This window comes from Ochlerotatus camptorhynchus, unplaced genomic scaffold (assembly GCF_037179485.1).
Source record: "Ochlerotatus camptorhynchus isolate MF236.1 unplaced genomic scaffold, CSIRO-AGI_Acam_v1.1 ptg000151l, whole genome shotgun sequence".
NCBI classification, from domain to species: domain Eukaryota; kingdom Metazoa; phylum Arthropoda; class Insecta; order Diptera; family Culicidae; genus Ochlerotatus; species Ochlerotatus camptorhynchus.
This window is the reverse complement of record NW_027040641.1, coordinates 1,050,826-1,107,227: the sequence shown is the minus strand read 5'-3', so window position 1 is coordinate 1,107,227 and position 56,402 is coordinate 1,050,826. Positions and strand designations below refer to the sequence as shown.

Genomic DNA, 56,402 nt, shown 5'->3' with positions numbered 1-56,402 from the left:
TTTGGTTTTCTGTGCGTTGGTCAGGTGATCTCTAGGTGGCTTTGTGGATATCCTTGCGGGGGAAAAAGGTACTTCGAACTACCATACCCCGGGAGGCTGCAAAGTTCACGTATCGTTGGCCGTTGTCGTTCGATACGGCATGCAGGCTGTTTGGCCCAATTGCCGGTATATACATTGCCTCCCGTCCTACCTGAGCGTTCATGTCATCGATGCCGATTTTGACGTCCCGTTGCAAACAGCCGTCGTACACCTGCTCCAGCTGCGCATAGAAAGCTTCTTTCTCGTCGTCGGGTCTTCCTTCGTGTGGGCAGTGCACGTTGATGATACTGTAGTTGAAGAAACGGCCCTTAATCCTCAACTTGCACATCTTCGCGTTGATCGGCTGCCAACCAATCACGCGTTGGCGCATCTTACCCAGCACTACAAAGCCGGTTCCCAGCTCGTTGGTGGTGCCACAGCTCTGGTAGAAAGTAGCCGCTCGATGCCCGCTTTTCCCTACCTTTTGTCCCGTCCAGCAAAGCTCCTGCAGTGCTACGACTTCGAAGTTACGTGGTTGAAGTTCGTCATAGATTAGCCTATCGCAACCCGGGAAGCCGAGCGATTTGCAGTTCCATGTTCCGAGTTTCCAATCGTAGTCCTTATTTCGTCGCGTAGGTCTGTGCCGATTGTTCCGATCCGTATTTCTTTCTTCAGTATTTGCAACTTTGTTTTTTTTTCAGGGTGGCTTTTTGGGCCTGCCCCAACCCGCTATCTCGCCGGGGGACCATCGTGCACAGCTCTGTTTAGAGTCCCACGCTGGCACTAGGACGGTGATCAGCCGCTCCTAACATGGAGAACAGACGCCGTTTTGAGCCGCACCTCCATGGTGAACAGACGCTCAGGTTTGGTGAAGCGTTTCCTCTATCACCGTACTATGGTTACCGCGCCAGTGTTCGCGTCTCACCTCTTCACTTTGCTATTGCCGGACTGACAACATTGCCCAGGCTACGCCACCCAGCTATGTGCATGTTTCAGCTGGTAGTCTTTTGTTATCATTTGACTCGAGGAGGCGTGAAGAAGGAACTTGTAAGGACCAGGGCTAGGTGTTCCGCTCCTTCCAGGTTATCAACTCACCATTTTGTAGCCCAATCTGAACGACACTTCATGCAAATTAACGGGGTTTATTTTTAATTTGCGCTTCTTGTAACCATAGCATCATCAGAAATGCATGTTTCTGTTTTGTTTTGATTCTGCGATCCGTTTAATTAATTAGTTAATTAATAATTAATTTATTTATTCATTGATTTATTTATTTACTTGCTTATATATTAATTATTTATCTTTTGATATATTTATATATTTATTTATTTATTTATTAGTTTGTTTATTTATTTATGTATTTATTTATTTATTTATTCATTTATTTATTTATTCATTTATTTATTAGTTAGATATTTATTTATAACATTTGCATGGTTATTTTGGTTTTCTAATAAAAAAAAGTTGAAGGTTGTGTCCAAAGTACGACCGCATTGTTGACGTAGAACTATGAGATTTTTTTACTGTTCCATTCAACAAAAAATAAATGAAAAACTAAATGGTTTAGAAATTGAGCTGAAAATTCGAACCCCATGATATTTTTCACGGATGTTATTTGGAACTTACATTAGAGTTCACTTGAAATCATCTTTCTAATTCCCTCAGAATTCAATACTCTCGGAATTTATTTGAAGTTCTCTTAAGAACTGTCGTTACATTCTCCTCGGAACTCATGTAGAAATTAACCTGTTATCCTCCTTACAATCGCATGTAATTTCACTCCTAATAATTCTACTTTAAACTTATACAATTGACTTGACGTTGTCAAAACTCTATAAAATTACTTCCTAACACTCCATTGGAATTTGTATCTTACATACCTTATTACCTCTTCATTCTAAAATTTCCTCTAAATTCCTTTGGAATTTTCATCAAAATTATCGAATAAGTTCTTCAAGGTGATTGTATCTGGAAAATCTAGTAGTTGAGAAGATGATTATTTTCCAAAGAAAGGACGAAGTACATATATTTTTTCCCATTTCATCATCGAAATTCGCGGACTTCTCCCGGTGATTTAGAATTTCCATCTTTTTCACAGGTCACCCTGTGTCCAGTATACAATAGGTCTTATTCATCTGAATAACATTACTAGAGATAGCAATCTCCTATCTAGTCGAAACACAGAAAAAGAAAATTGCTCAGAGATTGAGTAACTTTTGCTCATCCGTAAGGATACATTTCTAAAATCGTTGGTCACTCAGCGCATGAGTAACCTACGTAAAAGTGACTCACTCTCTGAATAAGATTAGTTTTCATTGAATGTAGACTGCTTAAGCAAGCCTTTTGAATCAAATGCTACTAGCGCTGCAAGGTGAGCGAATTCTGAACTAAGACGCCAATCATGCGATAGGTATTGTCCATCCGAATAACTGCACTGAATACAGAAACTTACTTTCTGGAATTTGATGCAAATTGCACGCTGAGCTTGACTATCCAATATCCAATTTCTAGCCAAGATGACAAGCTAAATACATTGAAAACGAAAATTACTCTGAGAATGAGTCTCTTTTGCTGATTCGTATGGAGATTTTTTTAAATCGTAGATTACTCATGCGTTGAATAACCTACGCTTTGAGAAAAAAAATATGAATAAAAGTGACTTACAACTGAGTAAAAGCTATTCACTCGCTGAGATAGTTTCGTTTTGTACAACGCATCACTCCGGAAATTGCACAGTGTACAGTCCATGTTGTGCGTGGTCGAACAATAGATATTCGTTCCGGTTCCTCTGGTAGTTCCTCCACGCTTCATGGCGGGCATTCAGTTTGCCCCCGACGATGAATCGGGAGCTAGTACGGGTGATGGCGGTCAGGTCTTTCTTGAATTGGATTCCTAGTCCATTGCTTATGGTACACTGGCGTGGGCAGTAAACAGCGATGAACCGGACGTTTTCAGTTGGTGATTCCACCTCCACACTAACGACCTCGATGATAGAAGTGCGGATGTGGGGCAGAGTGCAAAACTTTATTACCTTTCTGACGATGACCCCTACACCCCCCCCCCCCCCCAACCCTCTGGAACTGGTGCGATCAAGCCGGATAATGTTGTGGTCAGGCAACCAGAAGCTGTCACCGGACTTTAGGTGGGTATCGGTTAGAAGACCCACATCGATGCTATGCTTGCGGATGAAGTCGACAAGCTCAATCTGTTTAGCTCTTACAGAGCAAGCGCTCTAGGTAGCGATGGTTAGCGGTTTAGACACCATACTGGATGATGAACTTACCGAGCACTTGGATCTGTTCGGGCTTATTGCGGCACTTACGTAGAGCACCGGTCATGTTGATGAAAATCTCCATCAATTCATCGCCTGAGAACAGATCGGGATTATTTGGTTGAGCTGTTGGTTGCCTCCAGAATCCAGGGGGATGGAGAGCTTTGTCCAACAGAAGATCCAGACGTTTCTTGGATTCGCTTGTCCATGAAGAGGCGGAAAGTCCTCCGCCCTGAAAGCCGGAGCCTTATCCTTCCTTCGTCCTGATTGATTGTTGGTGAACGCCTGTTTTCGGATGCGCTTGAAATCCTCGCGTTTAGGGCACTGCTTGTCAGATCCTTGGTGAGCACCACCACATTTGGCGCATTTGGACGCCACAGCTTCATCCGCAGCACATTCGGAGGTGGCATGGTCTTGAGCGCAATTTCCGCAGCGTGGCTTAATGTTGCAGTTGCGGGTATCGTGTCCGAAGTTCAGACACCGCTGGCACTGAGTCATATCGCGATGGCCGCCATGGTATGGCTCCCAGCGGACGATGATGGAATTGATGGACTGGATGGCTTTCAGTGCGTTGAGCGTCACCGCTCCCTTCTGGAAGTGTACCAGGAAAAGGCTATCCGGATACGCCTTCACATTCTCGTCTCTTTTTGTCATTCGATACACGGCACTTGGGACCAGCTTGTACCGGTCCCTGATTTCTGATTCGATAAACTTCAGGTCGAAGTTTGATAGGCCCCAGATGACGACTTTGAACGGTTTCTCATCGAGAATGTCGTGGATAAAGAATTCCACCTTGGAAGTCCTCAGGTGGGCGACGACATCTACATCGCTGTTGTTAGTCGCAGTGACATCGGACTGGCCTCGATTCTTCTTCCTCTTCTTACTGCGTTTTTCCAACACAGCTGGCTGGATATTCCCATCCATGGGGAGAACAGCAAACCTGTTCGAGGTAGGCAAACCGGGGCTTCTTTCCCCGGGGTTCTGGACCTTCGCCGGGCTTCGCGACCGATGCTTCCCCATTTCGGGGCACACACACACGCACGACAAACCGCGAAAGAGAGCGCGAACACTATCGCCACGAACTTTTCAAACAACTCGAGAGAGCGAGCTAACACCGAACTGAACTGCTTGACGATCAAGCAGATAATGCAGTCAAACTAAGTAGTAGTAGTAGTAAAATTATGTTTATTTCTGTTGATTATGGTAGTACATTGATTTATCATATTAATTGATTAGCCTATCATCTTTGTTTAATTTGATATTCTAATTTAATATTTGCGTTTTTTTCAACTAGTTTACAGAATACCCCTTTGGGGATGTGTTTTATTTGAATTGAAAAAAGTGATAACCTACCTAACTACGAGTATAACTTAACCTATCGTGCTAGATCACGTATGACCTGGTGACTTGATCTCAGACAGGTGGCTCTGAACCTTTCCAGGATAAAAACTCTCCGTTCTTCTAATGTTTGAAATCCAGCCAGGAGGTGGATCTCAGAATTTCTAGTCCACGGGGGATTCTTTAGGACCATCCTAAGGATCTTGTTCTGGATCCTTTGGAGTTTAAAGTGATGGCATTTAGCGCAAATCTCCCAGATTGGCATATCGTACTCGATTTGTTTGTAGACAGCAAACTTATTTTTCAGGGACAGGATTGACTTCCTGTTGATAAGTGGATACAACGATCTTATCAAGATGTTGCACTTGGTTTTCGTTTTGTCAACGTGCTCCCTGAAAAGAAGCTTGCTGTCTAGTGTTAGCCCGAGGTACGCGACCTCTTTTGACCATTCCACCATTGTGCCGTTCAGGCAGATCTTGTTATTCTCCGACGGAACAAGTCTAGGAGATTTAGAGTGTAGAAAGATAATGACCTGGGTCTTTGCCGCGTTGATACGGATCTTCCAGCTGTTGAAATATTCAGACAGGGCGTCCAGGCCTCTCTGAAGTTTGGCAGTCAGAGCTCCGATGACCCTACCCTTGTAGACGATGGATGTGTCATCTGCGAACAGAGACAACGATCCACCATTAGGGAGAACCGGCATATCGGAGGTGAACAGGTTGAATAGGATGGGGCCAAGGATGCTTCCTTGTGGAACCCCAGCACCGATGTTGAAAGCATCCGATGTGATGCCATTCAGAGAGACTCGGAACGTCCTGTCTGATAGATAGTTGTTTATGATCTTCACTAGGAAGATTGGAAGACCGTACTGCTGCAATTTGAACACCAGGCCATCATGCCAGACATTGTCGAACGCTTTTTCAACGTCCAACAACGCCATGGCAGATGTGTACACTGCTCTTTCGAACAGTTTTGATAACCCTGAGAGAAGGCTGATTGGTCGATAACTTGAAGGAGAGGACGGATCCTTCCCAGGTTTCCGGATGGGTATGACTTTAGCTGACTTCCAACACGAGGGGAAGTAGCCAAGTCTGAGGCACTGATTAAAAATCAGTGCCAGATGGTTGTAGAATCTGGAACTCAAGTGTTTGAGTTCCAGATTCAGGATGTTGTCGAAACCTGGGGCCTTCATGTTTTTAGATGATTTGATATAGGCCAACAGTTCGTCAGCCGTAATCTCGGATTCCTCTGGAAAAATGTTAGGAATCTGAAGAACATTGGTTGCATTTTCAGCAACCTCAGATTCATGAGGGCTGACGATGTTTTGTCCGAGATTGTGGGAGCTGACGAAGTGTTGACCTATCGCGGCAGCCTTCTTTTCAGGAATTATCAGATGAACCACTGGGTCGCCGGGACGATCCAGTGGGGTCAGTGGTGGAATGGGCCTAGGCTTGTTTTTAAGAATTTTCGAAACTTTCCAGAAGGGCTTAGCACAATCTGGGAGAGAGCGGATCTTACTAGCAAAATCGTTATTTCTGAGATCCACCATCCTGGCCTGAATGATCTTTGTTAATCGATTACAATTGGTCTTCAAGTTAGGCAGGCCAGTACGCTGGTACTGCCTACGAATGGTGTTGCCGAGTCCAATGAGATCTTTGGTAGGGCTGTCAAGGTTCAGAGTGTTACTCACCTATCTGGATACTGGCACGTGTTGTTGCCTGGCCCGGGAAATCGCCTCCTCGATGGTTTGTAGACACCGGTCAACATCTTCGGACGTCCCCGGTTGGACATCGTAGTCGATGGTTGTGTCGACACAGTGTTGATATTGCGCCCAGTTGACTCGATGGTGTTGCGCCGGAAAGCTTCGAATCGGTTTACCGAGGATCCAACTTCGGCCACCACCGGGTAGTGGTCCGAGATCAGCTCCTGCAGTCAAACTTTCAACGTTTCGCTTACTTAAGAATTTGGATTATCATTCTATGCCCCTCCTTTTTTCTGTATTTTTCTGATGTAGGTGAATGAATAGACAAAATACTACGATGTCCACGCTGCAGCGAACAAGTTCGAAGTCGACTCATCCAACGAGCAACGCTAAATGGTTATGCGGCTTCGGCTTGTGTTGTTAGGAACAAACTTTCTAATGGCTGTGCTAGGGGTGAGCACCTTGCGGTCAAAGAAAATGTATGAAACTTATTTTTTAGCTATTTTAATATTTAACCATTAAAATGTGATTCAAACCACATAAGTTTTATAAAACTGCTGAATCGATGGACATACAAATCATCAAAATCCAATTAATTATTGACCAAGTTAATAGAATTTAAAGTCTGACCGATTTTCGTTGCATATCCCTGGATTGGCACCCTTCTCTCTAAAGACGTAGTCCTACGTCAACACAATAACACTAGTTTACAAATAAAAGTAAAAAAAAATGAACTTGAAGTCATGATTCTTTTGTAAAATCATGTCTTGAATCCAAAAATGTTTTCGAGATACAGCTAAAAAAATAATTTTCACTTTAAAAAAGTGTGTTAACAAAAATACATATATCTCCGGTTGTAATAAGACTATATCAATTATTTTAACGCCAATCACATCAACTATCAGTGAGATTAGTGGTATTGTTTTTATTTAATAGTTTGTTTATTACTGTTTTTTTTATTTCTTGCATTTTTCAAGAAAACATATTTCTGATAAGTTTTTCAGTAGTGTAGTAGTGTTTGTAGTTTGTAGTGGTTGTACCACTAATCTCACTGAAAAATGGTGTTCAAACGATCGAAAGCAAGTTTTACCACCTTTGATTTGGCGTTAAAATAATTAATTAAACTTTTTTTAATAGGAGATATTTTTTTTTAGCAAACACATTTTTTTTAAATGAAATTTTACTTTTTTATGTCTTTATATATCTCGAAAACTATATCCTACTGATATTTTTTTTGACTGCAGTTTTGGATTCAGCTTTATATGGAAAATAACAATCAGCGTATAAAGTTCAAATATGCTGTAAACTAGTGTTTTCGGAGCTGGTTACCGACGGAATAACCAAGCAAAAGAAGAGCAAAATACTGTTTTCTCCCCGACGGGGAATTGAACCCCGGTCTCCCGCGTGACAGGCGGGAGACTGACCACTATACTATCAAGGACTTGAAATTGCGAAGGATTGTTAATGATTTGGTAAAGATTGAGATTAATTAACATGATAATCTTAAATTTGTGGAACTGTTATCTTTCTCAATGTGTTTTGTTTTTTTATTGTTTATTGTTTATCGTTTATTGTTTATTGTTTATCGTTTATTGTTTATTGTTTATTGTTTATTGTTAATTGCTTATTGCTTATTGTTTATTGTTTATTGTTTATTGTTTATTGTTTATTGTTTATTGTTTATTGTTTATTGTTTATTGTTTATTGTTTATTGTTTATTGTTTATTGTTTATTGTTTATTGTTTATTGTTTATTGTTTATTGTTTATTGTTTATTGTTTATTGTTTATTGTTTATTGTTTATTGTTTATTGTTTATTGTTTATTGTTTATTGTTTATTGTTTATTGTTTATTGTTTATTGTTTATTGTTTATTGTTTATTGTTTATTGTTTATTGTTTATTGTTTATTGTTTATTGTTTATTGTTTATTGTTTATTGTTTATTGTTTATTGTTTATTGTTTATTGTTTATTGTTTATTGTTTATTGTTTATTGTTTATTGTTTATTGTTTATTGTTTATTGTTTATTGTTTATTGTTTATTGTTTATTGTTTATTGTTTATTGTTTATTGTTTATTGTTTATTGTTTATTGTTTATTGTTTATTGTTTATTGTTTATTGTTTATTGTTTATTGTTTATTGTTTATTGTTTATTGTTTATTGTTTATTGTTTATTGTTTATTGTTTATTGTTTATTGTTTATTGTTTATTGTTTATTGTTTATTGTTTATTGTTTATTGTTTATTGTTTATTGTTTATTGTTTATTGTTTATTGTTTATTGTTTATTGTTTATTGTTTATTGTTTATTGTTTATTGTTTATTGTTTATTGTTTATTGTTTATTGTTTATTGTTTATTGTTTATTGTTTATTGTTTATTGTTTATTGTTTATTGTTTATTTTTTATTGTTTATTGTTTATTGTTTATTGTTTATTGCTTATTGTTTATTGTTTATTGTTTATTGTTTATTGTTTATTGTTTATTGTTTATTGTTTATTGTTTATTGTTTATTGTTTATTGTTTATTGTTTATTGTTTATTGTTTATTGTTTATTGTTTATTGTTTATTGTTTATTGTTTATTGTTTATTGTTTATTGTTTATTGTTTATTGTTTATTGTTTATTGTTTATTGTTTATTGCTTATTGTTTATTGTTTATTGTTTATTGTTTATTGTTTATTGTTTATTGTTTATTGTTTATTGTTTATTGTTTATTGTTTATTGTTTATTGTTTATTGTTTATTGTTTATTATTTATTGTTTATTGTTTATTGTTTATTGTTTATTGTTTATTGTTTAATGTTTATTGTTTATTGTTTATTGTTTATTGTTTATTGTTAATTGCTTATTGCTTATTGTTTATTGTTTATTGTTTATTGTTTATTGTTTATTGTTTATTGTTTATTGTTTATTGTTTATTGTTTATTGTTTATTGTTTATTGTTTTTTGCATGGCTTAAATGTCCACAAGGACTTCACGGAGCTGATAACCTTTAAAAAAATTAAAACAATTCATTATTGATTTACGCGTATTGAAGCAATAGCAAAAATCTATATAGTTCAACTAGACTTTGGAATTGATTTGATTACACAACCAACTGAAACTACTCCTCTTTCGTGCATTAAATGATCCTAATACCTTCAGGTATACATCGGCACCGGGCTTATAGTTTACTGTCACCGTCAGCTCTTCCGCACGCAAGGTAACATTTTCCCTTATCAAGCTGTCATGTATCCACTTTGCCTAAACAAATCCAATAAAGATTTTACAAATTGGCTGCTCTGGCGGTGACGGCGTCGGCGGCAATATTGCCGCCGCCAACTTCTCCAAGTTATGCAGCCATCAAAACCTTCGAATCCCTTAGATTACGGAGGGTGACACTTATTGATTTTCGCTGTCACCGTATGTTTCTGTACCTCCCTTCCTCGGCGGTGGCACACGTCAACATGTTTTTTTTTTGCTTTCATCATTTCTGTGTCGCTCAGCAGTCGGATACACACCGCCGACAGTCAGGAAAGGCTCAAGAACACGAGTGACTTCACGCTGTACACAAATTAGACCGCCGAAAATGTGACGAGCAACGGAAGTAAAATCCACGCAGATCCATATCCACGTTGGAAACGTTTGACAAGGAGAAATCCGGTGAATATCTTTGCTTTCTGGTCGGTTTCAAGGGGTAATAAAGACATCTTTTCCATATCATTCAACTTCGGCGGGCGAAATGTACTAACTTTGCCAGACGAAGACGGACTTACGCATTCTGGTTTTCGAGTGGAGTTTTTCGTGAGCACAAATGTTTGATCAGAATTTTTCGCTGCATTTCCAGTGCTTAAAGGACTATGAACAGAGAAAAGAAAGAACTTGAGATTGAGAGTAATAACAATATAAGATGCAGCAGCTGGCGAAGATAGCGAGGGTTCTGCTAATTAGGGATGATCAGAGCATTCTGAGTGAAAATAAACGCAAACTATGTCCGAAAGTTCCTGATCATCCCCGAGCACACCAAACCAAGTGACGGATTAAATTATCATATCAGCAACTTGGGCTCCAGACACCAGCATCCGATTTACATTTTTTTTTTTCGGAAGCGTCTGTTTCGACACCAGTCGAATCATATTTAGCATTTTATGCACCACCCTTGAAGGTTAAACTGGTGGAGCATCGCTATTCTTTTTTTTACCAACGCTACCGGTGAACCCAACTGTTGCTTGCGCTTACAAACGAGATAGAATCTTGCAAGACTTCAAGAGCCAAGTCCCAAGGCTCAGAAGCGAGGACAAAGGGCTGGATGATTCCTGGCAGGGGAGGAAGCCGTGTTGCTCATTTCCGTTTCCCTTCTCGTTCCCGGTCTTTCTTCGTCGGGAATGGTAGGACTCCTCGACTGTGTGGCTTTCGGGAGGGCACACGTTCGCCCTCTGTCTTGTGACGGCTCTTCACACCGGAGACGTGCCAAAATTACGAAACAAGCTCCAAAATGTGTCCGGCCGGTGCTATGCATGGTAGCTCCGGGAAGCGAGACTCGGGAGAATATCTTTATTCAGCTTTAAATAGCACAGCAAGAATCTAAATTCGATGAAGAAGGCGAGCGATTTGCGGGGATTTGCCTTATCGCTTCGTTCACTCTCTCTCTCTCTTTATCTCTCTGGTCGCTCGATGTGCTTTTGTTGGATTCTTACCTACCTACGTGTTGTAGCGAGCTGTGCTATTTAAATTTACTCAGTACGTTTGTGAGTTTTTGCAACAAAGGTCAACGATGACCTTCTATCCTATTATTTCGTATGCCGTAGGTACGTAATAAAATGTGTCTGCCATCAGGTAATTTTTCGCGAGGTTTAGATTTTATATTTAGAGGTGCGGATCGCTTTGTCAACAGGCCCCATAGCTCAGTTGGTTAGAGCGTCGTGCTAATAACGCGAAGGTCGTGAGTTCGATCCTCTCTGGAGCCAATTGTTTTTATTATTTCTGTCTGTTTACTGACTGATTGAGCTTCTTGGCCTTGGCTTTGGCCTTGGCCTTGTTATAATTAGCCAATAACTCTGTACTGCCGCCGCTCTTCGCATGTCCGTCCCATAGCGAAAATTAGCAAGCCGAGAAAATCGCATTTGAGAAGCTTGATTCATACCATTTTCCTTCTTCATTGCAAGGAGAAACTGCGAAGGGGGAAACGAGGACCAAAGATTTCCTTCTTCCACCCCACCACCCCCCAGCTATATCAGTTCGCATCAGAGTTGCCACATTATTTAAATCTTTACTTTTTATGAAAAAAATAATCTTTTTATAAAATCTGTAACAATCAATGGGCAACGTTTTTCCAGGATGGAGTTTTGTTATACGACTCAAAGGTCATGGCGATGGTGGGAGACTCTCGTCCTTCTCAATGACGACCTGTCCAACTTGTATTTTAACCGCTACCCTTCTTGGCTCGTGGTTGCCATTGGACGAGATATTACGGAAACCATCGGTTCCAGATACGCTGAAACAGCTGTTGAGTGCGTTGCCAGTGGTCTAGACGATTGTTCGGCATTTCAACGATATTCACTTCCGGAACAGCTTGGAAATTCGAGCCAACAAGAAAATGGGCTGATGTTAGAACCTCGAAGTCGACAGAACCGATCGGAATCGGAGTCAAAGGACAAGAATTTAAGCACATTTCGATTTGTGCAAGCAAGGTTGTCAAGTCTTCAGGGCTTAGTGACGTCTGACCGATCTCTTGCAGGAGATGGCTCCTTTGAAATGTGGAGCGCGTGGTGGAATAAACTTCCACTGGATTTCTTGACCTACACACCAGTTAAAGATGGTATCTAGATCAGTGTCGTTGAGCTTCAGCATGTCATAGATGCGGCGGAGTGAATTCGCTGCTCTCTTGAAGGTCAATAGATTGTCAGAATGGAGCTCCTGGATGCGGCCACGACGAACGACGAAGTGACGGAGAACGAAAAAAAATGCTGGCGTGGAGCGTGGCGTGATACTAGTTCGATAGGAACGGCTCTTGTGGTGAAACACACGATGATCGCAATATATGCTTTGATCGGTGCACGGCTACGCACTGGGGACTTGAGAAATATTGGGCCACAATAATCTACGCAACTAATGGAGAATGGATGAGATGGTACAACACGAGACCTTGGTAGATCAATAGTGCTTTGCTTGATGAGAATCGGCTTGGTGCCGAGACAATTGATGCATCGGTGAAAGCTGTAGCGAACAAGATCTCTCGCTCTAATAATCCAGCGTGGAGGAGAGTCTTATGGTAGTGTTCAGAAAGCAAACGGGCCAACTGATGCTTCGCCGACAGAATGATAGGATGTTTGCTTTCTTCTGCAACATCAATGTTGGCTAGTCGACCACCGACATGAATAAGTCCGTCGTCGCTGAGATATGGATGCAACCATTTCACCGGAGGATTCTTCACAATTGCTTAGCTGCTGAGATCTGCTAATTCTTCCTATAGAGCTGTTATTGAGCCAATCGGGCCAAGGCTATCAGATCAGCTGTTGTTAGAAGTAGTTATGATTTTTCGGCGGGCTTCCGTACTACAGCACGAATTGATTGAATGTACTTGATGTAGTAGGTAACTACTCAGCGCAGCTTGATGTACGAAGAATAGCGGGAGAACAACTGATCGACGAACTGGTTTTCATCGTGCTTCTTCTACGGTTGATGAATTCGCATGTGGCCAGTGGTTTGAAGGCTGTGACAACCATGGCGGTCCGTTCCACCATCGTTACTGGTTTCGAAGTTTGGTAGGTGCCAAGCCATTAGATAGATAGATAGATAGATAGATAGATAGATAGATAGATAGATAGATAGATAGATAGATAGATAGATAGATAGATAGATAGATAGATAGATAGATAGATAGATAGATAGATAGATAGATAGATAGATAGATAGATAGATAGATAGATAGATAGATAGATAGATAGATAGATAGATAGATAGATAGATAGATAGATAGATAGATAGATAGATAGATAGATAGATAGATAGATAGATAGATAGATAGATAGATAGATAGATAGATAGATAGATAGATAGATAGATAGATAGATAGATAGATAGATAGATAGATAGATAGATAGATAGATAGATAGATAGATAGATAGATAGATAGATAGATAGATAGATAGATAGAAAGTTCAACACTTTTTGGAAAAGTCTGGTCGACAGAACTGCGGTGCAGAGTTCGAGTTGACCGATGGAGTGCTTCATAGCGAGTGGCGCCACCTTTGATTTAGACGTCAGAAGTTGTACGAGGATACGATCATTGCTCTCGGATCGGCAGTATCAACATGCCCCGCAGGTTGACTCTGACGCGTCGGAAAACAAATGCAATTGTATACGAGGAGTATCGGCGAAAGAAACGAAGCGGAAAATTCGTAACTCAGATAGCACGTCGAGCGTTGCATGGTATGATTTCAATTCGTCCTACTTCTGCTTATGTGATGAGACAACCAATTTGACTGATTTATCAAAATTTTTCAGAACCAAGTTTTGGTGTTCATCCAGTATTATGAAAATATGGGTGATTAGCTAACATTTGCATTGAAAAACTCAGTTTTGACAAAAATTACTATGGGACCGACATGCGAAGAGCGACAGTGTATGTAATACTTATGAACCCTTATAAACAGACTTTAAATCCATAAACAAATTTGATAGCAGTTAGTAGAAAGATGTGAAGCGGGTAATTCTAGTTGCTGAACAGTGGCTTACATATGCAGCCAATCAGGAGCGTATGATCTGTTCTAAATAGCTAGATTAGATAGAAGATTTTTCCAGCACGAGTCGTCGCTTATGCAACGAGACTTGCCAAGTGCTTCGAGTGCTGTAAAATAGAATTTTGCACGAGTTGCAGTCCAGATTTTTGCATTCAAAAAAGTGTCGAAAGGTAGAACTTTTTGGTACTGGGTGCTGACAAGTAGTACTTTTCAACACTGTTATTTTAGTAAGGATAAGTAGGCCTGTGTTGTGTTATTAAAAACATCAAAACAGTGTCGAAAAGTGGCACTTCTCAGCACTGAGTTGAGTGCCAAAAACTGCTTTTTGCAATTTCACATCATAATATCAGTGTCAACATTTCAAATTACATTTGTAAACAATGGCTTTAGCCATCGATTTCTCGCGAAAGCTTACTCATGAAGATTAATAACACCAGCAGGTAGAGAAATGTTTCCTTTAACAGCTAGCATTATTAATTTGAAGAAATGGGCTTTAATTTGCGAAAAATCGATAGCTCAAGCCATTGTTTCCAAAAGCAATTACGCCCCTTTGAAATTTTGGCACTGATATCTGTTTTTTCATGATAATTCTAGATAGAGCTGGAATTAGGGCGTAACAGCCTTTGTAAACAATGGCTTCTCTAGTTGATTTCTCGGAACTCAAGGCATACCTACCCTAGCAGCACACGTATGTCACTGAACAATTGTGGTTACTTTTGTGCCACTTATTCCAGTCACAATCAAGTTGCAGCAGCTTATTTCGATCGAAGTGTGCTTCTCGAGTACACAAACCAACATATCAATCGGGTAGGAATGTCTTCCTCTACTCGATGGTGATGTCGATTTGCCAGGGAGAGCGATGACTTCCGAGAAATCATCGAGAGAAGTCATTATTTACAAAAGCTGTTCCAGCTCTATCTAGAATTGTCATCAGCATTCAACCTTTGTGAGAGGAGCAGAGGGTGGGGTGGTTGACGAAAACAAATCACGCGCAATTTCGGACTTTTGAACCGATGTTTTTTGAATAGGGTAACCACACCAGTATTAGTCATGTTCCTATTTTAGCCACCTTTTGACGATATTTCACGTTGTTTACAATTTTGAGATGTTCATTTGCGTTCAGTTTGTTGGTACAAATCATTCATCATTCATAAACATGTTGACAGTCAAATGCACGAATTTGTAATTTAATCGGTGTTCTGAGGTGTGGCCACAATAGGAACTTATGGCCAACACTGGTGTACTTCCCCTATACGATTTCCTAGGTGTCCGAAATTCTATTACTTATAAACACAAGGTAATCAGAAAGAGATCCGTCATACGGCCATCGGTTCAATGATATTAGTAATTCGTACCCCTCAAAAATAAGCGAATATTAACAATAAAAATTAAGAAAAACAAGCAAGTGCGAGAAGGACGAACGGTAAACGAAATCAAAAAAGGGAGTAACAGAAAATTGCATCAGACAGAGAAAGCATCTTAAACGTAAAAAAAACTCATTCGTACATGGTGAGAAAAAAGTACCCAACGGCTAGTTAACTTTTACCTATTTTTGACTAGTTTGTTGTCAAAAACGGAGAAGCAGGGGTAGTAAAGTGTGGGACCCCAATGTTAAGTATAATCATATTAACCTACACATTGAAATTATATAAATTATGACCGTAATTAATTAATTAAAAGTAGTCTAAACCAATAAATCCGTACCTTAATATATGGTGGAACTATATTCAATGGAAAACGCCACTAACGCAACAACTGATCAACCATTGCGTAAACCAAAATGCGCGCAAAATGTGCCAACAACATATCAGTAAAAGCAAAAACTGTATGCGAGAGAGCTACACCTATGTCACACGCGATCATATGATTCACATCGTGGCACACAATGTTACGCCTTCTCTCAAGCTATGCGATCCAGACAGATTTTATTTCTGATGTCAATTCTGCAACAAAATTTCTCTCACTATTCTCGGCTTCAGCTCCAGATCGTCCGCTCAGATCCGGATTCGGAGCTGAATCGTTAAGAATCGAGAGAGAAAAAAAAGATCCGAAGAGCTGGACGGGTTCGAGAGCTGGACGGGTCCGAGAGTTGTCATCCTAAACAGCTCTGAGCGTATATTTAAGCTGGAGAGCTGCATTTCGCTTTTCCGTTATTTGCTTTTGTGCGGATCTTCCGCTCCCCCAGAGAATGATGACGGCGACTATTCATTGCCTAAGTGGAGTAATGAGTCCTTTTTTGAAAAGTTTCGCTATAGACGAGTGCACGGATGGATTTAAGTTCACTCACTCGACCTAAAATTGACACAACAGCGGGGCCCTGTTTACTAAAAATGTACACATGAATAATACTCACGTAACATTTGAAACGGGTCTATCAACTTATGTACACAAAACTTGTTAAGCCTTTTTCCCGCGAACCGAATACGCTCACGCAAACTAACAACACCATCGGGCAGATGAAATTCTCCTCTTCCCGATAGTGCTCTTGGTTTGCGTGGGCGTACTTCGGTTCTCGTGAAAACGACCTAGCAAATTATTTACAAAAGTTGATAGGCCCTTTTCAAATGTTACGTGAGCATTCTTCATGTGTTCATTTTTAGTAAACAGGGCCCCGCTGTTGTGTCAAAAAAATGTCAGTAGATGAACTAAAGTTCACCCGTACACAGGTCCATGAGTCATGGTTTGAATGGTTTAGACTTGTGATATCAATGAGCTGATGAGGTGCGGTTCCTAAAAATGAACCGCGGGTCATCAACTCACTTTAGAGAATCGGGTCTATAAAACAGCTCGGGAGCGGATCGCCCATCTCTAATTCCTACACAAAACACAAGCTCCTGCTGCAGTTAACAAATAATCTTTATTATATTAGACCACGTAGTCATACGTCACCATTGCGTACATCCCCATAGGGTTGTCCCTTGTAGTTTGATTTTTGTACATTTTTCAACAGTTCTCTTATTGTGGAAAATTGGAAAATATTTATTTATGAGTAAGTTTGAACGTACTGAGAGGTAAGCACTCAATCTTTCTCATAAACAATTAAATTGAATGCAAAGTCGCTAAGCCGTAAATCAAAAGGAAAATATTTATTTCGTAGATTCATAGATTTATTTCCTATCGATTTATGTATTTGGATTTTAATTTCATCTATAAATTATAATGATATAAGCACTTAAAACCTAACACTTTTTCGTGACGGTCTCAATTTAAGATTTTTTATTTACCCCCTGTACCTTCCCGCAAGACGTAGTCTAATGTCAAAAGTGATATTTTAAATCGCGATGGGGTTTGGTGAACTTGACGGAGTGAAGTTACATTCTCATAAGTTCCATGAGAATTTTGGAAATTATATAATATTCTTAAAACTTCTTGTCTAATACATCGACAGAGACAAAGTTGTAGAAAAATAGATACAAAAAACACATCACAAAGAGGTGCAGGTAAGTGGTAAGTCTGACTGTCTCTCACTCCAAAGGGCCTGGTTTCAATCCCAGTCGGTGCCGTCGGGATTTTCTGAGGCATAAAATCAGGAAAGTAAAGCCGATGGTCCCCGGTCCATGAGCTGATGGGTCGATAGGTAGGGTCCAGGTGTGGGAGCTGCCTCCGTGGCGTCGCACAGTGGCACAAAACTGAATAAACACGGTCAAAAATATTTTCTACCCTTTTGCAACGTTTTAGAGACTAGGTGTCTTGAGAGAAGTTGCTCAAAATTATATCCCGCATTTTTTGAAATACATACCTGAATAATCTTTAAGCTAACATTACACATCCAACTTATAACTTTTTCCAGTTACGAGATAATGGTTCCATGTCCTTGGCAAAGTTGCAGAACAGTTGATTTTATGAACATTTGCTCAAGACGTCAAATTTCTACATCTTAACTCTGTAGAGCTATAATTGATTTTCTTTTAAGACTACCTTAATATTTGTTTTTTGAGTTAATATGAGATTTTTTCAAATCTAATCAATTTATCATGCTCTAAGAAATTGTTGCCATTATTCAAATACATAACTTTGCTGAACACACGAATGCTTTTTATTGACACCAATGTGGTATACAAGCGTTTTTGTGACGTCATATTCAATGGCTCGAAAAGAGGGTTGGCGGGCAGTGGTTGGGTCTAAAACTGGTTGTATTTTGAAGATTACTTTATTAGATGATATCAAAGTAGGTACACTGAAGAACAAACCCATTAAGAAAAAACTCATTAGATACATCTCCTGATTAAGGTTTATAATTTAAATAATTTGCAAGTTCAAACATGTGTAGGTTAAAATCATTGATTTATAATTCGATACCCAACGCTGATTTTTTCAGGAGTGCTATTTTATAATGTAATCTTCGAAATACAATCGGTTTTAATCCCTGCCAAGGGCCGCCTACCATCTTTTCGGGCCGTTCAATATGACGTCACAAAACCGTCCGATGGGCTGTATAATAGAGTGGATCATCGTTATATGGAAAAACGCAAACTTTACCTCACCAATCGAGAACAACTTTTACTCAGTATGTATAAATATAGTCCAGGAAGTGCCTAACAACTTTGCCAGAGGAAGTTTTAAGCTATAATGTATCTTAAAAATGTTATAACTATTCAAATATTTATGATTTGAACTAAACATCAAAAATCCCTTTTTCTGCCAACACTGCCGGTGTACCAATGGGAGTCATATTCCAAACTGAAATATTTTCGGAGTTTCTTATGAATTATTCAAAAACAATTGCTCTATCTCATATGTGTAGTTTGAGAGGGGGGGGGGGGGGGTAATAATATACTCCGCCCCCCTCACTCATATCAATAGAAGTAATGTCTCAAACTGAAATTTAAAGAAGTAAAGTCTCTAACATTAATTTTTGTTTTAAAACTTCTTATAGAGTACCCCCCCCCCCCCAATTTTTAACTACGCTTATGAGATTAAGCAAATATTTTTGAATAATTCATATCAACATACCAAATCGATAAGATAAGAAACTCCGAAGTTATTTCAGTTTGAAACTTTATTTCTATTGATATGAGTGACTACCCCCCTGCGACTACGCATATGAGATAGATCTATTGTTTTTGAATATTTCATCTGAACATTCCAAACCGATAAAATAATCAACTTCGAAATTATTTCAGTTTAGAGTTTGACTTTCATTGGTACACCGGCAGTGTTGGCAGAAAAAGGGATTTTTGGCATTTAATTCGAAATATTGATCTTTGAACATCTATAACTTTTATTAGGGGCATTATAGAACAATACATCCTTTGGCAAAGTTGTTAGCCACTTCCTGGGCTACATTTTTATGTATTTAGATGTCTGGTTTGGTCCCTATTAATAAAGATGGAAGGTAATTTCCATGTACAAATTTCAAATGCAATCCGGAAAGCTGGGTGACAACCAATCATCCCCAACTTTTGCATAGTTGTTTGGGACCCCAAATGGAACCAAAAAAACATTGCTCTGAAAAAATGATCATGATGACCCATCCTACTGTATACCCCTCGGTACTCAACGCTGAAATTTTCAGAAGTAGTATTTTATAAGGTAATCTTCAAAATACAACCAGTTTTAGACCCCGCCACTGCCCGCCCACCCTCTTTTCGAGCCGTAGACTATGACGTCACAAAAACGCTTGATGTGCTGTTTACCACATTGGCGTCAATAAAAAGCACTTGTGTGTTTCAGCAAAGTTGTGTATTTGAATGCTGCCAACACTTTCTTAGAACATGATAAATTGATCAAATTTGAAAAAAAAAAGCTCTTATTAACTCAAAAAATCAATACTAAGGTAGTCTTAAAAGAAAATCAATTATAGCTCTACAGAGTGAAGATGTAGAAATTTGGTGTCTTGAGCAAATGTTCAAAATCAACTGTTCTACAACATGGAACTATTATCTCGTAACTGGAAAAAGTTAGAATTTGTATGTGTAATACTAGCTTATAGATCATTCAGGGATGTATTTATAAAAAATGCGGGATATAATTTTGAGCAACTTCTACCTACTTCAACCTAGTCCCTAAAACGTCGAAAAAGGGTAGACAATATTTTTGACCGTCTTTATTCAGATTTGTGCCACTGTGCGTCGGTAGCATTGGTACTCAATACGGATCGACGGAAAACAAATCAAGGAAAAAAAATCATCACAAATTTATGTAAAATGTTTAAAGAAAACTGAATGAAACTTGATATATATAAACATGAAGCGTATATTTTTAAATTTGTGTTCTATAAATAAACTTTTACTGTCTTTATCTGTACCTTTTCTCTCGTGTCTTTTGATTGAATTACTCATTGAAAACTGATTTTTTTTTCTCTTTCCTTACAGGTAACACTTTTACCATTCTTCAACAAATTGACGAAACCAACAAATAGGGAAAGCTACTCTCAAGTACAAAACCAAACATGGAACAAATCCTACCCCAACCCCCATCCCATCGCACTTTCTAATTGATAAATTGTGTTTTGGGCAATAAAATTTGATTGTTCTTTTTCTTCCCCTCGACACCCTTACACTTATGGTGGCACTCCGAGTGAAGAAGCTAAAGTTAGCAACGCAGTTTGTATTGTATCATTGAAGAAACCGAAAGCAATATCTTCGGTACTTCCGTTTTGCCAGAAAGACGACGACGACGACGACGTTGTTGCTCCGGATCCCTCCGAAGATGGCAAAAGTACTCTCTTGAGGATTTATAAATCGTTAGTGGAGTTAGTCGGAGGAAAGGATTGTGTCTGACTATTACATTTTGCTGGATCAGAATGGCACGTTCGACGAGATGGAAAAGCGCTTTGCGAGATTGGAATTCTTCTTCAGTATGCGAAGGGAGCTGAGCCTTTTCGCTGAAATCAAACGCAATATAAGAGTATTGCTGCACGGCAGAAGTGGAATTGTTGAGGGAAAATTGAAGTTGCAGCGTGGAAAAGGGTTGCTCTGCGAGTGTTCTTGCCTCGCTTCCGGTTGGTTATGTACGATTATGATAAATGGATCAAACCGAATCCCTTCGGTTCCGTTGGAGCGTAGCTGTATGTGGTATGTTCTTAGGAGATGTCTTGAAGGAAAAGCAATTGCTGCCACGAGGAAACAAGAAAATCCTTTCTTCAGGTGGTTTTCCTCCAGGTTGAGGAGAAATGATTGGCATCGGTATGCTCTGATGGAGCTTCCTCGGTTAGGGACTCAGCAATTTAGAGGGATATTTGCTTTTCTGCTTGGGATGCGTGAAATGAAGGGAATTTAATTAACCTTGAGAGGTGCACTGGGAAGCAGTTTATTGCGAAAGGTAGGTGTTCTCGAGGGTGCAATGGCAGTTTCTTTGATGCTTTATTGCTTGAGAAACACGATTCATTCACCCTTTCAACCATCAACCGGAATCTTCAAATGGGACATCTTTAAGATCTTCCTCCGCATAATACGGGGAGAGCAGAAGATGGTGACCCGTCCCAATTGAAATTGTCATACTAATTTAAATCTCATTACACCCTCAGTTAACGAAGCAACACGCAGGGAAACGATACATTTGTCTATCCTCTCCCCCAGAAAAACGGTCGGAGTGCAACATCTTGGAAGAAACTGCCATCATCGGTCGTCGGTTGCCCAGAAGTATCATCGCCTTCGCCATCGTGCCAGCAGAGGGCAGGAGGGGTTGTAATAATAATCCTGTTAATTTGTAAATTGCATAAACATAAGGATTCTTCGTCTTTGCCTCAGTGGTTCTCTCTGCCATCATCAGCCATAATCATAATCATTCTGCTTTCGTACTTCCGTTCTGACGACGCACGCTGTCATTTGATTTTCGAAGATAGAACTTCTTGCAGATTTTCCTGTAATTACGCCTCGCGCAACCCATCACTGATCTTGGTGGACATTATCGAAATTTGAGGCCAAAACTGGGTGAAGAGCGGGAATAAATCCTATTATTGCCTTCTGTTGCAAAAATTGGTTCTGCCACGTCTTCTTGGAAAGTAAAAGACAAGCAGAACAGATTGAAAATGTTTGCGAAATGAATATGAATATTAATTTGACAAATTTAAAATTTGGGGTTTCGGTTTGTGGAGATGGTTCCGAAGCACAGGTGCTTCCATCTGACGAAGCCGGTCGACGACGGCAAGGCCGCCCTCTGCCGAACCGGGAAGGGAAATTCTCCTTGGCGTTTAGGGCCTTCAGCCCGAGAACGATGTCCTTTACGTTTAGGTCAAGGTAACTAAATGTCACCTAGACCGTAGCGTACAATGGCGGTCCTTGACTCGCCAACCAGAAAACCATTTGATTGGTTGAAAATGAAAGGTCATGAATCAGCTGAATTGGTGATTTACACTTCACCTTGATTCACTACTCGCATTGTATTCTGTTAAAATGTATTCCACAGACACTTCTGGTCTACACGCTCGCCTGAGATAAAGTGAACGATGGCCGTTCTCTAAGCATCGCAGAACCGTTCAGCTCATCACCCGTGACTCCGTGTCACCATTTTGCCGCTGCCATGCGTGCCTTATTTAGCAGTCGGCCGTTAAGCATGGCCGTATCATCTGCCCAGTGGGTTTCACCGCAAGTGTTACACAAATTTATTTAAATGCTCGCTCACATGGTGCATATTTAAAATATTGTATTGGACCTTTGTAACAGAACGGTTACACATGTCAGGGCTTAGGATGCCATGCTATCAATGTTGCTGACAGAGAGCTGATATTTAAGCCGATCGAATGACAGATGAGGGCCGGTGGGAGCGTCGACTCCACTAGACGTCGGAATCGTAGGATGCCATGGATGCCAAGTTAGCGATGTCACCGAGAAGCAGATATTGCGGATCTGGAACCATTTGTTGTACGAACGATTAGGGGCGACGTATCACTGGCGGCTTCAGCCAGATATATACCAGTCTAAGTTACCTGACAGAGAACTAGTATTCAACCAGACCGAAGATGATGGCCGCCAGGAGCGTCGAATCAGTTACATGTCGGGGCGTAGGATGCCATGCTATCAATGATGATAACATTGACTCCACTAGACGTCGAAATCGTAGGATGCCTTGGATGCCAAGCTGACAGACATCTGGTGTTGAACCAGACCAAAGGACAGATGAAGGCAGCTGGGAGCGTTGTCTCAGCTAGACATTGGAAGCGTAGGATACCGGTCTGATAGAGAGCTGGTGTTCATTCAGATCGATGGGCAGCCCGAGTAGCACACTTTCATCACAATAAGTCACAGCAACTTGTTTATGACTGAAATAAGTCGTATATAAGTTTCTACAATTGATTTGTGACACGCGTGCTACTAGGGCGATCACGACCGTTGGAAGCATAGGATGCCTAACCATCAATCATGTGGATCTGGCAGAGAACTGGTGTTCAACCAAGCCGAAGGCAAGATATGGCCGCTGTCAATTTACGTCAACGTAGATAGTGCGAGATACGAAGCTTTAGATGTCGTTTGATGTTCGCCTTGAACAGATCGATCGATGGCTGTTGTTTGATTACTGTTGGAATCTCGTTGTACAGTTTACCACCATGGTAACCAAACCTTTTTTTTTTTCGAGTTCTGTATGGGGTCGGACCAATCGAATGCTACCGTTGAATCTACTGGATCTTTCGGAGAGGTTCATTGTGATTGTCATGTTGTGATGTGTGGCTGGAATTGGTAAAAGCGAGCTCTGCAGGTCATTTTACAGCTGTTCCGTTGGGTAAAGGTGTGGTTTTTTTAAAAGACTCCACTCAATCAATCCCACATTCCACAAAGCACCGGATATTATATAAAAAAAATTCAAAGTTATGTTCGTTTCACTGTAGCTTTATGTAGCACTTCACCACGAACCACCTTTGAGTTCGGACGCGCGTTCACAGCGTTCTTGTATATATTTTACCATTCAAACTTTATTTTATTTTTCATACCTTTTAATAACTGACCCGTGCGCGAGCCCCGCGTTAGCATTTTCAAGTAGCAAATTTTTACTTTTTTTTTATCACCCGACGCGAGTGCAATGAAGTGCGGTATCGTGAATTGCGTGCAAAATGACAATCGTTTCCTATGGCGCTGCCATGGTGCCTGCAATCGGACTTTCCACGCAGCTTGCGTAGGCGCACAGCGGAATCATGAAGAAATTTTGCGGACCTTCATGCTGCCTCTTTGAAAAGACTGTCAGGAAAAGTTCACCGCTGAACTTAACATGAAGGAACTGTCCAAGTCTTTCCAAAATATCACGGAAAACATCGGACATACATTGGCAGCAAACCACAAACTCCTCATGAATTTCAAAAGCCTAAGCGCGACTCATGACGAAACGCTCGACCACATTGAGAAAATGCTTGTCGACGTAAAACAAGCCATTTCAAACCTCGCCAGCAGCAGCAAGACTAGTTCCACTGAAATAAAAAGTAAACTGTCAGCACTTTTGGACACACCTCCAGCAGACGCCTGTATCGCTGTAGAAAAGGCGGTCAACTCGGCAGCAACAGCAGCAGTAGAAGCCATCACATCAACAACAACAGCAACAGTGCACTCAATTGACCTAATTCCACAATTAATTATGGAAATTAAGAACGACTTAGCGGACTCAAATGCTATTCTAGCTTCCGATGTAAAAGCACATATGGAAGAAATGGCAAAAACCTTTTCTGAAGCAGCACATACTGGCAATCCAATTGCATGTAACAACATAGAAATTGAACTGCAGAACGTCGGTGCCGTACCAGCCCCCAGCTGGCGAATGCTAGGAAATAAAAAAATATGGAAACGCGACTGGACTGCATTTGGCACCAAACAGCGTTCCCGTCGCCTTCAGGAAAAAGCAAAGGAAAAAGCTAGACGTAGGCGAAAGCAACGAAAGGAACATCACCAGGAAAATTCATATCAGTACAACAACAAGAACAAAACAGACAACTACAACAATAACAATAACAACAACTACAACAACAACAACAACAACAACAACAACAACAACAACAACAACAACAACAACAACAACAACAACAACAACAACAACAACAACAACAACAACAACAACAACAACAACAACAACAACAACAACAACAACAACAACAACAACAACAACAACAACAACAACAACAACAACAACAACAACAACAACAACAACAACAACAACAACAACAACAACAACAACAACAACAACAACAACAACAACAACAACAACAACAACAACAACAACAACAACAACAACAACAACAACAACAACAACAACAACAACAACAACAACAACAACAACAACAACAACAACAACAACAACAACAACAACAACAACAACAACAACAACAACAACAACAACAACAACAACAACAACAACAACAACAACAACAACAACAACAACAACAACAACAACAACAACAACAACAACAACAACAACAACAACAACAACAACAACAACAACAACAACAACAACAACAACAACAACAACAACAACAACAACAACAACAACAACAACAACAACAACAACAACAACAACAACAACAACAACAACAACAACAACAACAACAACAACAACAACAACAACAACAACAACAACAACAACAACAACAACAACAACAACAACAACAACAACAACAACAACAACAACAACAACAACAACAACAACAACAACAACAACAACAACAACAACAACAACAACAACAACAACAACAACAACAACAACAACAACAACAACAACAACAACAACAACAACAACAACAACAACAACAACAACAACAACAACAACAACAACAACAACAACAACAACAACAACAACAACAACAACAACAACAACAACAACAACAACAACAACAACAACAACAACAACAACAACAACAACAACAACAACAACAACAACAACAACAACAACAACAACAACAACAACAACAACAACAACAACAACAACAACAACAACAACAACAACAACAACAACAACAACAACAACAACAACAACAACAACAACAACAACAACAACAACAACAACAACAACAACAACAACAACAACAACAACAACAACAACAACAACAACAACAACAACAACAACAACAACAACAACAACAACAACAACAACAACAACAACAACAACAACAACAACAACAACAACAACAACAACAACAACAACAACAACAACAACAACAACAACAACAACAACAACAACAACAACAACAACAACAACAACAACAACAACAACAACAACAACAACAACAACAACAACAACAACAACAACAACAACAACAACAACAACAACAACAACAACAACAACAACAACAACAACAACAACAACAACAACAACAACAACAACAACAACAACAACAACAACAACAACAACAACAACAACAACAACAACAACAACAACAACAACAACAACAACAACAACAACAACAACAACAACAACAACAACAACAACAACAACAACAACAACAACAACAACAACAACAACAACAACAACAACAACAACAACAACAACAACAACAACAACAACAACAACAACAACAACAACAACAACAACAACAACAACAACAACAACAACAACAACAACAACAACAACAACAACAACAACAGCAACAACAACAGCAACAACAACAACAACAACAACAACAACAACAACAACAACAACAACAACAACAACAACAACAACAACAACAACAACAACAACAACAACAACAACAACAACAACAACAACAACAACAACAACAACAACAACAACAACAACAACAACAACAACAACAACAACAACAACAACAACAACAACAACAACAACAACAACAACAACAACAACAACAACAACAACAACAACAACAACAACAACAACAACAACAACAACAACAACAACAACAACAACAACAACAACAACAACAACAACAACAACAACAACAACAACAACAACAACAACAACAACAACAACAACAACAACAACAACAACAACAACAACAACAACAACAACAACAACAACAACAACGGCACGGCTGCGGGACCCCAAAATTATGGACATTGTGCGGACTTATCTTTCATACTTGCACGACCAGCCACCTTCAGTATGTATTCGCGGAATCACTAAAACTAGTGCAACTTTAATGCTGGCAGCAGAAGGACTACCAACGGAAACAGCCCTTTTACGCGAAATTTTCCTGGACGTTCACGAAGAACTCGGAATTCCACGCACCGACGCTTTGGCAGACCTACTTAGTGAACGCACACAACCTACTTAGTGAACGCACACAACGACTGCAGCAAACTAGGGAGGCCGCTCGCAAATTTTACAGTCCTCCAAATTTTCAACGGCACTGACGCACTCTACTAAAGGAAGTAACGACGACTATTCCCATGCAAGGGAATTATTATTATCGAATGACGACACTCTACCTGAGGTAGACCCTGCTAATGTAAGTAATACTGACCCTCCAAAAATCTCTTCACTTCCTCAACAGAATGCGACTGAAATTTTGGTGTATTGCCAAAATTTCAATCGCATGAAATGCCCAGCTAAAATGAAAGAAATCCACCAGAACATTCTATCTTCTTCTTTTCAAATAATTCTTGGAACTGAAACAAGCTGGGACGAAAGCGTCAGAAGCGAAGAAATTTTTGGAAACAATTTTAATGTATTCCGGCACGACAGGAATTTTCAACTCTGTAATAAAAAGTCTGGTGGTGGAGTGCTCATTGCCATAAATGCTGACAAATAAGCACAAGGAATTCGAAAATGTCTGGGTCAAAGCACTTATTGCCGGTGAAATACACATTTTTTCTTCTGTGTATTTTCCACCTAAACATGCCCACAAGCAGTCTTTTGAACTATTTTTTCAAATTGTTGAAACTATAATGTCAAATATGGAACCAGAAGTAAAACTGCATATTTATGGCGACTTCAATCAACGAAACGCAGACTTTATTACAGACATTGAAAATGAATCATTTTTACTCCCGGTCGTAGGTGAAGACGAAGCATTACAATTATTATTCGACAAAATATCTTATTTTGGTCTTAATCAAATAAACCATGTAAAAAATCAACAAAACTCATATTTAGACCTTTTATTTACAAATTGTACTGAAGACTTCTGTGTGGATACATCATTAGCACCTTTATGGAAAAATGAAGTGTTTCACACAGCAATTGAATACTCAATCTTCGTACAAAATTCTTCTTCCTCCAGCGACTGGGAATACGAGGAAGTGCCGGAATACCGTAAAGCAAATTACGAAGAAGCCAAACGTAGACTATGTACAATAAATTGGCAAAATTTAATAAGTATTGAAGGAAATGTCGATACTGAAGTAGAAAAATTTCACTTAATTCTACAAAACCTAATCTTAGAAACTGTACCATCAAAAAAAAGAAGACGAACACAAAACAATAAACTACCCGCATGGTTCAATCCACAACTGAAAAATTTGAAGAATAAAAAACAGAAAGCTCATAAACTATACAAAAAAGAAAAAACTGAAACCAATTTGCGCCAATTACATACAGCCACCAACTCTGCATATGAGGACTATAACCGCAAAGTCGAAAATGAAGTCAAATCATGTCCTAAGAACTTTTTTAATTATGTAAACACGAAATTAAAAAGCAGCAATTTTCCTTCGCGAATGAATTTGGATGCAAATGTAGGTGAAAATTCTTCTGAAATTTGCAGTCTCTTTGCAAATTTCTTCCAAGAAGTATACACCACATTTTCCGAAGAAGATCGTGACCGCGATTTCTTTGCATTCATTCCTGAAATTTCTAAAAACATCTCTGTCAACCAACTTTCTCAACATGAAGTCCTCAATGCACTAAAAAACTTAAACGCGTCGAAAGGGTCTGGACCTGACGGCATCGCACCCATATTTTTGAAAAACCTTTCTGAAGAACTCGCATTTCCTCTAGAGCGTCTTTTCAACATGTCTCTGAAAAATGGAAAATTCCCTGAAATTTGGAAATCATCTTATTTGGTACCTATTTTTAAATCAGGTGCAAAATCAGACATTCGAAATTATCGTGGAATTGCTATTATTTCTTGCATTCCAAAACTTTTTGAATCAATCGTAAACGGCAATATTTTTCAGCAGGTGAAAAATCTAATTACAAGTAAACAGCACGGCTTTTTTAAAGGTCGCTCAACTACCTCTAATCTTCTAGAATATGTATCTTTCATTATTAAAGCGTTGGACAGTGGCAAGCACGTTGAAGCGCTATATTTACACCGACTTCAGTAAAGCATTTGACCGCATCGACATACCATTATTAATCCTCAAATTGCAGAAAATAGGAATGGAGCCTGGACTTTTGAATTGGCTTCAATCATACCTAACACATCGTAAACAAATAGTTCGCTTTCAAAATAAACTTTCAGAACCAATTTCAGTCACCTCTGGGGTACCCCAGGGTTCTCATTTAGGCCCACTTCTTTTTATTTTGTACATAAACGACATTTCCTACATACTTAAAAAAATAAAATTCCTTGTATATGCAGACGATGTAATCCTAGACTCCAAACTAACTTTTATAGAACATTATAATACTATCATTAGTAAAGCAAACAGAATGCTAGGCTTCATCAAAAGGTTCAGTCATAATTTCGAAGACCCATACACTATTAAGCTTTAATATACCACATATGTAAGGCCAATTCTGGAATACTGCCACCTAGTATGGAATCCATACATTTCCATACACGAAGAACGCATAGAATCTGTCCAAAAACAATTCCTTTTATATGCTTTACGTAAATTGAATTGGACTGCATTTCCATTACCATCTTATGAAGCGCGCTGCATGCTCATCAATATACAAACACTTAAGGAGCGCCGCCAATTTGCAATGCTTTTCTTCATCAACGACATTATTTCAATGCGGATAGATTCGGCAGAAATTCTCGCGCAATTAAATTTTTACACACCTTGTCATCTTATGAAGCGCGCTGCATGCTCATCAATATACAAACACTTAAGGAGCGCCGCCAATTTGCAATGCTTTTCTTCATCAACGACATTATTTCAATGCGGATAGATTCGGCAGAAATTCTCGCGCAATTAAATTTTTACACACCTTGTCGATATCTTAGAACACAGAATTTATTTTCAGAAACATCGTACAGAACAAACTATGCAAAAAATAGCCCAATCAATCGAATGATGCGCCTATATAATTTGCATTGCGGAACTATTGACATCACTATGTCCAAGCAGCAAATACAAACTAAGCTAAAACAGAATAGAATTAATGCATAGTATGTAAGTAAACATTGTAATAATCATTGTATGTAGTCTACACTGGCTTGACGAAATGGAAATAAACTAAGTTATGTGGCAGATTAGAAATGGCCAAGGAAGATATAAGGAATATAAACGGCTCGTCACAACTAGCTACTCTGTCTTGTTTCGTATATGCTAGTATTAGTTTAGTTTCGCCGACTGTCGCTCCACGGGCACATGAAACCACTGACGAAGTCAATCTTTAGCAGCGGAATGCTTTCTTTTTTTTTCTTGATTTTTGTTCCGTCAATCTTGTTTTTCGTGCTGAGCATCAATGCTACCGACACCAGGGAGGCAGCTCTCACACCTGGACCCATCAAACTCATGAACCGGGGACCAACGGCTTTACTTCCCGAAGGAAGGCGTGATCAGAGATGTTATGTCTCAGAACATCCCGGCGGCGCCGACTGGGATTGAACCCAGGCCTGCTGGGGTGAGAGGCAATCACGCTTACCACTACACCACTTTCGTCGCATTCTTGGCCTCCTCAAATCGTGTATCCACGTTGTACCGGTTCGATGCCAGTTAGCCTTCTGATCTCCGCAGCCGATTTCGATCCCAGAAAGAGTTCCAGCGATTTCAACATTCGCAGCAGCTTTCCCTGGTGGCTGCGAATTCCTAATACCATCAGACGCGTTTCGATGCTGTCTTTGCCTTGAAATTCCATCACCTTTTCGACGGGATCCTCCAATCGGTTCATTTTGTCCAGCCTCTGGATCATAGTCTTGGTTCGGATTCCACTGCTTATTGTGTTCTTCCTTCAAAACAATACATTCGTACTGCCAAATTAAACGGGTTGCCAAGCATGCCATTATTCACAAGCAAATAAATGTCAGTACGATGACTGGCACTCTCGGCACTGCTGGCACAGCTGCGGCAAACGTGAGACACACTGATAAAAATTTGGTACAAAATAAGTGTGTAGAGTGATCACCCCTTGATTCAGTCCTCTAAATCCATAATACGCGCACGAGGCTCAAACCTTTGTAGACAACTTTTTTTTTTAATCTACTACTATTAAATCAAATATTAAAAATCCATCATCACCATCGTTGTGAACCGAAATAGTTTCTGCAGTGCTACAATAATTATTAAAAAGCCGTTATGACAGCTATCCATCTAAAATAATCCGTTAGAGATAACTATATCAAGATACATAATTTGTCAATTCATAAAAAAAATCACTGAATAACTGTTCAAAAGACAGTTTTAACGTATGAAATGCAGTGTCTTTTAAATTCTGTAAGTGTTGCTGAACGTTTGATATGTCTAGGCATCGAATTGAAAACATTTATTCCTTTATAATATAATGAATTTTTTGAAGCACAAGTCAAGAAATGTGGTGTTCTTATTTCAACCGCGTTTCTAGTATTATATCTATGAAAGTCACTTCTTCTTTCAATTAGATCACTCAAATATCGAGGCAGCAAACCGTTAACCAAGCTTGCAAATGCCCATTACAGCTAAAATGCTATTTTTCGAATTTTTGAAGTTATGAGATATATTAATGATAATTCTTATTTGCAAGATCCAAGAAGAGAAGGTAAAGTGTGTGTATGACACATAAAACCTGTCAATTTAGCTTTCAGAGGGTCACACTAGTGATCAGCTCTAACGATGAGCAACGCGACGAGCGAGCAATCAGCGATCATAAAATCGCTAGTTGTGACCTTCTGAAAGCAAAATTGAAAAGTTGTATAAACTCTACATCCTCTTCTTGCTTCTTATAAATAAAAATTATCATCATAGTTTCTTATAGTTTCATAATTACGAAAAATAGCATTTTAGCTGGAAGGAGCAATTGAAAGCCTGCCGGTAGCTACTTTTAAATTGAACACCATAGTCAAATTATATTAAATAGAACAAATATTTGCTTCATCGACAACCATTGTAAGGCGTCTAGCATCAAAGTTGAGGAAGTGAATCTATTACATCTCAAAATCAAACGTATTATTTTATTCTGCAAGCACTGTAATCTCGATATTTGTGTTTCATTGCCCAGAAATAAAATGGAAGAGAAAAGTCTAGATAAGAAGAGATGATTAATTTGTATAAGCTGTAGAAGCAAAAATTCCTCTTCACTTAAAAAAAAGTTAAAATTTATTTTTGAAAAAAGTGGACCACCCTAGTCTTAACCTACGCCAAAAGGATTTTTTTTGTAGACAAATTCTTTCGAAAATGTCAAACCTCTAGAGTCCATGGTTTTCGAGATACCCCGCCCATAAGGATTTTACCAAAGACAACATATCAAGAAGACTGGCAACTCTTCCATTTTCTCAAACAACCGGCATGATACAGGCACAATCACGTCATCTGCCGCTCAAAGGTAAATGCTCCGAACGAATTGGATAGCAAAGGTTCCATCCTCAGAAGAAAGGTTTGTGCATTTGCTCATTTTTCTATGCGTTGCTCCCACCTTTGCTCGAGCACAGCGCTACTGTGTCTGTCGCTCGGATTCAGGCAAAGTTGCCAGTCTTCTTGATATGTTGTCCTCGATTCTACACAGGTGTGTTTATGTTTTTTATGGCAACGGCTTGAGGAGCAAATCCTGGATAAAGAGCCACCGTGTGTTAAATCAATGGGCGCAGTCATACGGCTATAAACAGAGAACTGATGGTATAATCCCATTTTGAGAAATGATCATGCCACACACAATAATTAAAACAGATTGCTCAGTCGGGCATCCCTGCTTTTACTTGAAAAGTAACATCTGATAGCGCGCTATCTGTCGGCCAACGGGTGAGCTAAGTTTAGCAGCCGAAATGGGTGCGCATTTTGAATCAAAACTGCTCTGCGTACATTAATGTTTTGAATGGCGCATTCCACGTCTGACGTTGAAAATTCAAGCTCAACATTGAATTAGGTTCTAAGTAGCATTGATCGATTCTCTTCATTGACTTTCTCTTTCGTTAATAACTTGAGCACAGAACCGTTTTTTGTTATGTTTGTCGTATTAGATGCTACATAAAAGCTTCTTTTATCGATCTGTGTACTGAAAATAGCTGGGAATGTTTTTACATGGCCGTGGGGATTCAAAGAGAAAGTCGACGAAGAGAATCTGTCAATGTTACTTAGGACCTATTGCAATGTCATTTTTTATGTCACATTAGTTTTGTTTTGCTTTTTAATAGCTGTGTTCAATCATAAAATACGTAATATAGTATCATATTATGGTTTATTATTTTATTGGTTCTCATTTTTACATTCTGGTGCATTTCTCTCGAAAGAATCCGAAAGGCAGATTAACTGGAATTAACATAAACCTCGACATAAACAATGAAGTGCGAAATCGATTCAGTTGTGATAATTTCACTGATGAAGAGCAGCTTCTAAAGGATGAAGCTGAACACCTTACGAACAATTTCATGGTAAACATGCGGATGCTGGATAAATCGAAGGATGCGGGTAACGTGGCTTAATGGTCTTCCTGCTTTCTGGAACACTTCATTTTAGGCTCTAACTGTATTGTGGGCATATCCACCATCAACTGTGATAAGCGCGAAATATTAAGCTTTTTTGCCTTATCACAATCACGATCACCAAACAGCTGATGGTAGTAACGCTTTGTACATTCCTATCAATGCGCTCGTCGAAGCTCTCTCTGACGAAAGAAGTAAAAAGCAACTGGTGAATGTCGTCTTCTGTTGTGACCCGTCACCGATCTGGTCATTCCCGACAATCACGACACTCATCCACAGAGAACAGACGTTCAAGTTCGGTCAAAAACTTGTGTAAAATAAGTGGGAACGTCGCCGTTACGTGGTGTTAGCATCTCCTGATTTTCTCTATAAATTTTCCACTTTCGACCAATTTGGCGCTAGTATCGAAACAAAATTCTGTTGCAAATTGCCACTTGGCGCTACTAGCACTTAGTGTCTAGTATAATTTGTGCAACGACGGCGCCATCGTGTTGTCAAAGAGGGTTTTTAAGTGGGGAAGTCGCCGTTAGTGGCGCTTAAGTCGAATAGAAATCATTACACAAGTTTTTAGAGAAATTTTGTTCGAGCCTCCATGTCTGTTCTCTGTGACTCATCTGTGCTCGTTTTGAAGCAGTTGCTGCTTTACTTGCTTATTTGAGTGTGTTGGTGAGTGAACCAAACAGCTTCCGTTTCATGTTGCCTGCTTTGTTTGTAACTCACACAGTCGCGCCTGCCGAGATGAACTTGGAATGCGTAGGCATTGTTTTAATTTTCTTCTGTCGTTTCGCTTTTTCTCATGATCGTACTGCAGAAGTCTTCACTGTTTCCGTTGTGCTTTTCATTATCAGCAGCGAGTGTAACGTTTTGCTTGTGAGCAGCGACCATTACTGGTGATTGTTGTTTGCCATGGCTCTAACTCTCACTGACATAACGATCTGTCAGCGATAGTCGGTTGGTGCGAAGACGAGTGTCACGTGAGTGTCATGATATTTTGCATCACTGTTTTTCACTTCTTCTGCTTTTTTTTTCTTTTGGTCAACACTTGCTCTAAATCCATTGTTTATTTTACTGAGTTAGCAGCAGATGAGCATGTTCAAATACTTTTCGGTTACTTTTAATGCACATGGGATGCAGAGTATGTCCATGACGAGTTACTCATCTACTTCCTGTATTTCATCAGTGGATACGGTGGGATACTTGAAGAGTATCTGAATAAGGTCCAACTTCCTCTTTTACCACTACTGTATCGTATGCGTGATAATGTTTGCACCATCGTACACATAAGGTTCCCGTTTCACCTGTGCATACAATGCCTTGGTTTTCTTTGCATGCACGTAACCTATTGCTCATACCGTAGTAGGCTGTGTATAGAAGAAAATGATTTACTTAGTTTGACAGTTGCACCATGACGAAGCGGCAGCGTATTCATAGACATTTTAATCGCCGTGGGAGTGTCCCGGTGGACTTTCAAAAGGGTTTTAGACCGAGAAAAGAAAGGGCAACTATCCGCGAAGGTGGCCACAGGTCGTCCGAGGTCAGCTCGGGTTCCGAGGGTTATCACTGCTATCAAAAGGAAGATTCGGGTGAGTCCAGTGCGTTCAATAAGGAAAATTGCAAAGGAACACAGGATCAGTGACTTTACGGCACGGAAGATCGTAAAGGAAGATTGCGGGCGAAGTCGAGGGCACGGAAAAAAAACTCACATGATTACCAACCGCATCTGGGAGCTACGAGTCGAACGATGCAAGAAAATCTTGAACTTCCTTTAGCGAAAAAATCCGGTAACCCTGTTCACCAACGAGAGCATGTTTACCGTCGATCCCATATCAAATTCCAGAACCGACCGGTACATTAGTTCTCTTCCGGTAAAAGACGTGGCCGACGAGCACAAGAACGTGTATCTGACCAAGCATCCTGCTAGCGTTATGGTGTTTGGATTGGTGGCTTCTGATGGCAAAAAAAATGGACCCGGTTGGCGTGACCGGACCGAGGTTTCCAGCCTCGGTCACGGCTACACAAATCCGCGATGTTCTCGGCTGCTCTCTCCTTGACTGCTGTGCAGCAGTTCCTGCTGCTACTGTTGCTGCTACTCTATCTACTACACCGGTGTTCATTCCAGAAGGCGACAAGGTCAACACGGAGGTCTACATCGAGATTTTAAGTAAGTACGTTCTTCCATGGATCAAAGAACAGTACGGTCCGAAGCCAAATGTTGTATTTCAACAAGATGGGGCTCCGTGCCACACCTCGAGCCGAACTCAGAAGTGGTTGCAGGAACATCTTCCGTTCTGGGCGAAGGATATGTGGCCGCCATCCAACCCCGATCTTAATCCGCTGGATTACTCAATATGGCGCGTCATGAAGGCCAACGCCACCCGAGTACAGCAAGCCTCAGACAAACATTGACCCGTACCTGGAGAGAAATGGATCCAGGCTACATTATTAGAACCTGCCGTACATTCCGGAAGCGTGTGGAGGCCGTAATTGCAGCAAGTGAAAACTCGATTAACATAGTTTAAGACTCTGAGAAACATCTCCCCTTTGAATAATTACTCAAAAACGAAATTTTTGACAATTTTTTTACTTTTGACATTGCTCAATGGTGCAAACATTATCACGCATACGGTATCTGCTCCCAACAAAATTTCGAAATGTTTACAGTTAACCTTTACAGTATGTGAATATCTTGTCACCGGGTGTTTGAATGTTAACTCTATCAATGTATTTTTAATAACCAGCCAGAAATGTTTGTTCTTCTGGGAAATTTTCACTTTCAGAGGTAATTCTATCGATGCATTCAGCATGGTTCAGCTTACTACATGCCCAACCTGTAGTCCAGTGTATGCTTGAAAGTCAGTTCTCGTCGAATGATTCATCCTCAAAATCTTGTAGAGTTTCCACGTGCTTATCACAATCATTACGTGAATGTTGCTTCTGTTCTACGTTAAGCTGTCGTAATTCGTCATTTGCAATAATATATTTGTTTATGTCAGCTTGCACGTTGCCAACCTTTTTAGGTACAAGTTGATGGTTAATTACGACAGTTTTGTACGCGGATGAAAACTGAGAAGAATCGGGGTGTGTATTATTTCCGTTTTTCCAGCGTATAATCGAAAAAAAATGCTCAAGGCAGTCTTGTGACCAATTTCGAGTACCTAGGAATCTGAAATCATGTTGTGTTTTCAGTTCCTCCCACAATAGTTTAAGTGCTGAAATGTAAGAAAGCCACCCACCAATGAAGAACGGGGTTTTCGAATTCTTTGTTTACGGCGTGAATTTGTTTTCCTGAAAATAGAAGATTGATTTAATATATAATATTTTTAAATTTAAGTAAACATATTGTACCATTGTAAGATCCAGGCAGGCTTTGTCTACGAAGTATAGCTTACGCAATTTTTCGGATACTGTATCGAAAAACGCCCAGTGTGGAGAGCCCGATTTCAGAGGTCGCTTGAGTTCCTGTTAAGTAAAAATTTAAGTAATTGGTTTTACCTGTAGTAATTGAACATTTACCTTTTTCTCTTTAAGGCTCGATCTGTTCGCGATATCGAACAACGTATCGAAGTCTTCACAAAAATTAGCTGTGTTCAAAGCTCGCTCTGATAGTTTTCCCGTTCTTACATAATCTTTAAGGCCAGCTACAGCCAAGCCAACATTCATTTCGCTGAACTGGATAATCCAGGAACGACTCGTGGCACGTGTTTCACGTCTTCCCAGTAAAGATCGACAGTATCATTGAAGCTACAGAGTTGGCCATCCCAAACCACGTTTCTTTTAGGCAGGTTATTTCTGCACGACTTAATTAGATGTGGAGCGTCAAACATGCAGTATATACGGTTCGTTCCTTCTCTGACTCGCATATCAAAATAAGAAGCCTCCATGGTAGCTCCGTTCCGAAAACATGTTCCGATTGACACTGTTCTGGTCGCATGTTATGACCTTTGGAATGAATCCGGTATTCGTCGTGTCCTGTCCAGGTAATTTTGTTGGAAATCCACTGAAATAGTCCGGTTTTGATTGATAAAAGTACGTTAGTCTTTCAGATACCACCATTTCATCCAGGAAAAGAGTAACAAGCTTCTCATCGTCCTTCATGGTGGATGCTTTCAGCTTTAGCAACTGGGATACCGCTGTCGAGAAGCCACAACCATTTGCGCACGGTACTCAAACCGGGCAATGTCATAAACTGTCGCATTTGCCGGTACGCCTTCGTTGAGCAGTACTGAAGTACAGAATATCGAGCTCCACGACACTTTCTATTCCTATTCTTTTGCAACTCAACAAGAATAGGATCCTGAAGTGGGTTGGTAAGAAATGCGGTTAATTTATCCTTAACTTTCTTCAATTCCAACCGTAGTTAGTGAATGAGGGCATTCTTCTTGCTCGCAGATTGTTTGTTCTTTCGAAGTTCTCGTTTTAGTTTTAAGTTTTCCGCCTCCACTTCAACTAATCGATCTGCCATGAACACGTATCTTATTGGATCGAAACAATATTTATTTTATTTATTTATTTATTTATTTCGTCAACCAACGTAGACTAGTACATATTCGAATACAGTTTTGTTTTCTTAAATTTATTTATTTATTTCGTCAACTTTGGACAAAAGGTTAAAAGTATATTTTTTTTTCTTTAATAAAAATTAAGCAGTGTCAGCTTTCCTATTTTTTATGAGTTATAATGCCTTATGGAGTAAAAATATTGTTTTAATTTATGCCGAGACATTGTAAAGACAATGGTTTCGCAGTATTGATTGTAAGAGGCCATCATCCGGTTTAATGGCCCATATTTGTGCGATGATGTTTTATGGCAAATACATTTCGATTTCGGAGTTGCCGAGTGGGTGCATGGAAATTTAATTTTGATAAAAGTTCTGTGGAGTCAATGCGCTGCGAAACGATATCGTTTACAAATGAAACCATTGCATATTCACGACGCTCTTTTAATGTTTGTATGTTTATAAGCATGCAGCGTGCTTCATATGATGGAAGAGGAAATGATGTCTAACCTAATTTACGAAGAGCGTATAATAGAAATTGTTTTTGTACTGATTCTAATCTTTCTTAGTGCGTGATTGAAAAAGGAGACCATACAATGCTGCAATATTCCAGTATTGACCTCACATAGGCGATATATTAGACTGATGCAAAATTTGACTTTTTCGCTCCACAGTGCTTAAATGGTTTCAAATCGGGTCCTGATTAGCCTCCCAAAGTTACAACTCATTTGGTTAGAAACAGACTTCGCACAAGCCATTTGAAGTTTACTTGTAAATTACTATGGGAAATCTCAACTTTCTGTTCATTGCCTTCTAGTCTTTTTCCATATTGAGCTACGAAACAGTTCGATAGCCATTCTTATAAACAATTTTCTCAGCTACAACTTTGCTGGAGACCGTTTCTATGTAAAACGAGACAGGAAAAAGTGATTAATTATTTAAGAGGTTGGTAAACTTATGACATGATCAAGCAGCTGCTCTGTAGGCAACACTGCATTTTGCAGTGTGACATAGTAGCCATGATTTTTGTGTCCTATTCAACGCCCCAGAAACACCAATGTTGCCTGCTGAGCAGTTGATTGAGCATGATCATAAGACATCAGCGCATTGAATCATTGATAACTTTCGATCCTTGCATTTAATCAAAATGTGGTCGTCAGCAAAGTTGTAGCTGGGAAAATTTCCTACAAGCACAGTTGAAATTTTTTGAAGCAGACTTATATGGTGAATTATTAGGTAGACATGAACAAAAATCTTGGTTTTACCATAGTAATTCCCATACAAACTTCAAATGGTTTGTGCCATCTCAGTTTCTCACCAAATGGGTTCAAATTTTGAGAGGTTAGTCAGGATCCGATTTGGAATCGTTTAAGTATTGTGGAGCGAAAATTTCAAAATTTGCATCACTCTAGCGATATCACTAGTTTACAAAACAACATAAAAAGTGTGAACTTTAGTGGTTGACCAACGTTTCTAATGCAAAATCCTACGCTGAATTCAATGCCGTGGTCAGAAAAAATTAAAGTAGAGCCATTTTTGAGATATACAAAAATTTTGATTTTTTGAATTTTGGACAAAAGTACGATTACTAAAATGTCAATATCTTTGGAACTCGTGCAGCAATTTTAAATCTTTTTTTATGAAAATGAAGCTAAATAAATTTGCTATCGTTCACTAGAATATTATGTCTTGAATAAAAATTTAACTTTGAAGTCATTTAAAAATTTACAGCATTTTTTTTATTTTTCCTGCGAATTTTCCATAAAAATCTTGTTTTAATCAACATTTTTAATGGGATAAAAAGATTCAAAAAATCATTCCATAATTTATTCTTAAAGTCCATTAAAAACTGGAGAAAATGAGCCTTTAATGGATGAAATCGGTTGGAAATTGTCGAAGTTATGAAATTTTTTGTAAAACACTTAAAAATGTTGCTGAAATACAACAGCTTTAGAGTTCCTTTTCTAGGTGTCGTTGTAAGCATCCAAATCGCATGTAAAGTTTTCATGGGAGATTCTTTTCTCTACATATCAATTTGATTAAGACATATCAGGATTTAAAACCGAGTTGATACAAAAGAAATTTATTTAGGTTTTATTAAAAATGATTGAGAATCGAATGACTTTGTCTTCGATGTTTTGAACTTGTTTCTCGAATCAGAAACCAACAATAGTCACCCATCATTGCTTCATCCCAAAACCCTTGGTAACGACGTTCCATCATCTTCATTTGTTGGTGAAAACGTTCGCCGTGCTCATCACTCTCGTCACCAAGATTTTCCGGGAAAAAATCCATGTGAGAATGTAGGAAATGTATCTTCAAAGACATATTCACACCTGTGTTTAGTGAAATAAAAGGATTTGAAATTAATTATAAGTAACAAACACAATATTTTTGATTTAAACCTATTTTCTCATAATTTTTGAGCAATTCATCGACGGCTTCCTCATAATCTGGGCTTCTGAAATTTCCTAAAAAGGTTGTGACAACACGCTGGAACGATTTCCACGCTTCTTCCTCATCTGGTGTCAAAACTGTATTGAATGCGGAATCATTGAGCAGTTTTTTGATCTGTGGACCAACAAATACACCTTCCTTTATCTTTGCGTCAGATAAATTTGGAAATACTGATTTCAAGTACTGGAATGCCGGCCCTTCTTCTTGCAACGCTTTGACGAAATTTTTGAATAGCCCAAGTTTTATATGTAGTGGTGGAAGTATTATGCGTTCTTTTACCACAAGAGGATCATTTTTAACGTTGTCTTTACCAATTGTGAAATTATCCCGTTTTGGCCAATCTTTTCGGACGTAGTGTTCCTTACGAGCTCAACTGTCCCATTTACACAAAAAACACATATATTTTGTGTATCCCTGTTGCAATCCAGTCAACATGGCAACCACTTTAAGATCGGAACAAATTTTCCAATTGTGTTGATTGTAATTTATCAAATTGAGCAATAGAGCCATTGATTCATACGTTTCCTTCATATTAACGGCATGAGCTAATGGAATAGAAGGTTTCTCATTCCCTTGATGCAGTAAAACGGCTTTCAAGCTCAACTTGCTGCTATCGATGAATAAACGCCATTCAGCTGGATCATATGGCTCACCAAACTCTTCAAACAAGCCGTTTACGTCATGGCAAAAACATGCCTTGTCCTTTGTAGAATAATATTTGTCAAATTTCTTGTGAGGATTTTTTTCTTTAACTCCATTTAACTTGGAACCAGTAGGCTGTGGAGCTGTTCATTTTGTCAAGATAAACAACTATGCCCAAGACATCATGTCTCCAAAATGTCAGAGAATGAAGTTAGATTGTGGCGCCATCTTTGCGGAAGAGTTTTGAACTATTTGTTTATGTCAATAGATGGTCCTTATTATGATGAGAAACTTTGCCGAAGGCACCAAGTCGCGGAAATGCTTCGTTTCGGAGTTATTAATTTTGCTCCGCTAGGTTGCATTCCTGGCCCAGTTTCAGTGTGCATTGAATGAAAGCAGAACAGAAAAGTATAATGCATGATTTTATTACGAGCACTATTTTCTTTTTACAAGAGCAATTCATTTTTTTAATTTCAGGGCAAATGTATATTCCTATTCTACGGGTGCAACCGATGAATTTTACAAACATTTGGAAAAGTTTTGAATGGTACATTAACCTTTATGAAAAGTTATGCGCGATTTCAACTTTTTTGTCCTAGAACTGTCACCATTCCATGTACAGGGTGCGTGACGAATTTTTGCAGTAAATTTCAAATAGTAATTTCTCATGCTTGTGCATCATGATTTAGATATATTTGGCAGCACTGGATAGCTTATACTGTTAGGTGTAAGATTTAAACAAACAATGTTGAGTAAACGTAAAGATGTCGAAACAAGAGAGCAATCTGCATGAAAGAAATAATTCGGTCGGTAAATGTGTCTGAAAGAACAGTGTATAATATTAAAAAAGGCTTGGGAAAGTGATAAGACGGAGCACCTGCTCATACTGCTAATAAAGCACAGAAATGGCTTACGGAAAATATTTCGTAAATTTGGTAGGAAGAAATTTGGCCCCCAAGCAATCCCGATATCAATCCGTTGGATTATTTTGTATAGGGCGTCGTCCAACGGGATACCAATAGAACCCCTCACACCACACTTAAGTCGCTAAAAGCTAAAATCAAGGCAGTGATGACATCTATGGATCGAAACATTTTAAAATGTGCATATTGCAGTTTCCGGAAGCGTCTAACTACAGTCGTCGAAAGGGAAGGCAATTTGTTTTTGAATAAATTTACTTACAACTTCCATATGTTGCGAAAGAAAATAAATCGCAAAAAATTCATTGCTAGAATAACTAACTGGTGTATTTTTTCTCAAATATGCCATTTACTGCAAAAATTCGTCACGCATACTACAGGGTGAGTATTTAGATTTATGTGTGTTGTTTTGTGATTTGTGGTCCGCTGGCAGCACTGTTGCATCGAGCGAATGTGAGTGTGAACGCGACTGACTTCCGGTATATATGGTTGTGTGTGTGAAGTATGAATGGTAAAGTAGGTACGAGCGTGAGTCAGAAAAAAAGGAGAATCAATTGTCTCTCAACGCTCACCACGTTTGGACGGGAAAATATAAAGTTAAAGAAAAGCGAACCGCGTGTTTTAATTGTTTGATTGACTCCACAACTTCAGAAGTGGGATTCGATCTGTTTAGAAGAATTTTCGGTGATTCCTGTGGAAGTGAGTATGGAAAACCGGATGAACAAGCAAGAGCTTCAGGAAGGGTTGCAGACACACGACATTGAGGTTCCGGCTCAAGACACCTGCGAGATCTCTATGACAGCCATCCGGATAATCGCGCTGCAAACGAGGAGGAGTACAATGAAGAAGAGGACAACGAGGAGGAGGACAACGCGGAAGAGGCACTGGATGAAGAAATCTGGATTTTGCAGAAGAAGAAGAAGATCGCAGACCTGCGTCGGGAGCTGGCCAGCAACGAATTTCTGTATGCCCGACCACCAGATTTCCAGGATGTAAAATGCCTGGTTCCACTGTTTGCTGGCAGCGACTCCTACGTTCCACAGAGTTGGCTGAATGATTTTGAACGGGCTTGTGATTCAGTTCGAGGATTTCCGATTGAAATGCATCCGCAGACTAATGGAGCCGGGCACAGAGGCAGAATGGTTCTTGCGTGTGGACCGGTCTGTCACTTACGCCGAATTTCGTGCAAATTTTCTACAAAATTTCGGTCACCCATTCACGGTGGCAGAAATCGTCAACAAGCTCAAGAAAACTACGTACATCAACAGCAAGACCTCGGTTATGGGATACATCCTCAAGATGCAAGAGATTGCTTCACGTGCAGACATTGACGAGGCCCAGACCGTACAGATGATCGTCGACGGATTCCGTGATCGTTCCGCCGATATTTCCGTCCTCTATCCGGCCAAGCACATGATGCAACTGAAACAACTAGCCCGACGATATACGCAGCTCCGTGAAATACGTTCCAGTTCCGTTCGTGATACTCTATCTGTTCCGGCACGCAACAAATCGAAGGCTAAGGGTGGTTCCGATTCCGAATTACGATGCTACAATTGTTCCGGCAAAGGACACGTTTCCGCTCGCTGTCCAGAGCCTCGCCGAGAGCCAGGATCCTGCTTCCGTTGTGGTTCTAGAGAACACATCATCAAGAACTGTCCCAAACCATCGCCACGCAATAAGGATGAAGCGATCCGCAGTACCCAGTGAATTGATTCCTCCCAATGAGGAGTTTTCCGGATTCCGTAGCATTGGTAATTTTCCCCAGTGTGCTTACGCTGTCATCCCAGCTCGTGTCACTTATGGTACTCATTCCGAGAAGTTAAAGTTTTATGTTGTTCCAGATCATGTCATGGTCCATCCCGTTTTGTTGGGACGTGAATTTTTGAAGGCTTTTGGTATTATCCTATTCAATACACGATCAAGCCAGTATAAAATTGAAGTAATGAACTACAATGAAATCCAAATTTCAGATAACCTGTTACATTGTGTGTATGATTTATTTCAAGAAGGAAGAGCTAGAGTTCTCAACTGTTGCCCCTTATGTTCGTCTTATTTTTGTAATGAACAGTTTAATGACCCTGTTGGAGATTCCTTCATTCCAGATATTTATGCCATTGAGTTAGATAATGAGTTTCCTATCAATCCAAAATTGGAACCCAATCACAAACGACAGTTGTTGACTGTTATTAAAGGAAATTACCTGGACACTACTAGAATTCCGGAAAAAGAACATTCATATGCAATGAGGTTAAGATTGACGTCTGACAATCCCATCAGTTATGGCCCAAGACGCCTGTCCTATTCCGATAAGGTGGAGGTAGATCGCATTGTTGATGAATTATTGGCAGCTGGTATCATCCGGCCCAGCAATTCTCCGTATTCGTTTCCGATTGTTTTAAGGACCAAAAAATCCGGTGATCGAAGAATGTGTGTTGATTATCGTTCGCTAAACAAAATAACTGTACGTGACAGTTATCCAATTCCGCTCATTGATGACTGTTTGGAACGAGTTGAAGGGAAAACATATTTCTCGGTACTAGACTTGAAAAATGGTTTCCATCAAGTGAATATGGACCCTGATTCTATTCCGTACACTGCATTTGTAACACCAAGTGGACAGTATGAGTACCTCAAAATGCCGTTTGGGTTACGCAATGCACCAGCGGTTTTTCAACGTTTTATAAATATGGTGTTGGATCCGTTCATCAAGGAAGGTTCTGTCGTAGTTTATATGGATGACGTGACGCTGGCAACCAACACAATTTCTGAACACTTCGTTTTACTAGGGTGTGTTCTCCGGAGATTAGCCGACTTTCGATTAGAAATCAAAATTAAGAAATGTCAGTTCTGTTTTACGGAAATCGAACTTCTAGGTTTTGCAGTTAGTAATAAGGGGATAAGACCAAACAATTCGCATTTGGAAGCCATTAAGAGCATGCCAATTCCGACAGATATTAAACAGGTCAATAAGTGTCTTGGACTTTTTTCGTACTTCCGTCGATTTGTTCCGTCCTTTTCTTCTATCTCGCTCCCATTACGCAATTTGGTAAAACCGGGTGCCAAATTTGAATTTGATGAAAAATGCATTAAAGCGTTTGTTACGTTACGTGATAAGTTGATTTCTGCTCCTGTTTTGGCCCTTTATAACCCATCACGCGAAACCGAGTTACATTGCGATGCCAGTTCCGATGGTTTTTGGCGGAATACTATTGCAAAAACAAGATGATGGTAAGATGCATCCGGTTGCATATTTTTCCAAGCGGACTACTTCTACAGAGTCTCGGTACCACAGTTTCGAGTTGGAAACGTTGGCTATAATTTATTCCTTACGTAAGTTCCGAATTTACCTAGAGGATATTCCATTCCGTATTATTACAGATTGTAATTCCCTCGCTATGACGTTAAATAAGAAGAGTATTAATGCTAAAATTGCGAGGTGGGCATTGGAACTAGAGAATTATCATTACAGCATTCAGCATCGTAACGGTAAATTTATGAATCATGTTGATGCATTAAGTCGTATTCCCTATAATTCCAATCAGGTCGTATCCAGTATCAGTCCAGATGATATTAACTTTCAATTACAATTGGCGCAAGGACGCGACTCTTTGATTCTTAAGTTAAGAGAAGAACTGGAAACCGGATCTGTTAAAAAAAAATTTTTTATGATGGGCTGGTCTATCACTCTTCCTTTGATGGAAAACTTTTGTTTTATGTTCCTGCTGAAATGGAAAGTCATATTATCCGCTATGTTCATGAGAAGCTGTGTCATATGGGTATTACGAAGACTCTAGATCAATTGAAAATGCATTACTGGTTTCCGAAAATGAAAGACAAGGTTGAAAACCATATTAAGAATTGTATCCGCTGTATTATGTATTCCGACTCAAATTCCGATGGTGGTCGTGCTCTGCACAGTATTCCGAAGAAACCTGTTCCGTTTGATACTATTCATGTAGACCACTTTGGTCCCCTTCCGTCGATTGTTTCCAAGAGGAAACACATTTTGGTTGTCGTTGACGCTTTTACAAAGTATGTTAAGTTGTATGCTGTCAATTCCACGAGTACGAAAGAAGTGTGTGCATGTTTAGATAAGTATTTTGAATGTTATAGTCGCCCACGACGAATTATTAGTGACCGAGGTACGTGTTTTACTTCATTGGAATTTGGCGCTTACTTATTGGAAAACAATGTAGAACATGTAAAGGTAGCTACTGCGTCTGCTCAAGCGAATGGACAAGTGGAACGTGTTAACCGGGTGATCATATCCATGTTGGGAAAACTTTCTGAACCAGTTCAACATGCAAATTGGGTTAAAATGTTAAGCAAGGTAGAGTACGCTATCAATAACTCTATTCATTCGAGTACGCAACAAACTCCATCTGTCCTCTTGTTTGGAGTCGGTCAGAGAGGGAGGGAGGTCGACAGTCTGTCTGAATATCTGGATGATAGGCTCAATTTAGAGGTAGATCGTGATTTAACTACATTACGAGAAAAAGCTTCACGTCATATCGAAGACTCTCAGAGTAAGAATTCCGCTTCATTCGTCAAGAGACATAAATTGCCAAATACTTTCACCGAAGTGGAATATGTTGTAATACGCAACGTTGATACTACAATAGGAACGAACAAAAAGTTCATTCCGAAGTATCGAGGGCCTTATCGCATTCACAGGGTACTGCCAAATGATCGTTACGTTGTTCGAGATATTGAAAATTGTCAAATATCCCAACTTCCTTACGATGGTATAATTGAAGCTGCTCGAATTAAGAGCTGGGCTGATTGGAGAACCCCTTCTAAAGATGAGATGCACTGATGGATAAAGCAACACTTGTCAGATTGGATGTATATAGTTTTGTGTTTGTATTTATGTGTTTACTAATCCCGAGTGAGACGCGGGTAATCGTCTCCCATAATTAAATAAGATGATCGAGTCGATCATTGGTCAGGAATGGCCGAGTTGTAGTATTCTGAGTATTTAGATTTATGTGTGTTGTTTTGTGATTTGTGGTCCGCTGGCAGCACTGTTGCATCGAGCGAATGTGAGTGTGAACGCGACTGACTTCCGGTATATATGGTTGTGTGTGTGAAGTATGAATGGAAAAGTAGGTACGAGCGTGAGTCAGAAAAAAAGGAGAATCAATTGTCTCTCAACCCTCACCACGTTTGGACGGGAAAATATAAAGTTAAAGAAAAGTGAACCGCGTGTTTTAATTGTTTGATTGACTCCACAAGTATATTATTTAGAATTAATAGACATCAGTGAGAGTGGAAGTGATCGCTGCAAATAACTGATTCCTTCGAAAATTTCGTGACACCGCAGACGTTAATCCATTTCTGCAAGTCTCTTGAGCTGGAACCAAAGAAAATATCACTCAATTGTTTATCAAAAAAAAAAAACAACAGCTAGAGAAATACCTGTTTTTTACTAGAACCTTGTGAAACATTTTTGAATATAGTCCGGAAGTAGCACTCGAACAATTTTGAAACTCGCACCGTCGAAACCCCATTCTGGTTTCAGATATGAATCACTGCTGTTTCAGACAGAAATCGGTACTCAAAGTGTTTGTTCACGCAAATGCAGATATGCACGTTAATCACAAATTATTCTGCACGCTATGATTAAATAAGCCATATATAGATTATTTTACACAAATTGGGCGTAAACTGGACGAACACGGGAAAATTTAGGTCAATTTTGCATAAAAATAAATCATATATGAACACCATTTGGGTTTGTTCGCTTTGCGCCAATCAAGATTATTTCTTTGTATAATCTGGGTAAATTGATCTTAGCGTGCAAAGTTATGAATGCGCAGGGAGAAACAAATAGTTCACCCGTTGACCGCCATTCTCAGCCAGGCGCCACATTTTTGTTGCAAGTTTCTTTTCCGAAGTGGCAAATCTATGTTTTAATTACCTAAGGTTAAAGTCTTGTTCAGCTAGCAATGCTGAATAAAAGCTGCTTATCATTATTTGGCTGCACAGGGTAAAATACAAGGTATTTTCCTTATATAATCAATACCAATAGCACATTAGCATGTTTTTTTTTTCATATTTCCAGCTATTTCCGAGAAATGTGAAACCCATACCTAAGGTTCAGCCCTGAAAATGCGTTCGAACCGGACTGCCAACTAAACACACGCCGAGGCAAGTGAAGCCAATAGGAAAATAAACGATATTATGCGATATTAAATTTTATTATGTATATTATTATATTTCATTCGGGCCTGCTGTTGCCCTTGTTGTTAGCCCAACCGTGCTACCGTGACTTGATGATGTTGATTGTGATGGTGAATGGTTCAAGGAGAAGAGAAAAAAAAATCCAGAAAATTGAGGGGTGGGACTCTTCAGCAGCATAATTTCTCATATAGACGTCTGCAGCCGCCCGTTTATTGTGTGATGAAGCTCGGTGCTGGCAGAATCCACAGTTATATAGACTAGGAAAGATTCCGAGAGAAGGAGGAAAACCATTGAATATCTTCATCTCGGTAGCAGTCAGTCTCCTGGAAAGTGCTTCAACAGCATACTCGAAGGACTTGTCGAAGCCAGATGACGGAGCAACCGAAGTCGATGTAGATTTTGTTTATGAACTTCAAATTCAATAGCTAGGTCGTCCTGTTTGTGTGTGGGTGCTGGGAGGGTGAGTAGAATGGGAACACATATAACAAAAAAAAAATGAAAGCAGTCACACATTGTGGTGCACCAGCTTTTAGCTCAGAAGCAGATTTCCCATAAATTTTAACTTTGGAATGGATGGCAAAAGTCAGGTAGACTAACAATGGGCTTCCTCCGGAGGATTTAATCGAATGAGTTTGCTGATATTGGCATAAGCAGTGATAATCCTTTGCAATTTTTCATTTTCTCGATCTGCTCCACCGGGATGTGCAGGCAGGTACAGTGCACTTCCGGCGGTCATGTATGGAAATTTACAGATCAACTTTTACCTTTTTGTCAATTGAAATAGGAAAAGTTCTGAATAAAGTGGAAATTTTTATTGAAATCAAATCCCTCCGAGTGCCATTCAGTTGAGAGTGCAAATGGTGACATTTAGAACTATGAATAATAAAGGGATGAATTTTTCGTTTGCCTTGACTGGACCGGGAATCGAACCCATCGTTTTCGGCATCACAAAACCAGAATAGTCATAAAGTGCTAGTGGTAATAGAACAATCCTCAATCAAGCAAACTGCTTGGCACTCGTCCACAAAAAGCAGCAGTCGTTTTTGATTAGAATCCCATTGTGGAACGATGATGTTTGGTATCGATAAAAACGACAACGATCCAGCAGCTTGTGCCATTCCATGCAATCATCATCATCATCATCCCTGCAGGCTTCACCCGAATAGACCAGACCAGAATTGAATCGACATCAAATGAATGGCTTATTCAGTTTGTTCAAGTGTTTAATTTCCTGACGTTAAATTAGCTGATTTGGTTCATGGCGTTTCGATGCTTTTTAAGTTCCCTCTCCATTCCAGTCGATGACATTAAAATGATGGCACATTTCGAGACAGCAGCGTGCGGTTTTCCCATTATGTATCGGTTTTGGCTAGAAGAACTTCAACCCGCATTGGAACGGCATGCTCTGCTCGTTCGAATGTCTTCAATGGGTTCTGTCGAACGCGAACCAGGAACCAGCACGGGAAGAAGATGAAAATGAGCTGATAAGAATCGAATTTATTCGCTAATATCGATATCGAGACTGGCAGCAACTGGTTTTTTTTTTCTTTCTTCTACGATGGCTCCCTAAATGGTTCCGATGATGGTGCTTTGTTGAGTTGCTTGCTGCCGCTTTTTGCTTCACTTTTGGTCTGGCTGGTTGGATTCGTTTGCTGAAAATAGCGATTAATTTGAACAGATAACCATAAATAGGCACCGGCTTGGATGGCAAAGTCGTAAGCCAGAAGGGGGCGGTATTTTTTAGCAGATTGTTGCACTTTCCGGAATCGTGATGTTGGGATGTTTGGCTATCAATTTTCTGAGCGGGTAATTGTACAGAGTATATTATAGTTTTTAAAGCTTATTTGACAAATAGCTTGCATTAGCGGCATTTTAACGAAAAAGAACATATCTTGTTAAAGGATATCATGTAGTCACTCCAATCCTGATTCAGCAATTATTCAACGAAGAAACTTTTCCAAATCCGTGCACAGTAATCATCGCCCATTAAACGTAATTGTTAACACTTCATAATCGATAAATAAACCAACTGCTGCTGTTGCTGCAACATCGACCAGTCCATAATCCTGATGGGAAATGACAACAAAATACAGCAAGGACACGACACTCAGACAGAGGACTCATCAATTTGATACCTTGTTCGCCCCCGCCCCCTCCAATAGCCCCTTGTCCCATCAAAAACAACAGCCCATCGCCGGCCAGGAAAAGAATCCAATGTTTCGAACTCCATGGATGGATGGATACCTTGTGCACCACAACCCATCATCATCATCACCAGCCATTGACGAACGAACCAACCAACAGAGCCGATGGAAATGGAAACGAACATTTATTGCGGCGCGTCTCTTTGAATCCTTCCATTTGGGGACGACGCCGACGACGATGAAATGGAAACGATTGAGCGGGTATTGGTAATGTTACGAAATTAAACATCGATAAACAACAACCGGTCTCATCTTTCTCCATACACACAGCTCGAAATGATAGGGTCTAGGCAAAAATCCCATGAATCATGGAGTTCGAAAAAAAAAAATCAAATCAGATATGTGGTCAAGTGCTGCACTCTTCACCGAAAGCAAACCCTCGTCATCAGGAACGTCCGAAATGGCGAGTAAATCTGTATAATTAGGATAATTTTTCATCATAATCAACCATCATCGCAGGAAGAAGAGCTGTCCGTAAGCTTGCACTGCAGAGGGTCGTCCTAGTAGGACATGTCTTGTGTATGTCCGTGAAGTGTGGTTAGGTTGGTTGTAACATATGGCTGCAGCGTGGATTGAAGAGTTGCTACATTTCGACCGGAGGCAGGAAGAGCGCTAGACCGGAATGGGATTGGATTGCGAGATCTCAAGTACCAGCAGCTTTAAAGCAGGGTAAATGTAGTCTGTAGCTTGTGTACGTTGCTATGTTTACAGGGATTTATTAAAGCTGAGAGTTGCATTGCAATTTGACGAATTCATCAATTTTGTTTGATGAAATCAGTGCTACAGTGTTGAGATTGAGATACGTTGGGTGTGGTGTAAAGGTCCCTAATAGGGCTGTGCAAAACATAGGTTTATTGTTATCGCGAAATAATGTTGTTTCAATATCGATATCGGATCAGATTCGGGCCGATTACCTGATAAATTTAAAAAAAAAATGTTTTGAGAACTCTGTTGTTACGTAATCTTCGTTAATACACCTCCTGGAATAGCAAAGCATGCGACCAACTTTCGAAAAAGGGATATCTTATGGGACGGACCAAAAGGGGAACAAACTTACACTGAAAATAACTTTGTGGTGAAAATTACCTTTTTAGCGGTTATTATTTACAGACTAGTGCCAACGTTCTTCAACCGAAGTGATTTCATATTTAAGTCAACTATAAGTGTGGTATTTTTTACCATTTCCTTAGCTCAGAGCTTTGGTAGTAATTTTGGTCACGGGGTTGTTAACTCAACTATTAATTGTGATTTTCAATAGATCGTGTTGTTATTTTGAAAAGATTAATATTGTTGTTATAACCATGTATAGTTAACCATGGTATAGTAGAATCTAGAGAAGAATAGTATTCTGAAAAGGAGTTTTTCTTGAAAAATCGAACATTTAAATTCATTTATTATGCGTTCACATTTTATTTTTGACATTATTTACAAAACTAAACTACAAAAAATACTTTTTTAATCTTACAAACTTATTTTCGCTTACGGTATACATATGAATTGGTGGCCCATCGAAATAGTTTATGCTTCTCATATAATATCTGTCTAATGGATTGCGAACTACAAACGATGCATAATGGTTGGAATACTCAGAAACTTCCCATTCTCGACAAACAACAAACAAATCGTCATTAACGGTTATCAATATGTCTTGTATCTCGATTAGCTCCAAATTTCGCATATTTACTGACGATCGTGTCAAAAAGTGGCCTTTTTTGTATTGTACGCCTCACGCTATGTCTGAAGGCACTATTTTTGCAACATTCATGTGCCTCGGTTTTATCTTCACAGGAAGTTAGTATTGATCCTAACAATCAAATCTGCGAAGGTTTTAAAATATTTCATCTTGGTTTTTTTGAGAAAATGTGTTTTGAAGTTTACTTAGCTGTTAATAAAGGCGTATTACGGATTATTGATTGTACAAAACTGTTACGGATCGAAACAAATTCAGCTGGAAATTATTCAAAAGGGGATTAAAATTGTCAAAACACTAAGTTTCAATGATACAGTAAGATTCGCTCTTCGGTACCGTCAGATATCGTAACAATGTCAGAATGTTTAAATTAATAAAATAATTAAATAATGGTTTAGCCTATAAATATTCTATTATTGAGCCATTCCATTGCAAAATGATATAGTGGTTCTCAGAATTTGGTAGGAAATGGTAGTTTTGATCCTTATCGCAAATTATATTTTTTTTTATTTTGTCATTAGGGTGACTATTTCAACGTTAGGGTAGTCCAAAATATCGTTTATTTTTTATTTTTTTCAAAAAAGATGTTTTTCAAAAATTTATAACTTTTGAACAACTGGGCCAATTTTAAAGATCAAAATGTCAAATGAAAGGTTAATTAAAGTACTTTTAATGATGAAACATGATGATATTAAACAATTGGGATTTTATATTTGAAAACATTGATTGTGTTCGTTTATTATTCGTTTATTATGGTTTTCATGGTTTGTAGATGGAGGGTGTTTTTATATTTTTTCTTAAAAAATTTAGGCTATTTTACACAACATATCGAAAAATCTGCGATGTGCTGTTTTTCATTAGCTGATCATTAAAATGTCATCCTTCAAAAACTGCACGATTATCAATCAGGCAATGGCGTTTATCAAGCACCTACAATGGCGACCAGCGAATCCAAATTGCGTATGCTGAGTCACATTTGCGGCAGCCACCATATTGCGTTATTGGGATCATTCTTGGGCGCGTTGTCTTTCCTCATAGCTGATTTGAGGCCGGGCTGGATAGTTTGACGGCCGGTATGTCTTATACATTTAGCCAATTTTAGCGTCTGAAATATAACCAGGGTGCCTTCCATTCATTTTGACTAAAAAAATGTTTTAGGAAATTATGGAATAATAAGATATTATGATGGTATTTTGCATGTGTAAGGAACAAGAAAAGATTTTAAAGTTTGTGTTAGACACATAAAACCTCTAAATTTAGCTTTGACAGAGCCACAATGAACGATTTTCTGATCGCCTCTTCGCGAAGAGTGAAGAGCGAAGAGTGGGTGAGATAAATGACAAAATCGTTTATTGCGACTCTTGTGCAGCAAGATTGGCTGGTATTATGTGTCAAACACAAACTCCACAATCTTTTCTTGTTCCTTACAGAAACAAAATATTATTATAATATCTTATTATTCCATAATTTCATAAAACATTTTTTTAGTCAAAATGAATGGAAGGCACCCTGAATATAACTACTATATAAGCTCAGATTAAGATCTTTCTTAAAGCTGAGTAAATCTTCATGAGAAATCTTAGATTTTTTTTCCTGACTGTTTCAAATTTAAACCTATTGGTCTTCCTGCGACGTTTGAAAAACTAACCTAGGCTAGTTTTCTGCCTGCTAACTATCTAATGCTTTTGGCAACAAAGTGATGCTTACTTTCATCTGCCAATTTGGAGAGGTTCTGAAGTTTCCGGTGTTCACTATATGCATGACGTTTCTCAGGAGAAACCTGCGCCTGACATAATTTGAAATTTTTTTTATGAATTCCTTTTTTTTTCTGTGGTGTTTTTTTCTTACAAATATCTACACACCCGCACAACTTTGACTATCGAGTTTGGTTTGAACTTCTTGTTAACATCTTTCTTCTGGATATTTGTGAAGCTCAATTTTCATAAACTGCTCCCTTTTTTATACCGGTAAACGGCAATTTAACATGCGTGAGCCATACTCACGATTTTTTTTAGGTGGCAAACTCTCATTTTTACGACCTTCCACCCTGCTCATGCCCTCGATCACATTTCATAAAGGATGCGTAAAAGAGAAAGAGATAAAAGAGAGAAAGAGTAAAAGAGATATCGCAACAAATTCTCACTATTATACCTGTTTTCTAAGACATGGAGTGGGACTTGTTCCACCAACGACCCGATGATACAGTTTATAGAAGTTACATTCACATTCAAATCCCTGTTCAAAAGTGTTTCCTTGATTTTGTTGAACTTCGATGAAGTTCTTCAAACTTTCATGATTTTCTTTGATGTTCTTGATATTTTTTCCTGAAATTATCAGATATTTTTAAAAATTCATAGTACTTTCCTAATGTTATTAAATTTTCCCTGTGGTTCACAGACCATCCTAAAGTATGCAAAAATTTCCTCACGTTTAAAGAACTGTTTGCAGAACATCATTGAAATTCATATAATGTTACTATAGTTCACAGAACTCTCTTGAAGTTCGCAGAACTTACCACGAGGACACTCAACTCCCCTGAAGCTCACAAAATATCCCTGCAGTTGGCAGATCTGGAGAGCGAAGAACACCTTTCAAGTTTGAAGAATATGCCTGAAGTCTTTCCTGAAGTTCAATGAACTTCTCTGAAAGTTGTTGAATTTCTCTGCTTCTTTGGAGGAACTTATTTAAAGTTTGCCGAACTTTCCTAAAATTCACTACAGTTCCCTATAGCTCGCAGAATTTCATAGAAAGTCGCTGAACCTTCCTGAATGTTTCCTTATTCAAAATATGGGAATTCCAATGAAGCTCTAACAATTCTGTAGTAATTCAAGGTTAGGACTACCTAAACTCACTGGGCAAACGTAACTAACCTCATGTGAGTTTCATTCCTGTATTATCGGAAAGACGATTTTCAAACCAATTCGTCATGGTTGCCAGAATTTATTATCGATCTCGCCATTGAGTCAAACATATATATATATTTTTTTAAATCCAAGCAAATTTAACTTCACAACCTGCTGAGTACGGGACACAAAATTTTCGGATACCTACTATCTCCTTTATTGAACTCCAGTAAAAATCTTGCAACGATCGTTGCTACTAAAGTGGCTTGATTTTTTTACAGAGTGCTTTTACGAAGCACAACAAGCAAACTCTCTATTTTCTTCATCAAGTTTTTTTTTAATTTTTTTCCAGATTTTCTATACGATACCTCCAATAAAAACAAAAACACTCGAAACAGGACGAAAATCAATGCCTACTACGATTACGTGGCTGCCTCAGACTGTCCTGCTTGAAATTAATTAAGAAGTTGTTCTACCAAAAAATATCAATTGATTTTGGTTAAAGTCGACATAATCAATACGGATCGTACTTGAGAGTCAAAGAGAACTCTTTAATGCCATTTAGATTAATGCAATCATCATTTGAATCTTGTTTAACTGCATTTGTTCAATTCATAATAGTTTTGTATCGTCAATAGTCCATATACACCTTCATAATCGTCTTTGTAAACTTCAAAACACTTTTTCTCAAAAAACCCAAGATGAAATATTTTAAAACCATCACAGATTTGATTGTTAGGATCAAAACTAACATCCTGTCATGGAAAATCTGAGGTACATGAATGTTGCAAAAAAAGTGCCTTCAGACATAGCGTGGCGCCTCTGAACTTCATATTATTGACTGATCTGAACGATAAAGCCATCTGTGTACTGCTAACAGCAAGAGATGGAAAATATGTCATGTCAATCAATTTGATACTTATTGGATTTTTAAATTCGAGTTCATCGTGAAAAAACTTTAACTTGCTCAAATTTTCGTAAAATATGAATTTTGCTTTCGTACAAAGAGTTAGGCAAATATTTTTACGAGAAGTGATGTTTCGACAATACCGTTTGAAAACTTGGTGGAAAGCTTCATAACGAAAGCTCCATGTGAATATGGGAGGTCCTACAGCTCTAATAGTATCAACATAGTGGATTAAAATATGATATTTAGGCTTGAATTTCTCATTAAAGAATTTTTTACACAATGTATGATGATAGATTTTTTGTTGCTCTAATGTTTCTAAAGTGTTATTACCGAATGCTGGTAATAGTATTAAATCCGTCAGCTCTACTTATGCCATCATAAAGTTCCACACATCATTATTTTCTGGAAACA

General features: G+C 39.0%; 1 protein-coding gene and 1 non-coding gene across 2 annotated transcripts; both read left to right on the top strand.

Moving 5' to 3' along the window:
- Positions 1-11,198: 11,198 nt before the first annotated feature.
- Positions 11,199-11,272, top strand: TRNAI-AAU (transfer RNA isoleucine (anticodon AAU)). Its single transcript has one exon. It is a non-coding gene; the product is annotated as a tRNA-Ile (tRNA).
- Positions 11,273-13,028: 1,756 nt separating this feature from the next.
- On the top strand, positions 13,029-43,868 carry LOC135701230 (uncharacterized). Its single transcript, XM_065222005.1, has 3 exons — positions 13,029-13,069; positions 42,961-43,202; positions 43,387-43,868. Exons 1-3 carry the CDS (start codon positions 13,029-13,031, stop codon positions 43,866-43,868), a joined length of 765 nt encoding a protein of 254 aa, XP_065078077.1.
- The last annotated feature ends 12,534 nt before the right edge of the window (positions 43,869-56,402 follow it).

What these genes read in the sequence shown, in the direction of transcription:
- LOC135701230 (XM_065222005.1), top strand. Translation starts at nt 13,029, where the DNA reads ATGGCGGTCCGTTCCACCATCGTTACTGGTTTCGAAGTTTG. An exon ending in GTTACTGGTTTCGAAGTTTG is followed by an intron (nt 13,070 to 42,960) that starts GTAGGTGCCAAG and finishes TCTCTATGACAG; the next exon opens with CCATCCGGATAATCGCGCTG. An exon ending in CGACTCCTACGTTCCACAGA is followed by an intron (nt 43,203 to 43,386) that starts GTTGGCTGAATG and finishes TCACGGTGGCAG; the next exon opens with AAATCGTCAACAAGCTCAAG.